At 42.5% G+C, this 66,729-nt stretch overlaps 1 protein-coding gene across 1 annotated transcript; it reads right to left on the bottom strand.

Annotated features, from left to right (window-relative positions):
• Nucleotides 1–6,114: 6,114 nt before the first annotated feature.
• On the bottom strand, nucleotides 6,115–40,608 carry guf1 (GTP binding elongation factor GUF1). Its single transcript, XM_084331726.1, has 17 exons — nucleotides 40,203–40,608; nucleotides 38,930–39,041; nucleotides 37,129–37,277; nucleotides 35,818–35,898; nucleotides 32,966–33,043; nucleotides 32,783–32,866; nucleotides 32,630–32,694; nucleotides 32,162–32,365; nucleotides 24,130–24,269; nucleotides 16,975–17,098; nucleotides 16,244–16,373; nucleotides 15,085–15,228; nucleotides 12,947–13,080; nucleotides 12,390–12,491; nucleotides 11,829–11,948; nucleotides 6,811–6,847; nucleotides 6,115–6,695 (listed from the first exon to the last, which is right to left on the bottom strand). Exons 1-17 carry the CDS (start codon nucleotides 40,380–40,382, stop codon nucleotides 6,561–6,563), a joined length of 2,019 nt encoding a protein of 672 aa, XP_084187852.1. The 5' UTR covers nucleotides 40,383–40,608; the 3' UTR covers nucleotides 6,115–6,560.
• Between the last annotated feature and the right edge of the window lie 26,121 nt (nucleotides 40,609–66,729).

Genomic DNA, 66,729 nt, shown 5'->3' with positions numbered 1-66,729 from the left:
TATGGGGGTGATTATGTTAGATTATGTTATGTATATTGTTTCCTGTTTATTGTTGGTTTTATTTTTAATTATGTTGTTTGTGTTATAATCACGGCAAGAGCCTTCTTCACTCCTCCTCCTCCTCCACATTCACGGCGGAAACCTCTCACACCCTTATATGGGCAGCATCCGTTCCCCTGATTCACACGCTCCCAGCTCATCAATCAACACGGCTGTGACTCATCCCCTCATCAACGAGATGGTACTTCAACCTGCAGATCCTGTCCTACCCTCGTCGGAGTGTTAAATTAGCTTTCTAGGTACGACGACGAACCTAAGCCTTGCAACCCTGTCCTCGTTGATATACCTTGTCCTAATCTGTTTCTCTCTGTGCCCAGGACCACCGCTCCAGTACACCTCCTACCTGGACGTCCCGTGCTGCACAAGGAGTGCTCCTGCTCTCGCCTATTACAACACATACCTGTTACCCCGCGCTGCACAAGGAGTGCACCTGCTCTCACCTATTGTATATCCCTGTACCTGTCGCCCTGTGCTGCACTAGGAGTGCACCAGCTCTCATCTATCGTACATCCCTGTACCTGTTGTCCCGTGCTGCACAAGGAGTGCTCCTGCCCTTGCCCTTTCACATCCTTGTACCTATTGCACATTCCTGTATTTGCCTGTAAACTGTCTGCTTGGGGGAATAACATTAAAACCACCCTAAAACGCTCCATTCTCTCTCCTCCTGTGTTCTGCTATTGGGCTCCGCCAAACCCCATCCTCACAGTTTGTTTGTATTTATTGTTTTGTGTTGACCCCAGGAAGAGTAGCTGTTGCCATTTGTAACAGCTAATGGGGATGCAAATAAACTTAAACCATGGTCAACTATATTATAACATCGTGTTAACTCATTCAGCGCCAGCGTGTACCCCCATCTCTGCTGTATCTGGGCGAACTTTTCGTGACAGTTTTTGCGATATTTCATGATCTTTGCAGAGCTATTGTGTATTCTACAGTATATTATGCTATGGAGACAATAGTATGGCTCATTTGACACTATTTGTAGTACAACATGTAAAAAAGGGTTTGTTTCTACATACCTTCGTTCGTTCACAATTCCAATATAAACAGTGCCTTGTTTCACTAAAGTCCAAGCTGATTTCCTGGAACGTGAGTTACAGAACGTTTTCTGCGGGTATGCGTAAATCATGTTTTTTGCTCACCTGAGACACATTATTTCCAGGTCAAAGGTAAACACATGGCCTTGTTTCTTCACAAAGCGATCATATAAACACATGTTACATTTCATTTTTGTTTACGTTCTGATCTGCTGGACTAACTCATCGATGCTTATTGTATCACTGAAAGCTTTTGCCACATGCACCTTCATTTGCCCGGTCACGCCCATTTCCGGCTATGTACATAAGCAAGGAGCGTGGTCGTACTCTTCCTTTCACTCATCTTTTCATTCGGAAGTGTTTTGCTACAGGCACACTTTAACAGTGGAAATATTAGTTTTTTTCTCTTATAGTTTTTTCTTGTTGCTGTTTCTACCGAGATGGCATCACCACGAGACCCGAGAAGCCTTTCTTGGGGCTCCACCAGCGCTCCCTCCTTGCAACCTCCACCGTTCGCCGTGGGGCTCCCTACTCCTGCGATAAAAGCGGGAGGGTGAGGCCCGGCGGAGTGCATACCGCCCGGAGGCCGTTGAGCGCCCCTCACTCGTGAGGAGGATCTCCGGCCCCGGCGTCCCCATCAACAGACCCCCGACCACGGGCACGGTCTCTTTGGTGGTGGACGATGTGCTGCGCAAGCTCTCCACCTCTGCTTGCTCCCACCCGTTCGGTGGTGAGCAAGTATGACGGGTGGTCAGAGGAGGAGGAAGAGTATGCGGGACGGCAGGGTTCGATTCCCTTCGGTTCTGCGGAAGAGCTGGTGCCAGAGGGGGACATTGTTCTCTCCTGCCATCACATCCGAGAGGATTACATGGAGGAGGCGGGGGGTTTCCTCTTTGATGCCCGGCTGGCAAGAGTCGGGGTTTAATACTCCCAAACTTGATACCTAATACACGGGACGTAAGCACGGAGGAAGAGAGGCAGCAGATGGAGAGCACCTCGAGGGAAGAGCCAGCAGTGTAGAAAAACACTTCTGAATGAAAAGACGAGTGAAAGGAAGAGTACGACCACGCTCCTCGCTTATTTACATTGCCGGAAATGGGCGTGGCCGGGCAAATGAAGGTGCATGTGGCAAAAGCTTTCAGTGATACAATAAGTATCGATGAGTTAGTCCAGCAGAGCAGAATGCTCACAAAAAGTCATGTAACTAGGGTTATAGGATAACCTTCGTTTTATGATGGAGTTTCGGTAAAGTACAAAAAAGACGTTACCTTTGTTTTAGATGTACTCCATTTCTCACGTCGAGTCCAAAAGTGTCTTGAATCAGAACAGGATCAATACATATGGCTTCATCCATCTACTTCATCTGCTCGGGCCAGACTATACCACGGAGCCGAATAGGTTTCTTCATCTGTCGATTTGATTTGATTATAGTTGTTTTACGTTTTACCAGTAGTGCTTGGTCCAACATAGTCCAACATCATAGTCTGGTGGAAATGCACCTTATCATCCATAATCCGTTTGTCTTCTTCATATATCCAATAGTTCGCTCGCCATTGCATTGCAGCCAGGTTACTGCACTGGTTAAAGTCATCAACGACCTCCTTCCTCATCTCCGCTGATTCCGGTGCCCTCAACATCCTGATCCTACTTGATCTCAGTGCAGCCTTTGACACAGTGTGTCACTCCATCCTCCTCCAAAGGCTGCACCAACTGGGTGTTGAGGGCACAGCACTTGGCCCAAATCTACATCAGTACACAATCCCCCCACAGCCCACCCCTCAGTCACATCGAATCCTGCATTACCGAACTCCAAACCTGGATGACTCACAACTTCCTCAAATTAGTGACAAGACGGAACTTCTCATTATTGGCACCAAAACCACCCTCACCAGATCCGGACCCATCACACTCCCCATCAATGACTCCACCATCACCCCCTCCCCCCTAGTCCGAAACCTTGGTGTCCTCCTTGACCCCACCCTCTCATTTGACCCCCACGTCCGCTCCATCGTAAAAATATCATACTTTCACCTCCGCAACAAAAATCCGTCACTGCCTCTCCCCCCCTGCTGCTGAATCCCTCATACACGCCTTCATCTCCTCCCGCCTGGACTATTGCAACTCCCTCCTCACTGGCATTTACGGTGGCCAGTTTCGAATTGCAGCCTCCCGTAGGTTCTCTTTAAGAGCAGTTTTGAATGTGGGTAGGGATTCACATTCCTTTACAGCTTTGGGTATGGCGTTCCACATTGATGTGGCATAATTGCGAAACGTGTTTAGTCCCTTGTTTGAGCCGAATCTGGGTTTAACATGATTTGTTGAGCTTCCTCTGGTGTTGTGGTCGTGGTATTCACTGACCTTTAGGAAGTATTTTGACATGTACATGGGTACCTTAGTCATATAGTGTATCTTGTAGACCAGGCCCATTGCAAGTTGCTGTACTCTGTCGTCTACTCTAAGCCATCCTAGGTTGTCAAAGTGGGCAGGGGTGAGGTGGGTTCTGGGGGTAAGGTCAAGTAGTAGTCTGACCAGTTTGTTTTGTGATGTTTGTAATTTTGTTTTAAGCGCCTTTGAGGTGCTTTGGTACCATGAGGTGCACGCATAGTCGTAGTACCCTTGAATGAGTGCTCCTGCCAGAGTCTTCAGGGTATTCTTGTTTACCAGAGAGGAGATCCGGTACAAGATGTGGATGTGTGGTGTTCAAGACGAATGCCGTTACTGGCCATCAAAACATAAAAAAACGACCCCCCCCTTTCATGCATTCATGATGAAACATAATACCTATTATATACATTTGATTTGGAAATAGTAGCGTGTCCAGGTAAGAAACGCCAACGCTTATAGTAGAATTCACGTAGCGCCCTATAACTCAGCTTTTCAGGAATGATCCCGGATCACTCCTAAACTATACAATATTCACCACGGGATAACGCGCAAACGTATACATGCATTTTCTTTTTTGCATCTTGGACAGAAGATAGTTACTGTCAAATGACCATAGTATTGTATCCATAGCTATAATATAGAATATAGATATAGCTCGGCAAACATCGTCACACACAGTGAAAATAGGCTCTAGATAGCTGGCGCTCTAGCTACGAGGATAAGGCTAATCCCCGGCGCCCAATGTGTTAAATTGGGAACCATCTTTAAACAGACCTCTGTCGGTTGCCTTTGCACTCAAGTGGCCTCTTCAATCATGACACATCTGTGACACGACAGCAGGGACAGTGGAGGGTTAATCGTTGTACATCATTGTACTGCACTCGTGCTGTATAATGACAATACATTTGAATCAAATCGAATCCACCAGTCAATAAACCAACTTTTTATTTGTGAAAAATAATATAAGCTACCTACCATTTCAAGCAGATTTAAATATTCATAATCATAGCATAGACCTAGATATAACTAGTATCCAACTGATGCAAATCACACAAACGTATGGTATTTCTGATTAAATAAAACAAAATACTATTCTGAAATTATTCAAGAACCTTGTGAAAAATGTATTATTATCTACTGGATTCCTTAAAAACAAGCTTGAAGGGAAAAATAACTATCTGAATATGGATTATGTATCATGAGATGGAAACAACCCGAAAAACTTCAACGATCAATTGGGCTTTGACACCCTTGGATGTAATTTATATGGAGATCTCCACTGCTCCGGTGATTGGAGTTAGGGAATCCAACATTGAATTGTGGGCCTCAGCGGCTGAGAAAGTGAAGGCTATGATCTAGCGGCGAAGTGGGGTCGGGTGTTGGTCCTGAGGGGTCTCTGGGTCCTGGGGTAAGAAACACCTATTCATGTCTGTGGCATTATTATTATTGTATTGTTTTGTCTTGTTTCATGTGGAAGAAAAAATGTGATATTATTTTTTAAATAATAATAAAAAGACTATACATGTAATTTTACAAATATTGCTAGTAGGGTTTGAACCTATGTTGAAAATCTTATGTGGCAAGTTGTTATCGTATTTTTCACCAATCCTAATGCAAGCTTCACTATATGGAACCGTTGGCATAAATAATACCATGAGTTTTGTGGCTTTATACTGAACACTGAATCTCAATCATTCAGTAGGTGTATTGTACCCATAGTACAGTAGTGCATAGTATACAATTACAATCTGTGTAAACAACTTTCTACTAAATGTCTACATATTATATACATCTATGTATGCGTATCCAATGAAATACTGCAATTAACATGTAATCTATTCGAGCACTTTACAATTCAACTGGCTACTAAAATTAGCACATTAGCACTTTGGCACAAGCACCAGTCACTTTGGTACCTAGACTTATAGTCTTCCAATTTCCCGGTTTGTCCCGCCACATTGCACGTATTGTGTGGTCATTGTCAACATAAATGTTTTTTATGGTTGTGAAGTTTGTGTAGTTTAGTAACTTTTACATATACTGTTGTCTCTTCTTGTGATCATGAAGTTTGTGTACATTTGTAATTTGTCTGATCTGTTAACAACCTGCAAAGGGATTACAGATGGAAATTAGCCTCTGGCTATAATCTGACTTATTTACATGAACATGTTCATCAACATGTACTGACCTATTTTAAATAAATATTGTAGTATTGCATTGTACTGTAGCCATGTGACATTGCACATCGTATTTCTAGCAGATAAACATGAATAACACAACAGGAATGGCAATGATCAATCGTTGTGCATTCATTTGTGGTTAAGGAGGTTTTCCTGTTGAAACTGATTAAAGAGTATTATAGTTTTATTGGATTGGGAATATTTTCAAGGGATCCCATTTTCATGTCATCCCCACTTGGGGTTTAAAAGGTTGGGAGTGATGAGGTTCAAAACAACAGCATGGAATCTAAAATAGCAAATCCGTACACAGGTGTGTAACAACATTGGTCACTTTATTTGGAGAACAATGACACACTGTCATAGATGGGAAGCGTTATTGTATAGATTGAACTGGTATCACACCAAGTGCCATGTCAGAGAGTGGATGACTGACTGACTGACTGAATGACTGAATGAATAGGCGGTGTCACATAGACATGTCTCTACCAAAGTCACAGAAACATAAATTGTACCTACCAAAAACTGCAGTGAAAACTGTAGTTTAGTATTATAATGCACAACATTTTCTTTCAATTTGTATGCAGCAAGTGCACATGTAGGCCAAATGCATCAATCCAGGAGGTTCATTAAAGAAACAGTCATCAGAGTCATCTGATGCCCAAAAAAAACGGTATTTACGCTCAAATGAGTGCAGAAAGCTTTTTCTGCTCGCACACTTCATGGGCTGGAATAGAGTCCCTACCAAAGCTCAAATCACTGAATGACTGAGTAAGTTCAGTGACATTGCCGGTTATAGAGGTGCTTTGCATCTAATAGAAATCCACGAGTAGGGTCTTTAATAACAAAGGCCTTCTGAGAAACAACCTGCAATAAATAATGATGTAATTAACTGGATTTTTTATTTGTCTTTTCTCTTCAAAACATTTATGAAGGCATCTTTGGGAACATCCACGTTGCCAATACGCCGCATCTTCTTTTTGCCCTCTGCTTGTTTCTTCAGTAATTTCATCTTCCGTGTGATGTCACCCCCGTACTATAAAGAGACAACAACAACAACAAAAAGAGTTGAGATGCAGTACATTAAAAATACTTAATAATATATAGAATATTTGGGAATACATTTATTTTAGAGGTAAACCTTTACTTACACATTTTGCAAGGACATTTTTTCTATAGGCCTTTATTCTGAAAAAGACATACAAAACGGTCAGATCTAAAGGGATAGACATGATCTATCAAGTTCTATTTCATACTTTTACGCAGAGAACATGGAGGGGATCGGGGATCAGTTTAAAAGCTTGTTCAATTCTTAAAGGACCGGACCAGTCTTTTTGATATGTGGGTTCCAAGTAATTCTTGCCTTGATACAAAAATGACTGTGCCCTTATTTTTTCTTTTTTTGCGATACATTTTTTTAAATTTATTTTTTTCTTTTACATGAAATAAGACAACAACACAATGCAATAATAACAACCATAAACAGGACTTCACAGTAGTAGTAACAACAACAATAACGACAACAGAAATAACAAACAATAAAACATAAAAATAAAATTGTGTTACCACAGACACCACAAAAAACATTTCCTCCCCCATTCCCACCCCAGGACCCCCGGACCCCCCAGGATCAGCACCCGACTCCGCTTCGCCGCTAAAACATGGCCTTCACTCTCTCAACCGCCGAGACCCACAATTCGATATTGGATTGCCCAATCCAACCCTGTGCCCTTCTTTTTTTTCCAATTTTTCTCCCCCTGTTTTTCTGTGTTTTTCTCCCATCCCAATTTAGCCAATTCCCCCCTCCCCTTCCTGGTCATTGCGCGCATGTTCCCCCCACTGGTCGGTCTAGGGAGCCCTGAAGTCTATCAGATGCTTCCTCCGAGACATAGGATATTTTCACCTGCCAGCGCGGACTCTCATTGGTGAGGTGTAACGTGTGGGAGGTCTCACCCTCACCATCTCCCTCCCTCGCTCGCTGTGCAGGCGCCCTGACCGACCTGTAGGAGTCGCTGTTTTACAACGACCAGAATACCACCCCACCGGCTTCCCTCCCACCGACTCTGCCAATTGAGCCAGTATGACGGCCGGCCAAGCCGGAGGCAACGCTGACAGCCGGATTCGATACCAGTGTCTCTCGCGTTGGTGACGAGCGCTTAGTCCGCTGCGCCCTTCTTTTTTCATAATCTTTTACAATTACTGAATGTGGTAGTTAGTCAGATAGTTAAATCTGAAAATGTGTAGAGTAACTTTTCAGGGGGAAAACAAAAACTTCAGGAAAATAAATGCACCTTAGATGTTAGCATGGCATTTTTTGTCAGATGTGGTAACTTTCAAGGGTTTATGTTTAAGACACATTCCAGATATAATGGAGGCCTATAGCAGTAGTGAATCTGCAGAAAATAACTACCACATTTTTCAGTAATGGTAAACGATGAAAAAAGAATGACAGTGACTTATTTTGTATTGCAAGAAGAATGACTTGGAACCCACATGTTAAAAAGACTGATATGGTCCTTTAACGTGTGTGTGTGTGTGTGTGTGTGTGTGTGTGTGTGTGTGTGTGCGTGTTAAATACACTAAAATCAGCATCATTCTTCAACTACCCCCCCCCCCCCCCCCCCCCAGCTAAATCAGGCTCTTTCCTTTGAGATACATGTTTAGCTTGTTTAACATGCTCTAATGTAATGCATCTGTATTGGCTTTTCTGCATTTTTCTCATTAAATAATTTCACTATTTTCATACTGTGAAAGGTAAGATCAGAGATGGGCACAGATACAGTACATGAAAATGTATCTTGTTAAAAACTAGGTAAATATTGTTTGCAAATATAAGCTTACATTTCATGACATGAAAATATCATCCAAACCAAATGAGTACATGGCTAAAACCTAAAAGACCTCATTCTCAAACATGTTTGTAACTGTCTTCGTAAAATATCTTCTTAAGAACTTTGTAAGAACAAACTTAAGAAAGATCCCGCCGGATTCCTGAACGTGTGAAAATGTTCTTAATTAAACAACCAAAGTGTTCTCAGCTGTGCTCCTCTGAATGAAGAATGCCACAAAATTGTATTAGATTAGATTAAAATGTATTGTCATTATACATCACAAGTACAGTACAATGAAAATATGTTTGGCATCTAACCAGAGTACAAATGCAACAGTAAAGTGCAATAGAAATATAAATGCACAGGTGATTAAACTGGGTATAAAATATATAAATACTACTGAGTAATAGTGCTCAGCAGATGTATAGAGTTGTAGTATTAATATGTACAGTGATACAGGTATAAAGGAAGACCCTAGTAGTAAGTCATACTGGCCAGCAGCATAACTAGTAAGACTAGGTAAGGGATATGTACAGATACGTATATAGTATCTAAAGATATTTAAAAGGGATTATATGCAGGTATGTGCAGACAGATGTGGATATATATACAGTATATGTAACGGATGGTACCATGAAGCTCAGTCACAATGGACTTCAGATGTTGTGAAGTGACTGGGGCGAGTAGCGGTACTATGGGTTAAACTCACTCTCACCCTTAACTCATTCAGCGCCATTCACGAGAAAAGTCGGGTTAACTCGCCATGCGTTGAGTGCCAATGACGATAAAAGTCGGGTTTTAATCGTTATTTCTTTTATTCGCTACATCCATTCATTTTCATCCATCCAGCCTGATGTTATCATTGGGAATGGTCTGAGCTCACAAAAGGCCAATACCGCCGCCTAACGCCTTCCGGCCGGTATTGCACGTCATTGAAATCCCTCCCCCTTGGGCTGTACGCTGATCTAATAAGTCCGGTCCAGGTTTTCCTTCTAGGGCATGCAGTCTCGTTATAACACATTGCCTGGGGAGACTGGGAGCAGCGTGGATTATGCGTTTTGGACATATAACGTTGGATCAATAAACACAATCAATATTTGGAATGGCGATCAGGAATTGGATTAATCTTTTTGCAGTACATCAGATGTGAGGTAAGGAATCTATGTTACCAATCTTGGGTTAATCAGATGTTTCTTTCGTAACGATCACGCATGTGTGTGTGTGTGTGCCTGCCGTTGGCTGCGACCAAAGCACGGAGAAGCGATTTTTCAGTCCCGCTTCTGTATCGTGCATGAGGACACATATAATACCGATAAGCGTTATTTTCAGAACGATTCATAAATCAAGCGACAAATGGCACGATTTCTAAGGAAATACATTGAAGCGCGGTTTGCTCGAGTTTCTTGAGATTAGACAGAATCGCTCTGAAACTATATTGATATTCACCACGGTATAAAACGGAAATGTATGTATGAAAAAATTATCCGTTTTTTGCATGTTGACTGGAAGAAACTCACTGACAATCGACGTGTTTATTAGATCCATAGCTACAATATTTCATATAGTTTTAGCACTCGCAAAACACGGCATTCTCACCATTGCATTACAGCGATGGCGTTCCAACCAGAAGGTAAACAGCGCCCCCTTGGCGTCCATTGAGTTAAAAGACACATAGACACGTTACAAAGCAGTGAATTCACCTCTTAGTTCACCTTATAGTGGTCTGTGCTGTCGACCCGTGGTGCGGCAGACCACGGGTTCGAAACTCCCTCGGGGCATCGAAGTTTAAGGTGACATTGTGACAATATCACAACCGTTACATTGGTGCAGAATGACCCGGATGTCTTGGGTGGAGTGGAGTGAGTTTAAGGGGGGTGAGTGTAACGGATAGTACCGCGAAGCGCAGTCACGATGGACCTCAGATGATGACGATATGACAACCGTTACATATATATAAACTGTATAAATAAATACATATATTGTAAGGAGTAGACATCTTGTAGTGTGACATCTTATTTAGTAGTGTCAATATGGGTACAAGGCCAACCAAAAAAGTGGCATGTGACGAGATAACAGGTGAGTTTAACGTGGTGTTAGCAGAGGAGCGCACAGCGGCTGAAGTGAAACAGAAATGGGTACATGTGAAATCATAATTACAAGACACAGGAGAGAGATGCTGGCCACTGAGAGAGGAACAGCAGGCTCAGGGTTGTCTGAGGTGTCAGCTGCTGTGTCCAAACACACATCCAGCATCTTTTCAGCAGTCCGATGCTGTGCTTGTGGCTCTCATTGTAGGCCACCTCCTGCTCTGTCTGGAGGTTGGCGAGTGGGGTCATCAACCACCAGACGGCGAGCTCATATCCGCAATCTCCTAATAAAACAAGTCTGGGCGTCGCCGATGGTGTTGGGCAGACCAGCAATGGCATGGAATCCTCTCTTGACTGTTGTTCAGTATATGGGAATTGGATGTATTGTGTGGCCAGTTATATGATTCCATCCACGACTCGCTGGAGGCCGTGGCTGATGGATGGCTGCGATATGCCCACCCTGTCTCCTATCTCCCTCTGGAATGTTCCAGTGGCTAAAGCCCAAGGTGGACAGTACCTGGACATGTGGTGGCACAGGGTTTGAGCGTCTGGTCCGGCTCCACAGTGCCGGCTCCAGGGTATTGCACAGCTCCATTGGGACAGGAAGCCTAAAGCATCCCATTAGGTACTCATTGCTCTCCGCTCCCTCCTCAGCACATGATCAGCAATATCTTTCAGCAGCAGTAGATGTGTGTGTAGGGTGCAGACTTGGCCCTTTTAAATAGCGCAATTGATCACTGATTATTGGATGGCATGGTTAAATTTACCTGATTGATGTTCATGTCCATGTGCAAGTTCAACGTTTTATTTGTCACATGCACCACTGTTCCAGTAAGATGAGCAGTGAAATGTTTCTCGACCAACAATAAAAAAATAACAATATACGACAGTACATGAACAATTAATACAAAATGGCAAATATATAGCCTACATGAAAGGAATGGGATGTGCTGAGAGCAGAATGTAGATGTGTCCATTCTCTTTCACTATAGCCATATCCACACAATTGAGTTTAGTTTGAAAATGTAACATGTGTACGTATTACAAATAAGTATTACATTTAACAGCATTTGTTTTGGACGTTTGCCGATGCAACACGGAAATATTATTTATGGCTATAACATAACGTACATTATGTACCTATTTTCCTGTGGTCGATTAGTACTTTTTTATGTTTTCTGATTGCTATAAGATATACAGTTTACTTTTATAGTGCCTTTATTTCACATGCTATCTACCCATTGTACTTACGTTTCTCTGGCGATGATTTTACTCCCAATGGCTGCTTGTACAGCGATCTCAAACATCTGCCTTGGTATAGAGTCTAGCAGACGCTCACACATGGCCTTTCCAGCACCGTACGCCCTATCCCTGGTAATAAACATATTATTTATCTTTTCAACAATTTGATATGACTTCCTGCGTGGCTATCCCACACTCGAGAGTAAAAAAAAACTACAAACTGGACAGTACATTATTATTTAAGCCCCAGTGTCCTCTCTGTACATTCAAATATAGATATTTTCTGTGTTAAGAGTTTTTTCTTAGGACTTACTCCATTCTAATTGTCCAAAATGAGACACATATGTTGTTCGTGGTACTATTTATAACAGTAATACTTTCTAAGAAGAACTAAGAACGAAGGGCAATTGGTTGGCAAGATAAAAAAACGAACATGAAATCACATTAGTAAGAATGAACATAGACACAAGTAAAACTGCAGCAATGAACCAGCAATGTCTTACAACCAAAGAGTTCTACGTATATTACAACTTAGCTTACAACACCTTGAAACCATAATTTTAAACCTACTTGTGTACTATTGTAGTGAGTTCCTCCACAGGTTGCCCATTTAGCAGAATATCCATCTTGATCAAGTTAGCAGCCTGATATCCTGCATTCTCATAATCAAAACTAAGGAGAAGAAAACAAACAGCAAGGAGAGTACTGAAGAGGTCTGGGTAATTATTATTTATATCAATCCATCTTTATTTAAACTCTCGGGTGACACATTGAGAATGTGTTTATCGTATATCTACTGTATGTTGTTGTATTGTGTTTTTCTATATTGTGAAGATACACAATACAGTTGTTGAACTACAAGTAAAATATTGTATAACATAAAAAAAAAATCTCTTAAAACTTTATTCATAAAACTGTAAGGGAAACCGTAAAATTTGAATTAAATACAATTTTTACATTAAAACTTTATTCATAAAACTGTAAAGGAAAACCATAACATTTTAATTCAATACAAATTGTACATGTACATTCAGGACTTTATAAGAACCTTGACAAACTTGGCACAATCCTATAATATTCAAATAACATGTATGACAATCCTTTCATATTCCACTGCTTCCTCTTACCTGGCATATCCAGAAGACATTGATTTGAGGAGGTCATAGAAGTCCACGACGATTTCATTCAAAGGAAAGAGGTACTTCATCATGACACGCTGATCATCAATGTACACCATGTTCTTCTGGATGCCTCTGCGGTTCTTTGGGAAGGAAAATGGTGTGTGATTGATTTGTTTATTTGTTTCCTTGATTATTGCTAGGGATGCACCAATACCGATACTGGATATCGGTCCCCGACACCAGTCTAAAATAGGAATATCGGTATTGCAGAACTTCTACTAAAGACGTATCGGATACCAAGAAACACATCTAACATGCCAGAAACCAAAGCAAAGTGACTTGATTTTCACATTAACTCTCTCTAATGGAGAACAATTATTATATCTCAATCATTATGTTCAATGACGATCCAAGTCTATACTGTTCTATACAAGTAATGGATTGGATTGGATTTACCAATAGTACTATAAATAATAATAATAGTAATATAAGTTATAGGTATCAAATTATGGAACTCTTTGCAGAATGATGTAAAGAGTTCTACTCATATTTCACTTCAAAAAGTTGTATGAAGAAAAGATAAATAGACAGTATAGCACAGTTTAGTATAGTATTGCAGTTTAGCATAACAGGATAATATAGCATAGCATTACAGTATAGGCTAGTAGGAGTATAGTAATATAGTATATAGCAGCTTAACATAGAATAATAATATATTAAAATATTGTATAATACTGTATACCAATATAATATAGTATAAATAGTATGATTTAGTTATAGTATAATACAATAAAAATAATACAATTATATAGTATAATAGTATAGTATATAGAAGTATAATATAGAATACATTATATAATAGAACAGTGTACTATAAATATATACCGGTAGATGTGTGTGTGTGTGTGTGTGTGTGTGTATAAATGAATGAACCTCAGTAAATATGCAATTTAACTGATAGATACACAAAATGTATTTATTAGGGATGTCCGATATTATCGGCCTACCGATATTATCGGCCGATATTGGCATAAAAATGTGATATCGGAAAATATCGGTATCGGTTTAAAAAAGAAAAAAGAAATTACATTTATTTAACTTTATTTACCCAGGCCAGCAAGTAAGAACAAATTATTATTTTATTTATCGCCAAAGTATGCATAATGTTGTGTTATTACACGACAAGAGATATGTAATGTTAATTACCTGAAATTATTAAGTTTTGGGGGGGGGCCCTGCATATATCGGTATCGGTTGATATCGGTATCGGAAATTAAGAGTTGGACAATATCGGTATCGGTAAAAAAGCCAATATCGAACATCCTAGTATTTATTTATGTTAATTTAATTGTGTTGATGTTTTCATTTCTGCAAAATAAGTATGTACATTTTGTTTGGTTTGGTAACATTGCACTATGAACAGTCTATCAGTGTACTGTATGTGTGTTGGGGCAGGTACAATAAGAGTTTTCTTCTTCCTGTTCCTTTCGGCCATGGCATTTAGTGGATCATATTAAGTGAACTATATGTACTGAAGACCACTGTTGGACTGTAACAATTCCATGTACGAATCAATAAAACATATGATGATGATGATGATGATGATGATAAATGTAATATAAGCATTTATAATAATGATACATGAGAATCTCTAATGTATTTGTAAACTAAAATCAATAGCTTTTATGAGTTTGGATAATATATTGTCAGCTGCTAGGCTAGCAATACATACCAACAGCATTGACAAATTAATTCCTTTTTTCAGTGATGTCAGTTGGCTTGTGGCAGCCAAGAGCTGACAGCAAGGATGCAGCAATTAACAGATTTCACAATCTTCCAATTACAAACGCCACTGATTTGTAACCATGCTGTAAACATTTTGGAAGCTACAGCAACAATATCTACAGTATTATATGGTATTTTTAGCCCTTTTTAGCTATGGACAGATGTACTTTTTGTTTTATTCCCCAGTAAATAAAGTTATTACTGGATAATAACCATAATTACATGATCATTCTCCAGACTATAATCATTGCATCAAAGTCACATACCGTTGTATCCCTAGTTGAGGTAATGAAAAAATTTGTCGACATTTCTATCTCTATGTTGAGATCATTGGCATTGCTATTGTCTTACATTCTTACCAAGCAGAGAGACATGATCTTGCCAGTGTAAGAGTCTGGAGCAAGAATGGTCCCTAAAACCATGGGCTCCAGGTACTCCGACACAACGGATCTGTCTGGGAACTGGGCTGGATTCACGATGGTGATCTCCTCCATGCCATGCTCCTAAAAGGAAGAACCTGTGTTATTGGAGAATGATATTTGAACTAGTTCAGAGGAAGGTTTCTAAAAGTCTTCCTGGCTTTAAAGAAAGACACCATGCCAACATTATGGGAAATGCACTTACCATCTTCTCCGGAGTCAGGCAAGAAGATAGATTCCTTTGTGCCAAGCTAGGCTAGCTTGCAGCTGGATTGATTCTACTGAAATTGTTATCCTCTTGTTTGACTCTGGAGAAGATGGTACAGTAAACGCATTTCCCATAATGTTGGTGTGTTCCTTTAAAGATTCAAACCACTTGAAATGGTCATAAAATATTGTAATCATCTCAATATGGGGGGGGGGGGGGGGAGGAGGTTGCTCACATCTATATCTAAACGCACAGATACTTATTTTTCACTGCCAATACCAACTCAGAGTCCTAAAGTGATGGTATCATCCGAATTAATGCATGATTAATTGGTCCATTACTTTTACTTAACAGTATTAGATAATCAGTTTGATGTTACCGTAAAAAGATTATGAGACACAGTATGATCCCATTCTTCTCCATTAGAGAGATCTAACATGCTTCATAACATAAGATGATATATATTTTGCACACTAATCATCGTTTACAATAATTTAAGTAATTAAATTCAACCAACTCAAAAGTAAAAAGTAATGGTAACCCGCATATTCCTCAATGTGCATGTGAAAACACTCCTCTGTGTCTACCAGGTGTTTCAAGTTTCAAGTTTCTTTAATAGTTGTCATACAGAAGTACAGAATACTTTTATACAAATGCTTCTTACTGTTACGCTCCAGAGACTGTGCAAGACAAGATAAGTATGAAATAAAATAACATAGTATAGCATGTAAATTAGAAGTAAAAAAAATGAGGTCACAGTGTTCAGTATAGACATATGTACAATGTTCGATGCAGAATAGACGTAACTGAGTTACCATATAATATACAATACTATGCAGTGTACTAATATACAATACTATATAGTGCAAGGCAGAAATGGGTGTTCTGTACCTTGATGAGCTTTTGGGAGGAGAGGACAGCCTTGTAGGGCACCGTGGGGGCGGTCATGATGACGAGGCGTTGTACTCTCTCGAGTCTCTGGTTAAACACCTCCATATGAAGCAGACCTAGGAACCCAAGTCTGGAGAGGAAGAGAGGAAAGAGAAAGAGAGAAAGAGAGAGAGGAGAGAGAGATCTGTATCTGTCTCGTCAACAATGTCTGTCAGATTAAATTCAGGCGATTCTTGAATCACCCGACTCGAATCATTATAGGAGCGGACAGGGATAGAGGGGGTTGGATCCAAGCAGGGGAGAGTGAGACAGATGACTACTGTTATGTCTAGGTAACCATTAGAGCCTGACACGGGAGTGGACTTTCACTCCCATCCCATCCTGTGATTCAATGAAAAAGATTCTCCCATCCCGATCCTGTTACAAAAACATAACAGGAAAAATGACTCCTGTATTTATTTATTTTTTAAAAGGGGGTATGTTCCGACTGAGACAAATAGGAATCTCTTTGATTCTGGCTACAATTTTGTTTAGAATCAAGAAAACATCACACATCGATCTCACAGGTAAGAATTTAGACCGTAACTATATATTAGAAATGAACCCTGTCCCGCCCACTCCCGTTGATTTGTATTCCCGTCCAGCTCACGTGATTGATCATGAAATTCACTCCCGTCCCGCAGGATTCCCGACCTTAATGTCAGGCTCTAGTAGCCGTGTGTGGTCCTGACCTCCATCCTGCTCCCAGGGCCAGGCTGCTGTCCTTCTGCACACTCACACTGGAGTCGTTCAGGGTCAGTCTGTCTATGGCGCTGCGGAGCGCGGTGTAGTCCGACTGGTCCATCGGAAACATTCCTAGACAAGAAGAAAAGAGAATGAATAAAAAAAATGTTTTACAAAGCGATCAGCCCTGTACTACAATCCTACGTGTACTTAACGCTGCAGTAGGCAATTAGCAAGAGTGAGTTTACTAAATAATAATAATTTAAAAAGCCTCTTTGATTGATTGAAAATTTTATTAACAGATTGCAGAATGGGTACAATACAGTACAGCTCAATACACACAATTGTTAAGGGGATGCAGACCAGAGAAATACTTTCGTCTTGTTTACATCAGGGTCCCCCATTTTCAATTCATCATAAATTTAATCTGATCGGCAGGTGGGACCCCAGGAACTCCACTTAGTCATTTCAATCCTTGCCTTTTTCCGACTAGATTTCTATAACTCATATTTCACGAATAACACTTAAAACCATTGGTAAACAAACGTAGTGCTGAAAATATACATGTTGACTGCTGTTTTGACAGGGTTAGGGTCTTTGCTACATTTGGAAAAAAAACGCAACATTAATTCATACATTCTGTAGAGATGGATTTATGGCGTGATGTCATTGTCGGTCCGGTACCGGAGCGCTCTGGCTTAAGAGGTTAAAGCTGCTGGTGCCTCTGGGAGTTTGTGGCAAGGTTTGTTGCTCGTGCATTGGCTTGAAAAGTGATGCGGAGCTTGCTCTATTTCTGCTGGGGAAGTAAACTCACTCTTGCTAATTTCTCAGAAGTTGCCTACTGCAGCTTTAATACATAATGCTGGCTGAGGGGGAGAAAGGCTGGACCCCATCAAAATCAACAGGTCTGCTGTGGAGAGAGTCGAGAGAGTCAGCAGCTTCAAGTTCCTCTGTGTTCACATCACTGAGGCCCTCACCTGGGACGAGCACACCGGCCAGGTGGTGAAGAAGGCACAGCAACGCCTCTTTCACCTGAGATGGCTGAAGAAATCCGGCATGGGACCCCAGATCCTACGGACCTTCTACAGAGTCAAAACCGAGTCAACCAATCACCGTCTGGTATAGAAACTGCTCTGCCCTCAACTGCAAAGCACTACAGAGTAGGGCTGGGTTCAAAAAAATCGATTTCCTGAATCGATCTTCATTTGAATTAGCGAATATCGATTCATATTATTTTTTTAATCCCCCAATTTAGTCGTTATGCCAATTCCCTTCCTGGTCCTTGCGCGCATTGCCCCACTGTCGGTCTGGGGCGGGTGTAGACCAGGGGTCTGCAATTAAGTTTGGCCTCGGGATAGGCATTTTCCATTGTTTCTCCCAGACCCAGCCCACGTGACCATTTCTAGCATTTCCATTGGCTATAGTGACAGACATAGATAATGATTGTGGAAATACAACAAATCTACGAAACCACTTACTCACCCAGGCCAGAGGTGACATGCAAAAGCCAATGTTCCAATAAAAAGTACCGTACTTTTCGCACTATAAGCCGCACCTGACTATAAGCCGCAGCAGCTAAATTGAATGATGTGTACATATATAAGCCGCACTGGACTATAAGCCGCAGGTGTTTTAATGTTTAATTACCATATGTAATTAGCATTGGGACACAATACTGTCGGACAAATAACAAGAATTAACTCATTTACAAGTTGTATTAAGTTTAGCAAATAAGGGAACAGATAAATAACATTTCAATGCAGTCAAAAAAGCTATATTTAGATTTTTAGATTTTTGGGTTTGGTCACGTCGAGTCACATATAAGCCGCACCGTTATATAAGCCGCAGGGTTGAAAAATGGGGGAAAAAGCCGCGGCTTATAGTCCGAAAAGTACGGTACATTCATGTAACTGCTTGAGTCAATTATTAATGTAAACATTGATATTTTTAACAATGCAACATGTTAGAGGGTTCCTTGAACCATTAAAATGTTATAGCATTGAATCGAATTTAATCGGAAATCGATTCGGGACCTTGCGATTCGGAATCTAATCGTTTTGGGAAATCAGTGGCGATACCCAGCCCTGCTACAGAGAGTCGTGCCAATAGCCCAGAACATCTGTGTGATTGGACTTCCTGATGGGCAGATCGCAGGTGGTGAGAGCAGGCAACTGCACCTCCTCATCCATCACTCTCAACATAGGGGCCCCCCAGGGCTGTGTCCTGAGTCGCCTCCTCTACTCCCTGTACACACATGACTGCATGGCACAGCGGAACAACAACACAATCATCAAATTTGCTGACGACACAGTAGTGGTGGGCCTGATCTCTGCAAACGACGAGAGGGCCTACCTGGAGGAGGTTAAGGTTCTAGCGGGATGGTGTCAAGAGAACTGCCTCTCCCTGAACATCAGCAAAACAAAGGAGATGATTGTGGACTTTAGGAGGTCGGGGGTCAGGGACTACAGCCCCTCCAGCATCGATGGGGCACCGGTTGAGAGAGTGAACAGTTTTAAGTACATCGGAGTCCACATATCCGAGGACTTGACATGGACCACACACATTGACAGTGTTATCAAGAAGGCATGACAACAACTCCTCTACTTCCTTAGGAGCTTAAGGAAGTTCAACGTGAGTCAGAAGATCCTCAAGAACTTCTACTCATGCACAATAGAGAGCATCCTGACTGGCAATATCACCTCCTGGTTTGGTAATAGCACTGCACAAGACCGCAGCAGACTACAGAGAGTGGCCCGTTCAGCCGAACGCACAATTGGAGGGGGGCTTCCCACTCTCCAAAGGCATTTACAACAAGCGGTACATGGGCAAGGCTAAGAGAATAATCAAAGACACCAGCCACCCAAACAACTGCCTCTTTGAACTTCTGCGGTCAGGCAAGCGATACCGGAGTCTCATGGCAAGCACAGAGAGACTCAGAAGGAGCTTCTATCCCCAGGCCATCAGGATGCTCAATGAACAATGATTGCTCAATGAACAAGGCGTGAACAATGAACAATCGTAACAACCATCGAATGCACTCACAGCACACACATCCACATGCACACACTCACTTTAAACAAACAACTCACTGCAGCACCCACTTTAGAACACCTAAACACACTTTATATTTATTGGCAAAGAATTTGCACTACAACCCATACCTCATTACACCTTACTGTAAACTGTACCTAAATTGTACCTCATCCCATTTCTGCATTGTACTGTATAGTATATAGCATATTGTAAAGTTACTTTTCTACTCTGCATTGTACATTGTATATATGTATATATTGAACACCTTTGTCTACATAATTGACTTCTATTTTATACTTACTATACTTTATACTTATCTATTTTTATCTAGCACAATCTCTGGAGCAAAACAGAAAGAAGCATTTTATATAAAATATTCTGTACTTCTGTATGACAACTAATAAAGAAACTTGAAACTTGAACTTGAGTAAGCTTCCCTCCATCCAGGATATATACAAGGGAAGGTGTGTCAGCAAAGCCTGCAGGATTATTAACTCACTGGAGGCCAAACCCGAGATAGTCAACTCGCCATGCTCTGGGCGCCAAACGCGAGAAATCCCGGGTTTTAATCCATATTTATTTTATTAGCGATATCCATTCATTTTTCATCCATCCAGCCTGACGTTATCATTGGGAATGGGTCTGAGCTCGCAAAGGGCAAATACCGCCGCCTATCGTCTCCCGGATGGTATTGCACATCATTGGATTGGAGTGGCTGGGACTGTGCAGCAAAAAAATTAGTCCGGTCCAGGTTTTACTTCTCGGGGATGCAGCTGGATACTATTGCATTGACTGTGGGGACTGGGAGCAGCGTGGATCTATGTGTTTTTGGATATAACGTTGGATAAATAAACGCAATCAATATTTGGAATGGCGATCAGGAATTGGATTAATCTTTTTGCATGACATCAGATGTGAGGTAAGGCCTTTATGTTACGAGTCTTGGGGTAATCAGATGTTCCTATCACCTCCATCGGAGCGTGTGTGTGTGTGTGTGTGTGTGTGTGTGTGTGTTGTTTAGTTCGCGCCGACCAAAGTACGGAGAACAGATTTTTCAGACCCCGCTGCTCTTCGTGCATAAGTACACATATAATAGCGATAATCTAGCGTTTATTTAAAAACGATCATAAATCAAGCGACAAATGGCACGCTTTCTTAGGAAATACATTTAAGCTCGATTTGCTGGGGTTTATTGAGATGAGACAGAACACTCTAGAAATATATTGATATTCATCACGGTATAAAAGGGAAATGTATGAAAAAATGATCTGTTTCGTGCATGTTGACTGGAAGCAACTCATTGACGACCACTGTGTTATTTAGATCTATTGCTATTATATTTTATATGTTTTAAGTACTCGCAAATAAGTCCTATTCTCCATTGGATACAGCGTTGGCCCAGAAGGGCATCAGTAGAGGGCGCTGTTGGCCCTGAATGAGTTAAGGACCCCAACCACCCCAACCACAACAGTTTCAGCTGGTGCCGTCTGGCAAACAGTACTGCAGTCTCAAGGCCTGGACCAGCAGACTTCGGGCCAATTTTTTCCCCAGGCAGTCGGACTCATTAACACTTTAAGTGCCGAAAACGTGTTTAGGCGTCTTTCCTAGCCATGCTAAAGTTGCCGAGGACGCCCTAAATTGTCTTTAATATCAATATTTCAAAAATCTGTGATCGAAATCATATTTTTCCTCCGCAGCCCTGAGACACAGTGCTGGCCTCCTCTCAACCTTCTAGCGGTTCAAGAGCGCCATCTGGTGGCCGATCGGCAGAAGCGCCAAACAGGAAGTCATGTGAATGAAGTGGTGATCACCCATATTACTTCCGGGCACTCTCTATAGCTCCCGCGACTCCATCTTGAAACACTGGATAATAGATCGCTCGCCCTAACTCAATAAACAACATGATTTGGACGTATATACTATTATACAACCTGGAAATAGATCCGGTATTTCGACATCCCATAATTGAAAACTGTCTTCTCCACGCTGATCGCCCAACGGCCCACGGAGACTGGGGTGAGTTTTAGCGTTTATTATTACCGTGTTCGATACTAACTGCTATGATGAACATTTGACCCACATTAGATGAATGGTATAACGTTGCCCACGGAATTATAAACGATCCCCCGCCCATTCGGTCATCATCAGATGATACGTAGAAACTCCTAGAAGCACGTCCATTTGAAATTTTTCATCTGGCACCGATCGCTATCAAACTGTATTTCATCATCAATATAATGCATTTGGGGCTATAAATCACGTTCTGGAGAAAGCTGCAGAAAGAGATGAAAACATACTTATACCATAGGTGTCAAACTCACGGCCCGCGGGCCAAATCCGGCCCGCCACGTCATTTGATGTGGCCCCCCAAGAGCTCAGGTAAAAAAAAAAAAAAAAAAAACATTTTTATTTTTTTTTTTACATTACTATTGGGTTAAAAAATAGCAGTGTTAAAATAATTGTGGGTTAATGCGTTAATAAAGCTTTAACTTTGACAGCCTTAGTTATTACACATTCTTACACATACATGTATGTTGAACATCTGAGGTAACAAAGGAAAAAAGCCAAAAGCACTTACTCCTCAGACATTCTTTGACAATTTTACAGCCCAAAATACAAAAAAGATCCAGGCGGAATAGGTAACAAAGGGTTGAAAAAATATTGTCTGAACTGTCAGATGCAAACTGGCTGTGTGACATAACCGAGCATCTCGCTCAATTGAATAAGAAGCTGTAGGGACGCAAACAAGTCCCACCCAAAACTTGACCAATATAGTTGTGAACTGAGACAACCCTTATTTTGTTATTTTTGAGTACAGTTACAGTTGTGTGTTCATGCAGACACATAATAGCAATTTCATTACGAATTGAAAATGGGGGACCCTGATGTAAACAAGTCGAAAGTCTTTCTCTGGTCTGCATCCCCTTAACAATTGTGTGTATTGAGCTGTACTGTACTGTACCCATTCTGCAATCTGTTAATTAAAGTTAATTAAACTATCTTCCATTAGTTGGATGTATGGCCTCTGCAAGGTTGTGTGCAGCCATTTGTTTTTGTAACATCTGCTACATCTGTCCCACGTGTTCTTTGCAGCTCACAGTTGTTAGTTCTGCCCCTCTTGACTGTGACAAAAAGGTTTTGAGCAAACTTAATGTCATAGCTTGTATTTGATGATATTCTTCTTTGTTATTTACTTTAATGGTTTGATCATTGATTGGTGGAGTAATATGGGGTTCTGATAAACTAAAATTATTTGTTAAAATATCATAAGCTAACATATATTTTTACATTTATGCAAATGAATATGCAATATGTATAACTTGAATAAGTAATAAATACAGAAACACCATGTTTAACAATATGTAAATGTGTAGCTACATTTATTTTACATTACATTAACATTTATACGGTCTTTGGCCCTTTGAGGGCAACCATAATGCTGATGTGGCCCTCTGTGAAAATGAGTTTGACACCCCTGCTTTAGACCATATTTTACTATGAATATGTGAATGAAAAAGTTTAACGTTGCTACACAATGAACAATACATATAGGACCTTGAATGGGCCCTAATAATGGCAATCTAGCAATAGAATTTAAAATGTTATAGCCCTGCAAAGAAGGGGAACTTCTCCATGTTAAATAGAGCTGGCAACGGATGGTATATCATGAATTTAGCCTTAGGCAATCAAAGTGTTAACAAACCTGTCTCTGCTACCGAATCACACACTGCTGATTTGCACACACTACACCCACAGTGTTTGTTAAAGGAGCAGAGAGCTACTTTATTTAACTGACACTTTGCACCCACCACACCCACACTGTGACTAGTACATTGTGATTATTGTATTGTAAATTCATGCTTTTTTATCATTGCTATGCTGCTCATTTCTTTATATGGTTTGAACTACTTCATGTCGATGCTGCTGCTAGGCCCATGGACAAAGAATGTCACTCCTCTATGCTGTAACAGAACAGGGATGTGACAACCAAGCTGATTCTGATTCTGCTTAAACCTAAGCACTGCTGAAATCATGGGCTGCAGTAAAAAAAATTAAAAAAAAATTAATACAAAATAAAACCACATGAATTATAAAAATGTCTATCTACAGTATGTAACAACCCAACTCACCAGCGAACACCATGGGTTTGGCAGGTTTGAACCCCGGTAGAGCTTCCACTGGATGCTGCTGATGGTAGAATGTGTCCCCAATCTGGGCTTCCTTCACATCCTTCATCCCTGCTACGATGTATCCCACTTGGCCTGCGTACCTACAAGTTACACAATTACAATTATAAAACATAATGGTCATGACTGTTTATATGGACATTAGGGGCTGGCATGTTTCCTAAAACATATAAAATAGGAATGCACCAATATGAAAGCTTTTGGCCAATACAATAGCCGATATTGACATTTCTGTCATGGCTGATAAACAATATTACAGATGTCGATATGATCTGTGTAAATAAAACAAATGTCTATGATAATCAAAGTTTGTACATACTACAACAATGTTAGCCCACAATCCTGTGCTGTGGCATTGTCACATGCAATTAACGTTAACCAAACAAACTTTCTGTGATACCGATCACAGAAAATAATTACAAAAATCACAGATAACGGCCGATATATTGCTCATCCCTAATATGAAACCATGGTCAGGAAAACTAGTTTCACACTTGTTTCAAAGTGTCATTGGCTTGTCTGACCTTTGTTGATAAGCTGCACAACGCTTGTACAAGAGAATTCTCACATTAAAACTCCAGCCTTTTAGAACAAGGCTATGTTAGTGGAAGAAAGGTCAATGAAATATGCTGTGTTTTGGCTGACATTGCTTTCTGATTTAAAAGTGAAAAAAGCAAAGGTGTTTGACCTAACAACAACGAACGTTATTTGTTGTTAACTTAGAAATAGAATGTCTTTATTGTCATTGTATTACTTACAACAACATTTAGGGAGCACAGCATGAGTGGAGCTTTCAAATATAAAACATATACTAGGACAGACTAGCAAAATACACTAGATACAATTTTTTTTTTTTAAAGGTAAAAAGATGTTGTAGAACTTGCATGTACAACTCACATGCACACATTTCACACAGATCCACAGCATTGGTTCACAGATTCACAGTTATCGATTGACACGTATGTATTTATTTCACTATGCAGCTGTGTCTGTGTCAGGTGGGTTGGTACTGGTAGAGCAGCAAAGAAAGAGAAACATTGTATCTAGTTTGGTTGGTAGTGCAGCAGAGAAAGAGAAACATTGTATCTAGTTTGGTTGGTAGAGCAGCAGAGAAAGCGAAACACTATATCTAATTTGGTTGGTAGAGCAGCACAGAAAGAGAAACATTGGACCTCATTCTCGAACAGTTACAAAAAGGTTTTCTTCTTAACTCCACTTACAAGTTCCTGGGACAATTCTGGCATTCCTGAATGGTTTCTTATCTGGGATTCATTCTTAGATAAGAACATGGTTTAAGAATGCGGAAAAGCAGTCGTAGATGGGCCAGATTTGTGTGCGCCCGTGTTCTTAAGGGCTACATTAGTGAGAAATCATTGGTGATTGCATTCACATCAGCAGTTCATAATTGTCAGTGGATAAATAAATGAATAAGCACTAAACTCAATCAGAAGTGTGTATATAGTGGAATATAATGGATACATCTGCTCTCAGCACATTCCATTCCTTTTATGCAGGCTATATATTTGCCATTTTGTTTATAGTCCATATACCGTCTTGTTCTCTATTGTTATTTTTTATTGTGGGTTTTATTTTTTACCTTGCTTAGTGTGCACATTGTAAGAGCCAGTGGAGAAACATTCTACTGCTCATCTCACTGGTATGATGTTGCATGTGACAAATTAAACCTTGAATTTACACATGGACTTGAACATCAATCATGTAAATTGAACCATGCCATCCAATAATCAAGTGATCAATTGTGCTATTTAAAAGGGCCATGTCTGCTCCCTATAGGACTACGGCACTCAATATGGTATCTACTGCTGCTGGAAGATATCGCTGATCGTGCGCCGAGTAGGGAGCGCCAGTACCGCGACCATGTGGACCTATTAGCAGAGAGCGATGAGTACCTAGTGGGACACTTCAGGCTACCAAGATCTGTCCTAATGTGCAATACTGTGCAATACCCTGAGCCAGCACTGTACTGAGGAGCCGGACCAGATGCTCAAACCCTGTGCCACCACATGTCCAGGTACTGTCCACCTTAAGATTTGTAGCCACTGGGCCATTCCAGAGGGAGCTAGGAGACAGGGTGGGCACATCGCAGCCATCCATCAGCCGCAGCCTCCAGCGAGTCGTGGATGGAATCATACAACTGGCCGCACAATACATCCAATTCCCCATATTACTGGACAACAACAGTCAAGAGAGGATTCCATGCCATTGCTGGTCTGCCCAACACGCACGTGCGCATCAAGGTACCCTACCCAGATGTGTTTCCATATCTCAACAGAAAGCAATACCACTCCATCAACATTCAAATCATCTGCGACGCCCAGAACCACCTGCTCAACAATGGTCTCCCGCTTCCCAGGAGGTGCACATGGACTCCTACATCTTATACAACGGCATGCAAATTTCTCGATTCTGATTGGCCATTCACACGTCTTTATTGGTAACAATCCACGGTCCTCGGCTCAGGACCCGCCCACAACCAAATCACATAACCCTCCCCGGCTCACTCCGGGAGAAAACAAGATCGCGGAGATCAAATGGTTATGTTGAAAGCACCATAACGACTAAATATGAAGCGATTCTGTCAAGGGGAATGTGTTAGTATTTTAAACAATGTTGGATGATGTAATTGATGGGTCTTGACTCAATCTAGAACAAAAGAAAAATCGCGGATTGATTGATAGATTAATTGATTGATTTAAATTTCTTCCTTCCTACTTTCCGACTGCAGCGTTCTCTCTCACACTGTCCGACGCTGGCGTACCCACAAACACACACATACACACACACACACACACACACACACACACACACATACACACACACACGCACACACACACTGTGACACACACACACACACACACACACACACACACGCACACACACACACACACACTCCTGTCTGCAACAGCGGGGGAGTCAGACTGAGAGAGAAGCAGCGCTGTTTTAAGTGAGCATGGTCTATTGAATTGATTGATTGGTTGATTGCTAATTTTATTACTGTACCCCTGGTTTCCAACTGGTTAAGTTTAGGCTAAAAGAAATAAATAAAAAAATAGGGCGAAGAAAACGTTTTTTTCCTATAGGGCAAAGAAAACGTTTTAATAAATTTTCAATCAATCATTCCAATAATACACAGTTGGATGTGTTAGTTGGTTGGATGCACTTCAAGCTGCTTCCACATGAGGCAACTTCTCTCAATCATTCCAATAATACACAGTTGGATGTGTTAGTTTGGTTGGATGCACTTCAAGCTGCTTCCACATGGAGTTGTGGGAACTACTTTTTCTGGCGGATGGTTTTTTCAATAAATCTTCGATTAATGTGTGTTTATTGTATAGAAATAAGGTTGGATGAATCTGGCAGTTGTATAAAAGCTTTACACCACGTGCAGTCGTGATTTGTGACCAATAAACCATGCCTAGGGGGGTCTAACGACCCTCGGCTGCGCCTCGGGCCTAACAACCACCCCTAGGCATGGTTTATTGGTCACAAACCACTCCTGCGTGTGATGTAATGCTTAAGTACAAAACAGCTCTGTGGATGTGCACCTTGAGCAAGGGGACGATGGAGATGCATGGCTAATTAGTAAGTATCTGTGTGTAATTAATCACAAGCAACAGTAGACTTCTGTTCTTCTAATGACTTGTTTTATGAGGAAAATCGTGGCTAAGTATGTGCTGCCCACTCCACTCACCAACCCCCAGACAGAGCAGGAGGTGGCCTACAATGAGAGTCACGCGTGCACTCGTTCCACCATCGAGCACGGCACCGGACTGCTGAAAAGACGCTGGATGTGTGGACGCAGCAGCTGGCACACTGGCGGGTGGGTGCCCATGATATTTTAGGTGGCCTTGTACCCGTGTTGACACTGCTAAACAAGATGTCACGCTTATGTTCTACTCCTTGCAACAGTTATGTCTGCGTTTACTGGCCGGTGCACCACCGGTGTTCACTTTCTGCTTTGACATGATTTTCTGTTTGATATCATGTAAAATAGCGACAGTGGCTCAGAAGGTAGAGCAGTCGTCTGGTAATCCGGAGGTTCCCGGTTCGATTCCCGGGCAGCGTGTTGAAGTGTCCATGAGCAAGACACTTAACCCCTAACTGCTCCCGATGAGCAGGTTGGCACCTTCCATGGTTGCCATGTGTGAGTGAATGGTAATAAATTGTAAAGCGCTATATAAATGCACCATTTTATTTAGTACTTACTTACCATTTTATTTACCATTTAAATAATGCTGTATAAATATTCATTATTATTATCTGTCTGTACATACCTGCATATATCCTATATATCTGTACATATCCCTTACCTACTTTTACTAGTTATGCTGCTGGCCAGTATGACTTACTACTATAGTGTCTTTATACCTGTATCACTGTACATACATTAATACTACAACTCTGTACATCTGATTAGCACTATTACTCGTATACCCAGTTTAATCACCTGTGCATTGTATATTACTATTGCACTTTACTGTTACATTACACTCTTATTCAACTTATTTTTGTTGTACCGTATTTGTGCTGTATAATGACAATACATTTTAATATAATCTCATTTTGATCAGTTGCAAATTGCTTTTGCGTTGCCTATGGATTCTGTGTTTGCATGCTCTTATAAGGAGCTGGTGGGGTCTTTATGTATGCAAATTCAGGTGTACGGGAATTACATTTAAGAATAAGTGCCATTCCTCATTCGGGGGAGCGCAGCGGAGAACACTTGGCTGTTTAAGAACACATTTCCACGCGTTCATGAATCTGGCGGGGATCTTTCTTAGAGTTGGTGTGACGTAGGTGGGTTGGTCATTACCATTATTATTGTATTTGTAACACCAAGTAAACATCAGGTTAGTATAGGTAAGTTGTTTTTGGTATTTGTCTGGTATTTGTGTATGGTGTGGTGTCACTGGGTAATAATTCCCTCTTGCGTTTCCCCCCTCCTCAGGTACCGCCCGCCCTTTCCTGTAGAGACTGCTGAGCGCCCAATGATGACTACAGCTGAGGGCAATCACTCATTAAGGGGCGGGTGGATAAAGCCTGAGAGCCTGCAACCACACGGGGCGTCTTTTGCCATTGTTGAGAATGGTCTCATTATTGGGTCAGCCTTGTTCCACTGTGGTGTGGAAGTGAGCATATGAAACATTTGGTAAATAGCCTGTGGCGTGTATATTGTGTTGCTGGGTGGTTTTCCAGGTTTGCCAACTAGACTAATATATCTTTTCTTGTGTTACTGGCTCCAGTATATTGCACAGGTCTTGGTACTCATCACTCGACGCAGTACTGGTTCTCACTCCTCAGTGCACGATCAGCAATATCTTCCAGCAGCAGTAGATATGCCATATTGTTTGTTTGTGTGTGTGTGTGTGTGTGTGTGTGTGTGTGTGTGTGTGTGTGTGTGTGTGTGTGTGTGTGTGTGTGTGTGTGTGTGTGTGTGTGTGTGTGTGTGTGTGTGTGTGTGTGTGTGTGTGTGTGTGTGTGTGTGTGTGTGTGTGTGTGTGTGTGTGTGTGTGTGTGTGTGGAACACATGATTGAGTACAAGGTCTCCCTCCTCACTCACCAGTGCGTACATGGTGGTGCCCCTGCCTATTTCAAGGAACTCCTCACCCCCCAGTCCTCCTCACGCTCCGGCACAGCCTACCTCCTCAAAGCCCCCAGGACTAAGCTGCACACCATGGGCGATCGAGCCTTCTGCTCTGCCACACCCAGACTATGGAATGCTCTCCCCATCCACCTGAGAGCACCACAATCTGTCGTGGCTTTTAAAAGGGGCCTAAAAACATTTCTTTTTAACAAAGCTTTTGCCTGAATTTTTCTTTTATTTGTTACTTCTATTCATTTTATTATTATTTTATTTTATTTTACTTTTATGTTCTTCCATTTCATTGGTTGTTTTATTCATTTGAATTGTTTTTATTCATTTTAATTGTTTTATTCATTTAACTTTTTGTCTATATCTCCTGTAGCACTCTGAGATTCTCGCGAATATAAAGTGCGGTACAAATTGAATCTATTATTATTATTATTATTGTATAGATTTATATGGAATTCGTTAAACTTATCCTTTGTGTCTGTTGTCATTTGTGTGGGTTCAACTTGTGAACAGTAAGATGAGCAGTGGAATGTTTCTCCACTGGCTCTTACGATGTGCACACTAAGCAATGTAAGAAAGAAATAAAACCAACAATAAAAAATAACAATAGAGAACAAGGCGGTATATGGAATATTAATACAGTCTATTCCACTATAGAGCTATAGCTCTATATCACATTTATGTATCTATTCACTGTCATTTGTAGTGTTTGTGTAGTGCTTTTATTTATTTTCAGACATCACAATGCCTCGTTGAGTCATGACTATAAATGTAAAACGTAATTGTTAATGATACAAATAGTCGTATTTATTATTATTATAATTATTAAATTCCGAGGATGTCTGTAGAATCGACGTGAACGCAATCACCAATGATTTCTCCCAAATTAATAATAATAATAATAACTTTATTTGTATAGCACTTTTCATACAGAGGTTGCAGTTCAAAGTGCTTCACAACAGTAAAAAATACAGGCATAAGCGAGCATAAAAAGATAGACAGGTAGCAAGGTATGGCAAATCACAGTGTTTCACACAAATTAAGCCCTTAAGAACATGGGCGCACACCAATCTGTCCTATTTACGACTGTCTTTCCTCGTTCATAAATCCTGTTTGTAGCTACGAATGAATAACCGTAAAGAAACAGTTCGATCATGCAAAAAAACGCCGGAGAGGTTCGTAAGTAGAGTTAGGAAGAAATTAGTTCGTAACTTTTTCGTAAGTCCGTTCGAGCACAAGGACCATTGTATCTAGTTTGGTTAGTAGTGCAACCGAGGAAGAGAAACACTGTATCTAGTTTGGTTGGTAGTGCAACAGAGGAAGAGAAACACTGTATCTAGTTTGGTTGGTAGTGCGGCAGAGGAAGAGAAACACTGTATCTAGTTTGGTTGGTAGTGCAACAGAGGAAGAGAAACACTGTATCTAGTTTGGTTGGTAGTGCAACAGAGGAAGAGAAACACTGCATCTAGTTTGGTTGGTAGTGCAACAGAGGAAGAGAAACACTGTATCTAGTTTGGTTGGTAGTGCAACAGAGGAAGAGAAACACTGTATCTAGTTTGGTTGGTAGTGCAACAGAGGAAGAGAAACACTGTATCTAGTTTGGTTGGTAGTGCAACAGAGGAAGAGAAACACTGTATCTAGTTTGGTTGGTAGTGCAACAGAGGAAGAGAAACACTGTATCTAGTTTGGTTGGTAGTGCAACAGAGGAAGAGAAACACTGTATCTAGTTTGGTTGGTAGTGCAACAGAGGAAGAGAAACACTGTATCTAGTTTGGTTGGTAGTGCGGCAGAGGAAGAGAAACACTGTATCTAGTTTGGTTGGTAGTGCGGCAGAGGAAGAGAAACACTGTATCTAGTTTGGTTGGTAGTGCGGCAGAGGAAGAGAAACACTGTATCTAGTTTGGTTGGTAGTGCGGCAGAGGAAGAGAAACACTGTATCTAGTTTGGTTGGTAGTGCAACAGAGGAAGAGAAACACTGTATCTAGTTTGGTTGGTAGTGCGGCAGAGGAAGAGAAACACTGTATCTAGTTTGGTTGGTAGTGCAACAGAGGAAGAGAAACACTGTATCTAGTTTGGTTGGTAGTGCAACAGAGGAAGAGAAACACTGTATCTAGTTTGGTTGGTAGTGCGGCAGAGGAAGAGAAACACTGTATCTAGTTTGGTTGGTAGTGCAACAGAGGAAGAGAAACACTGTATCTAGTTTGGTTGGTAGAGCAACAGAGAAAGAGAAAGAGATTTGCCGTCATTAAATTCCAAGCCCCTGATGAAAATAGAATGACATGGCTAGTCGCAACAGTGAACGCACCTCTTCTGGGACGAAGAGGAGAGGAGAGGAGGTGATGAAGGAGAAATGCCACTCACAGTGTGTCTGTCGGGTGCTCACCGGGCCGGAGGATGCCCAGCTCGTTGACGTCGTAGCTTTTCCCCAGGTACGCCGACGAGATCCTGTCTCCCTTCCTCACCTGGCCTCCGAACACAGCGATGTTAGCCACGACTCCTCGGTAGTGGTCAAAGTTGGAGTCAAAGACTAGGGCTTTAAACGAGTCGTTGATTTGCGCTGTGGGTCTGAGGGTTGAACATGTATTTCATGTGTTAATCACACTTGACTGTACAGGCTCACACACACACATGTGGTTTCTCTTCAACAGGTGCGTTGGAGATCATGTCCAAGAGAAGAGAGAGCTGATACTTACCTGATAAAGGTCTACGGACCGAATTTCAAATACGGTTTATTGCCAGATAAAGTGACAGCGTGTGGAAGCTCTCTCTTCTCTTCTATATGTTAATCACTAGTGAATCACTTGTGAGAACTGTATGAGTCAAACTTACGGTGGAATTCTGTTCACAACCTCTTGGAGAACTTGCTCGACATTTGTCCCAAGTTTAGCTGAAATCTAAGGACATTTAACAGAACTGTTAAATTGGGGAACATTAGAACCACTTTGTGTTTGTGTGTATGTGCGTGCATGCACTCCAACTCACCCTAATACATTCTTCACGGGGGATATCAAACACCTTTTCAATCTGTTTCTCTACCCTCTCCGGATCAGCGTTCTTCAAATCGATCTGAGTGAGGAAATGGCAAGGCTGGGATTACTTGCCGCTCGGGGGATTCGTCAATACGGCTGAAGATATCATGTATGAATCGGTAGACTGGAATGGTACCTTATTGATGACGGGGATAATCGCCAGCTGAGATTCAAAAGCCAGGTAGAAGTTAGCCACCGTCTGCGCCTGGATCCCCTGCACATGTCCAGAAACAACCACGTTACACAGCATTCCAACATGTGCTTCCATGGAAATTAAACGGATAGTTCGGATTTTTGGACATTAAGTGGTATGGAATACTTGCTAGTAGTGTAGCCCATTAGATTAGATTAGATTCAAATGTATTGTCATCGTACAGCACATGTACAGTACAGTGAAAATAAGTTGACATCTAACCAGAGTGCAAAGGTAACAAACAGTCAAGTGCAATAGCAATATACAATGTACAATGTGTTTAAATTGGAGTATAATAAATTAGTACTACTGAGTAACAATGCTAATCAGATGTATGCACAGTGTCATAGTATTATTATGTACAGTGATACAGGTATAAAGACACTATAGTAGTAAGTCACACTGGCCAGTGGTATAACTAGTAAGAGTAGGTAGGGATATATACAGATATACAGAATTATATGCAGGCATATTCAGACAGATGTGGATAAATACGGTAAATATAAATATATGTATACGATATATACAGCATTATTGTACATGCTATCATACAAAGTTATATGGGTTATATGCAAATTAGGGATTAGGGATGCAAATGAAAAGGATAGTTTATATTTTGGGATATAAAGTGGTATGGAATACTAGCTACTAGTGTAGTTAATGACATTAGCTAACTCATCGAGTCCTGTGGACAGAGTTCTGGCCCGCCGCTCCGTTCCAAGCGAACCAGGAAGTATCAGACGGGCAAAAATTGTGGTCACGAGACAACAACGTTTGAATCTACACCACGACGTGCAGGTTTTCCCATTTCCAACTGAAAACCAGGGGCCTCGAGCATTTCCTATGTTTCAGAGCGACACAATGTGTTGGAACTAGAGATGGGCGAGTAATGTTTCCCCAGATCTCTTACTCACATGAATTGCTTGAGTAGTGCTATTTTTAAAACACATATGAACCCTTTCACTACGACACTACAGAAGGTTAACCCTTTCACTACCACACTACAGACGGTTCTGTAGTGTGGTAGTGAAAGGGTTAACCTTCTGTAGTGTGATTGTGAAAGGGTTAATCATTTGCCGTGTGGCAGTGAAAGGGTTAACCTTCTGTATTGTCACAGTGAAAGGGTTAACCATTTGGTAGTGTGTTAGTGAAAAGGTTCAAGAGCATGGCAGCAGCAATAACAATGTGCAACAATATACCGATGCTTAACTCTTTCAGTGCCACTCACGAGATTTCTCGTGTTTTTTTATAGGTGGTTGCTAGCCACTCACGAGATTTCTCGGATTTTTTTTTTTTTTTTTTTTTTGCGATCTGAAAAATTATTGCATCACCCGAGCATACCCGAGTATAGCCGAGGGGCGCCGACGATCACTGTGGAAAAAAGCACCCCCTGTCGTCTCCCAGATGACATAAGTGATTTTGGAATGGACTCAATGAAAATGAATGGGGAAAAAAATCCGGTACTCCACATTTTCCAGTTCACTGATCCAGCCGGGGTTACCAGAGTTCATTCTGGAGCCTCAGATCCCCGCGGATCATAGAGATCTACTGTGTCGCGTTGGATCCATACACGTATCGATTTTTTCGAATGGTGATCAGGAATTGGAATATACCAGTTGGATACCATCTGATGTCAGGTAAGGACTCTATGTTATCAGTGGTAGGATAATCGGAGTAAGTTTGATGAAGTTATAAGCTGTTTTGTGAAATGTCTTCTTTCGGTTTCACTGTAAAACTCTGTGAGGTAATCAACGGAGCGATTATCAGTGCGCGGCCGTAATGTGCTTGCGTGCACGTATAATATTGATCATCTAGCGTTTATTTGAAAACGATTCATAAAAAGGCCGACGAATATCAACGTTGTGGAATATTCCACTAAAAGACGATTTTCATAGAATGCTCCAGAATGAGCTGTTTTTTATATCAAAACGGGGGCTTTTCTAACTGCTCTGAAATGGAAACGACGTGATAAAAAAACAATCTGTCTTCACAGCACTGACTGGAAAATAGTCTTTGATAATGCGATGGGCAGATTAGACACATAGCCATAATTTAAAACATAGATTAGGCGATATTAACGTTAACATTGGCGCCGATGGTGGCATTCAAGCGGTAAAATGGAAAACCAGGCGTGGCACTGAAAGAGTTAATGTATATCGTCAGTCAAAACAGTCAGTAAAGTGTAATAATTACATTACCTCCACTCTGTCTTCAGCATGTCCGTGTCAATACACGCTACGCAAAGTAGGTGACATGTTGTTGGCACAAATTGGAAATACACAAACTTCTGTTTTTATATTTTAGCAGGCTGTACCAGCTTTTCACAGTAACGTTAAATGTACTATTCATGCTCCAGTGTCGTCTTGCAAGATTTCAAAGTGACGTACTTGGTGGTAACCAAATAACAATATATGAACATTTTAATTTAGTTCCCTCAAAAACCACTCGACTTCAGTTGAAAGTACTCAAGTAATCGATTAATAGCACCCATCATTAGTTGGAACTAGTCCCAGTGTCACTACGATCTGGGCTGCGTTCCAACACGAATCCTTGAGGCCCTGTAGTTTCCTGTTGGAAATGGGTAACCCTTTAGCCTGCATGTTGTGGTGTGGATTCAAACCTGGGACCCTATTTCTTGCCTGTCTGATGCTTCCTGGTTCACTCGGAACCGAGCGCCAGACCAGAACTCTGACCGAGCTAATGTCATCAACTACACTTAATGTCCAAAACTACCAACTATCCCTTTAATAACAAGGACAAGTGGTACAGAATAATCTGGGGTTGGGGGGATTTACCTGGTTGGCATCAACAATTAACAGAACACCTTGACATGCTGAGATGGATCTGGACACCTCATAGCTGAAGTCAACATGACCCTGAAGAGAAAGAAGACATTTGAGATGAAGTACCGTCACAAAAAGAAAATATTAAAGATACAAAAACAGCCTATGAAAAGATTTTCCTATGACCTTAATATGTCAAAGACGTCACCTCACAGCCTGCTGCCATGTATTTCTTCCTTTTTTTGGGCGATTACCCAATCATTCATTTTCACAGGAAATTACCATTATTGGGTCAGTGTGGCTATCACAACCATCAGTGTATTTCATAAGCAATAAGAGCAAGAGGGCTGAAGCTAATTGTAAATAAAGATCATATGGGATACAGCACCACCTAGTGGTCCAAAACACCAGGAAGCTCCTGTAACCAAGTCAGCCACTTATATAATAGAACCTTTTGGTCAAGTGGAATTACATCCAAGATAGTAGATACAAACAAACTGTCCGCCCAAATGAGCGTTTCCTTTTCTTGAAAATAAAGACAAATAAATAATGAGTCTGATGAAAAGCAGGTGTTGCTCAAAACATTCCTACTTGGTTGCAATAAACAAGTGGACATTGGAGCCCTGCAGTGTGCTCACTTTCGGCTGAGTACTTTGGATGAGATGTGTGTATGCATACTCCTACGCATTTCCTTTCCTTCTCAAAGAGATCCTTTGGTTCAGATCTGGTATAGACCTCAAACTAAGTGTTTCTCAAAAACTATTCATCAGAAACTTGCTGAATTTATGCCTGACCCTGAGGGCTGGATCTTTGACTGCATTAACTTGCCTTACATTTCAATAAGGACGCACCGATTTATTGGCCAAACATCCGTATCGGACAATATTTGTCTTGCTGATATAAGATGATGGCCGATGGCAGTGGCCGATGTTTATAAAATGTTTTGCTAAATGTTGTGTTGGTTATTTGCAATTTGTACTGATTCAAAAAAAGTGTGATGAAGAGCTGAAAGACTTTAAAACAGTTCAGTATTTTTTTTTATTGAGGATTTCTTTGTTTCCCTGCACAAAAGGGGGAATAAATAACAACCCAAATAAACAAAACAAGCAGCAATAATAAATCCATTAATTTGTGCTGAGCTAGGCTATCTTGCAGTCGGATAGCTTTCTGCTGAACGTACAGAGAAGACATTGGTATCCATCTTCTTGTCCGACTCTGGAGAAGACACATACTGTACGTGTAGTGTTGGCATGTTCCTTTAAACAACGGTATCAGCACGGCATTTCACAATATCCTTATCAACTAGACGTGTTGTTGACTTACTGGTGTGTCGATGAGGTTGAGGAGATACTGTTGTCCCTGGTGGGTGTAGAGCAGAGATGCCGTCTGAGCCTTCACTGTGATCCCTCTCTCTCGCTCCACCTGAAGCTTGTCCAACACCTGCTTGTTCTTCTCCGTCTTGGATATGGCACCTGTTCATCAATAAAGTCAGCGTTAGTGACCTTCTCAAAGCCTGTAGTCCCCAGCAGTGTAACTGGATTCTTCTGGGCTTGTGACGGAAGTAGTAATCTCAAACATTTTCATGAACTATATATATAATATGATATATACTATATATATATACTGTATTTATATATATATTTACCGTATATATTGTGACAAGCCTGGTGTGACAAGCTCAACACGGACCAAAACAAACTATTTCAATGTCCACACAAGCATAATTTCAATAAATAGATGATATTTATTGTTTAACAGCACAAGTCCAATGGGCAATAGGGTAATCCAAAAACAGTCCAGGGTCAAAACACGTATCTCGTACAAAAGAAGGGATTGTTCAATACTCAGAGGTGTCTTCCGGTCCAGAGTCAGTACACAAGGGGGTTTCTCAGCCAGTCTAGGGTCCAATACACAATGAACACCTTCTCGCCTTCACCTCTCCTCTCACTACCTCTCACCTCACAAACTCTGTCAAACAACAATCTCTCTCTCCGTACTTAGCTCCTACCTCACCTCCTCTCAACTAAACTCTATCTGTCCTAGTGTATTATAGTATGTGTGTCTGGTGTGTGTGTGTGTGCGTGTGGGATGTGGGTGATCTAATGGTGCACAGCTGATGTTTGTCTAATTGCTTCCACTCCTCCCATGGCAGTACTTATCCCATCCTTCACGTAGCCATGGGACGGGGGGTGATATCTGCCACAATATATTTATCTACATCTGTTTGAATATACCTGCATAATCCCTTTTATATACCGATTTATATACGTACTGCTGTTAATGACAATACATTTGAATTTAACACATTGGGCAGCAGACCCGAGATTTCTCGGGTTATCTCGCCAGCGGTTGAGCGCCAAATCCCGTGATTTCTCAGGTTATCATCGTTTTTTCTTTTATTCGATAATTATCGCTCCATAGCACACACAGTTACCAGGAATTAGCCAGGATCACTCTGAAACTATACAATATTCACCACGGTATAACACGCAAGCGTATATTATTCTTTTTCACATGTTGAATGAGGGATAGTTCATGTAAAATGAGCCATAGTATTGTCTCCATAGTTATAATATAGAATATAGATATACAGCCCTGCAAACACAGCGACGCAGAGTGAAAATCCCTATCTCTTACAGCGGTGGCGCAATGAGTACAAGGATGGCTTAAACGGCTGGCGCTGAAAGTGTTAATGTAATGTAATAAAAAAACTCTGTTTTGCTATTCGCTATTGCCATCAACAACAGTATTTTGTTTGGAATAAGTAGAAGACAAACTCAGTTCTTAGCACAAGTCACTGTTCAAGATAGAAAGCAAGTGCAGTAAGAAAATCAAACAGCATGACTGCCTGCCGCTGATAGATGGCGGCAAATAAATAAAATAAAAAAGGCAAAAAGAGGATCTTGTGGAATACCACTTTACACGGTACTAGGGAAACATAATGCAACCCACCATCCATGTTAATGATGACCAAGACTGGCAGAAAAGTGGCCCTTCACTTCTGCTATTTGCCATAATTGCCAGATGACCAATCCAGTAACAGCTCATTGGGCAGCCCTAACGAGCAATGATACACTGAAGGGAAAGGGGGAAAAGCTAAACATAGCATAATCACCAGTCCTACCTGTTATCTCCAGCAGTCTGTCAGCCAAAGTGCTTTTCCCATGGTCAACATGGGCAATGATGCTAAAATTCCTGATTCGGTCCACAGGGAACTTGGACATGTCAATAGTTTCCTTCAAAACAAAAGGAGAGGGGTGTACAAATCTCAACAGAAAACCACCCTCTCACCATCAAATGTCAAAGTAATGACTTCCAAACAGTAATCCACCCTAAAAACACCATTTAGGTTAAATTATTCCTATTATCTCGGACAGTTAAATCAAGAGCCTTTAGTAAATAAAACGAACTCTTGTAAATAAAGCACAGACACAAATTATTGTCAGTAATATCAGCAAAAGGTAAAAGTTGGAGCAGCTCCACTGACAATAAAACAAAATGTTTTAATTAATAACTGTTCTGAACCAGATGTGCCCAATCTCATTGACACACTGTCCAAAAAGTCAGTCTCCTTCACGATCAATGGAGCAGCTTCAGGCTTCATCTCTACATGACATACAGATTAGATTATTGGTGCTTTTGTCAAGAAAACAAATAACTTTTGACCGGAAGAAAGGATAGTGTCGCTACAAGGCTGAAATAGGAATAGAACATGCAGTGGGAGTTCTCACTAACCTAAATCAGGCAATCAAATCAATAATTTAAAACTACACCAAGTAGAAAGATATTTGACATCAACAATAACTAGTTACAAATGCTTGAATATTGTTTGTAATCTCGACACCAATCCAAACAATCAACCTTTGAAACAAAGGGAACAAACATTGCTGACTCAGAGGATGCTTATTTTGTATGGTGAAGGTGGTGGGAGGGTACTGAGCACCACAGCCAAAACAGATCATTTCTAGTTTCAAACAGTGCTCCAGGGATCTAGTTTTTCTCTTGCAACACTTGCTATATTAAATACTAAATATATACACCATGCTTTATTTTTTATTTGTAGAGGTTAGTCCCCCCTCCGAAAAAACAACAACTACATGGTGCAACGTTAACTTCCCAGTTTACAGTATAGATATGGTGAGCTGACAGTACTGTATATTTGCATATCGTATCACAAATGTAACAGTACTATACCTGTATGTCATGTATGTCCCTATGCCATAAATGTTATGTATGTCATAAATGTCACTATGAATTGAAAATGGGGGGACCCTGATGTAAACAAGACGAAAGTCTTTCTCTGGTCTGCATCCCCATTGTGTGTATTGAGCCGTACTGTATTGTACCCATTCTGCAATCTGTTAAGTAAAGTTTTCATTCATTCATTGATCTTCTACCTTGTCAGTTTGCGTACTGAACATCTTGAGGCTGCTTGAAAACACGGGCAGGTGTTTGATCCAGCGGTGTCTGATCACTGAGCAGGTGACATTATGAGTTTTTTTCCTGTAAATTCTGAACTCTGAAAGACGTCTTAAAACGGGGGTCTCAAACCATCGTTTCAAAAGAGAAAGCGACATTTCATTAAACTTGCGAACCCCCACAGTAAGATTAGCACGAGCCAGCTGACTTTGAGGGATTTAGGTAGCTAGCATCTTAGCTAACGCTACCTCAAGATTACAGCTTTGAATCATGTCAAATGCGTTCGGTTTTGTGCGGCGGCGTTACTAATCCAACAGTTGAATAAAATAAAGCGTGTCACGAGCGTATACCGATTACCGAATGTGATTAATTTACAATAGACCACCAAAGTCGGCCACCAAAAACAAAAACATGCACAGGATGGGGGCAGCCATTTTTGTATGACGGGTCACACACTTACAGGGAATTGTGGGAAATGTTGTTCCAGTCTTCCTATCAAGGATTCCCAAAGGGGACGCGTCTAGAATTGCTTCCGCATTCTTGCACTGCTTGCTTATCATTAAGGAAAACGCAAAGGGCGTACAACAGTGAATGAATGAATGAATGAAAACTTTATTAACAGATTGCAGAATGGGTACAGTACAGTACAGCTCAATACATACAATTGTTAAGGGGATGCAGACCAGAGAAAGACTTTCGTCTTGTTTACATCAGGGTCCCCCATTTTCAATTCATCGTAACATATATGACATACATGACATACAGATAGACAGTACTGCTCCATCTATACATTTATGACATACCAGATTTGCAATTACAGTACTGTTTGTGATACAAAAAGAGTCCAGAAAGAAAAGAGTATATACATTAGGCGTGGAAACTGTACATTGGATTGGGTAGGTGGGGGTGGGGTACATTGGAGGTGGTTGGGTGGGTGGGTGGGGGGGGGGGGGGGGGGGGGGGGGGGTTGGTTAGGAGTGGGGGGGGGGGGGGGGTTGGGTAGGAGTGGGGGGGGGGAGGGGGGGGGGTTGGGTAGGAGGGGTGGGTGGGGGACACTGTACAACTGTACAAACAACACTGTACATTGGATTATTGACAAGACCATACTTGGTAATTTACTGTACATTGGAGGGGGTTGTGTTCGGACATTTACAGGGGCCAGTTTCGAGTTGCAGTCTCCCTTAGGTGTTTTTTGAGAGTGTTTTTGAAAGTGGGTAGTGATTCACATTCCTTTACAGCTTTGGGTAGGGCGTTCCACATTGATGTGGCATAATTGCGAAACGTGTTTAGTCCCTTGTTTGAGCCGAATCTGGGTTTAACATGATTTGTGGAGCTCCCTCTGGTGTTGTGATCGTGGTATTCACTGACCTTTGGGAAGTATTTTGTCATGTACATGGGTACCTTGGTCGTGTAGTGTATCTTGTAGACCAGGCCCATTGCAAGTTGCTGTACTCTGTCGTCTACTCTAAGCCATCCTAGGTTGTCAAAGTGGGCAGGGGTGAGGTGGGTTCTAGGAGTAAGGTCAAGCAGTAGTTTGTTTTGAGATGTTTGTAATTTTGTTTTTAGCGCCTTTGAGGTGCTTTGGTACCATGAGGTGCAAGCATAGTCGTAGTACCCTTGAATGAGTGCTCCTGCTAGAGTCTTCAGGGTATTCTTGTTTACCAGTGAGGAGATCCGGTACAAGAATCGAGTTCGTTGGTTGACTTTTTTTATTACATTGGATGCCATTTTGTCACAGGAAAGATTTGCCTCTAGGATGGAACCCAGGTAGGTAATATCTTCTTTCCTTGTGACAATATTGTCACCCACTGTAACTGAGAAGCCGTCGGTCTTGCTGAGTTTGTTATTTGAACCGAAGAGAATGGACTCTGTTTTGCCCATGTGTAATGATAGTTTGTTATCAGCGAGCCATATGCAGATTTTGCCTAGTTCTGAGCTGAGGGTTTTTTCAACCTGTAACTTGTTCTTGTCAGAGACCAGCAGGGCTGAGTCGTCCGCAAACAGGAACAAGTTGCAGTCACAAGCTGACGACATGTCATTTGCATAAATTAGGAACAGTAGCGGACCTAGTATGCTTCCTTGTGGAACACCACAGTTTACTGTGAGGGGGGGGGATAGGGTACCGTTTACCTCCACCATCTGCTCTCTCCCCTCCAGGTAGGATTGCATCCAGCTCACTGATAGACTATCAAAACCAATTGCTTTTAGCTTGTCAATCAGAATGGTGTGATTGACAGTGTCGAAGGCCTTTTGTAGGTCCAGCATGACCATGCCGCAGTATTTGCCCGCGTCCACCTCTTGTTTGATGTGGTCGTTTAAATAGAGAAGGCATGTGTCAGTGGAGTGGGATGTTCTGAAGCCAGATTGGAATTCGTAGATTAGATTTTTTTCCGCAAGGTATTTTTCGACCTGTTCGTATACAATTTTTTCCATGACTTTCGAGATGGAGGTAAGGATAGTGTAACTGAGGGGTACAATTCCCTGACTGTATTAATCAAGTATTGGTATCATTAAACCACTACCGTCTTATGTACATTACTGGCCATACCGTACACAAGTATATGATGAGAACTCCTCCACAATGATACGGTTTCCACACAAGTACTCGTTTAGAAGAATATTTATTAGCAGCAAAGGATATTATATTACATTACTAGATGCGCTTATAAGGCAAAGGAATTATGCATAGGCAAATCAATAATGAATATTAGGAATTATCTATGGTACTCTGGGGAGGGGGGTTACTACCGGTTGTAAGCCAGCAGGGGGAGGCAATGCTCTATGCAAAGTCAATGGGTCCACGGAGGCGATATTACTCCCTGTGTCAGCGGACGGGAGGCAGCCGCTGTACTCTCAGTATGCGAGCAGCACAGGTGTAAGCCGTGGAGCCTCTGGTCCAACAGAGACGGGCTCGAATGATGTCCCCACGGTAGATCCCACACAGCAGCGGGGTAGACGGTTCTCTGCTCCAGCAGCCCGGCCAAAGCAATGAAGAATAATAATAATCCTTCCGGAAAGGGCTCTGCTGTCGCCGGTGTAAATCCTCCGGTGCGCGGTGGTTCACAGTTGAACTTGACGTTAATACTATCCTATTTGCACGAGGCTATAAGTGCTCTATGTAGACGCACAATTACTCACTTCACGTGGTCTTTGACTCGTAATGAAGGCTTACTAGTAAATAGCGAACGATACGTTGAACAAACGTATTAGGATAAAACAAGACTATTTTGGGGCAATACGGGCCCACTTCACCGCACGTTGCATAGTGGGTGAGGCGTCACTTGGGTAACTGAACTGAACAAGACTGAACTTCAACTCGAACCGAAAAGGAAGTCCTGTATTCGCCTGCGCCATATTTATATGTACGGGGAATAATCTAGTGCCAGCCTCCTCACTGTCTCGTAGCCCTGGGCAGAAGCGGGCATGTTGAGACAAGTCATGTCGGTAGCTTTCAACTTGACTCTAGGGGGTAAGTCACTGGCGCTGATGGCACGCCATCCAATAGGAGAATGAAATATTATGGTCTGTACTACTAGGTTAAAGGGATATTCCGTGTATATGTACAAAGAATACACAAGGGATATCAAACGATATACAAATATTATGCAATATATATCAATCAATAAATACATATATTCGGTTTAATCTGACCCTTTGTAACAGCCGCCCCCTAATTAGTCCCACCTAATTAGCTAAGCAGAGACAGATTAACCGCACTGTCCACTACTCAATGTCCGTTGTGAGGGTAGGCAGGTCACAAAGTCAGGGGTCATGGTCGTCATTAAGCGAGTCGGGGAGCCTTGGCGACTCTATCAGCCTCGCCACGGGTCGGTTGTAGGTCCGCCCTTGGCCGAGCACTTCTGCCACTCTGACCTTCCCGTCGGCACCAGTGGTCACTTTGCTTACGCGGCCGGCCGGCCACGCAGCTCGGGGTAGTGACTGGTCTATGGTCATGACGACTGGACGGGATGAAGGGGGGCTTAGGAGGGAGCGGGCCTGAGACTGCTTTGATCTGTGCTTGGCTGTGCCTCCTCCTCCTCCGTCTGTTTCTCTTGTTTGCTCTGTACCCCGTCTGAGGAGGGGCCGGTCCCGGCCGCCCCGTCAAGGAGTCGCTTGGGGTGCTGGGTTCGAGGTCAGCTACGTCTGAAGCGCAGCTGAGGGGGGTGGAGTTCCGAACTCCCTCTGGTACCCACGGTTCTCTCACGGGCCTCTCGCTTAATGTCAATAGCCTCTGCTGTACGGGGGAGAGGCCGGTGTCGCTCGCCTCTGTGTGTAGGCAGCGTGTAGACGTGGGTTGACTGTCAAGTCCGTAGAGGGGGCCCTGGAGCGTCCATCCCAGTCGGGTCTGAACCGCGACTGGGCATCCTTTGGGTCCGACGTGGGCCGCCTCAATTGGGAGAATGAGGTCCGCGTGGTCGGAGCCGATGAGCAGGGTCGGTGTGGCGCCGTCGATAAGCGGTATAGGTAGTTGACGTAGGTGCACATACTTAGCCATCAGCTGTGGGATGGGGTAGGTGTACTGAGACAGGCCTATGTCGTGGCTGGTGAAGACGTTAGTTATACTATACTGCTTCTCGGGCTGGTCCACCGCTGCTATCTTGAAGGAGACCTTTTCACCTTTTATGGTCTTCTGGTCCCTTCTGATGGTGCGTATGGTCATGGTATCTTTGACACCCCGCAGGCCCAACTGGGCTGCTGCGGAAGCGAGGAGGAGAGTCTTTTCAGACCCGTCGTCCAGGACGGCGTAAGTGTCCAGGACCTTGTCCTCGTAGCTCAGGAGCACTCTGACCACTTTGAGGTGCACTCGGGGGGTCCCGCTATGCTGGTCAATGTGGAGCACTCCTGTTGGTTGGTTGCCTTGGACCTTCTGGTGGGCTCCGCACCGTGCTGCGCGGTAAGCGGCGCCCGCCTGGGCCGCCCCTGCGTGGTAAGCGGCGCCCGCCTGGGCCGCCTCACGCCACTGGTTAACTTGGACGGGGTTCAGTGTCTTATATTCGGCGCACTGTGCCAGCCAGTGTCCGCCGTCGCAGTAGGTACAGTAGGGAGCGGTCTGGTGGCTCTTCGGTGCTGGTGCCACCGCCTCGGCATGGTACATTACCGCGACGGGCCCACTCTGTTGTCCTGGCTGACGCCTGTTGATGTCATGCAGGACCTCCAGGTGGGTGCCACCGCACCTGCTGCACTTCTTTTTCAAGCGGCACTCAGCTGCTAGGTGGCTGCGCGCGCAGCGGAAGCAGCGGCGGTGGTCCTTGGTCCACTGACTCACCTCGTCCGGGGTCAGCTTCCCGAAAGTGTCGCATTGGTACAGCCGATGTTCTCCCTCACAGTACTGGCACTCAATCTTCCACTGGTCCTCTTTCGTCGAGGGGGTGTTGTGGTTCTTGTGCTGCGGTACTGATTCGGCTTGGTGCATAACGGTCACCAACCGGCGGTTATCCGTTTGTCCCCGAGGTCCGAGTCTTGGGCTTGGTCCACTCCATACGAACGTGTCGAGTCGTAGGCTACTGACCTCCCTGGCGAGGAACTCAGATAGGTCTAGGAGGGATGTCTCTGGACCGTTGGGGTCGCGGTAGTCTCTCTGCCGCCTGAAGCGCTCTTGTCGGGCGGGAGGGAGCTTCTCTAATATCCTCTCTACATTAGAGTTAGCGTACAGTTCATAGATACCCTTTTCCTTTTGGGACCCCAGCATCCCTACCAGGGACTGTACCTTGATAGACAGGTCATCTAATGCTCGGTTGTCTCTGGCTGGGGGGAGACGGTCAATGTCTCTTATCTCCTGTATCACATAGTCCCATACGCGTCCATAACGTTGGTCGAGTGCTGCTAGAGCCGCTGTGTATGGGGTAGTAGAGTTGGCATAGGCCAGCGCTATATTGTGCGCTCGGGGCACCTTGAGGTGCTTCAGTAGGATCGCATACTTGTACGGTTCGTCAGCTACATCTGACAACATTGTCTCTAAGCACATTCGTAGCTCCGTGTACTGTGCTCTGTTCTCATGGGTGAAGTCCGGGATGGTCGGTGTGCCAAGGTACGATGCCATGGATGACTGGCACATCGGTGAGCGTTGGGGAAGAGGCCTCCTAGGCGAGTCTCCCCGTGCGTGTCGTCTTGGGCTGGTACTTGGTGGGTACCGAAGGTCTGGTACCCAGGTGCTGTCCCTCGGAGCTGGCGGTGCGTCAAACTCACCCGTGAGTGGAGTCGGGGGTTTGTAGCGCAGGGCCTCGGGGCTAACTTCTGGGCTGTACTGGACCTCCTGGTCCAGAGTACGTTGCTGCTGGTCGGGGCTGTGCTGGGCCTCCTGGGCCAGAGTACGTTGCTGCTGGTCTGCTTGACATTCCTCCTCTTCCTCCTCCTCTCCCTCTGCTAGGACCTGGAGTCTTCTGTTCAGTCTCTCGGCGTGGTCCGGTTCTTCCCGGTTGCTGGGTCTCGTATGGACCGGCCGGGGAGGGGGTTCGGAGACGTGGACAGGATCCTCCTGTTGGCGGGGTCCCGGGTCGCTTCGTCGGGTAGGGGAATGTGTCCTAGACCCATGTCTTGACGATCTCTGAGAGCTCCGTGCGGAGTGAGGGGGTGTCGCCATGGCAACCAGTTTGTCCATCAGCTCCGCCTGCAGCCGGTCGCGCTCTGCCTCGCGCTGGGCATGGGCTGCGTCGCGCGCTGCTTTGCGCTGGGCATTGGCGGCGTCGCGCTGCGCATTGGCGCTGGCCTGGGCGGCGTCGCGCTGTGCGTTGGCGGCGTCGCGCTGGGCATTGGCGCTGGCATGGGCGGCGTGGAGCTGTGCATTTGCGACGTCGCGCTGTGCATTGGCGGCGGCGTGCTGTGCATCGGCGCGGCTTCTCTCAATGTTCTCTTCTGTCTGGAGGCGTCTGGTCTCCAGTCTTATGCGGTCGTCTTCACTCCTTTGTTGCGCCTGGAAGCGCTCTCGCTCGCCTGCAAAATGTTCGCGCTCGCGCGTCTGTTGCGCTTGAAGTCGATCGCGTTCGGTGGAGGCTGCCAGGGTGGCGATGAGTGCTTGCGCCAGCATCTTGTCCGCCTCGCTGGGGGAAGACGCCGTTCGGGGCGATCGGCTCCCGGCAGTACTTGTTGGAGATCCGTTCTCCTGTTGCGTACCGAGGAGATCCATCTCCTGGGTGCGCGTCTCTTCTTGTGGTGGGTCGGGTTCCATCCCGGGAGGGCTTTCTTTATCCTGGAGCTCTCCGGGGACTACCTCGTCGACGTTGTCTGGGGATAAAGTCGTGTCAGTTCCCTCCTGGTCCCCACCGTGAGCTTGGTCAGTTACATTAGAACCCACTAGGGCCTCTGTTTGCGGGGTAGCCTGGTTGATAGGGTCGGACATAATTTTACTATCCGCTTTAGTTATTTTATCCGTATTTAATTTCCCTTTAAAGCTAGGTATTGGACTGACAGCGTATGCCTCTAGATAGGGAGGTGGCTGCCGTCTGCGCTGCGGGCGATCTAGCTTAGGAGAACCGTTTGTGGAGTGTTCGTCATCGGCCATGTCAATATTAATATTATATTAATATTACGCTAATTATTATCTCCGGCTCGAAGGACCAATTGTAACTGAGGGGTACAATTCCCTGACTGTATTAATCAAGTATTGGTATCATTAAACCACTACCGTCTTATGTACATTACTGGCCATACCGTACACAAGTATATGATGAGAACTCCTCCACAATGATACGGTTTCCACACAAGTACTCGTTTAGAAGAATATTTATTAGCAGCAAAGGATATTATATTACATTACTAGATGCGCTTATAAGGCAAAGGAATTATGCATAGGCAAATCAATAATGAATTTTAGGAATTATCTATGGTACTCTGGGGAGGGGGGTTACTACCGGTTGTAAGCCAGCAGGGGGAGGCAATGCTCTATGCAAAGTCAATGGGTCCACGGAGGCGATATTACTCCCTGTGTCAGCGGACGGGAGGCAGCCGCTGTACTCTCAGTATGCGAGCAGCACAGGTGTAAGCCGTGGAGCCTCTGGTCCAACAGAGACGGGCTCGAATGATGTCCCCACGGTAGATCCCACACAGCAGCGGGGTAGACGGTTCTCTGCTCCAGCAGCCCGGCCAAAGCAATGAAGAATAATAATAATCCTGCCGGAAAGGGCTCTGCTGTCGCCGGTGTAAATCCTCCGGTGCGCGGTGGTTCACAGTTGAACTTGACGTTAATACTATCCTATTTGCACGCGGCTATAAGTGCTCTATGTAGACGCACAATTACTCACTTCACGTGGTCTTTGACTCGTAATGAAGGCTTACTAGTAAATAGCGAACGATACGTTGAACAAACGTATTAGGATAAAACAAGACTATTTTGGGGCAATACGGGCCCACTTCACCGCACGTTGCATAGTGGGTGAGGCGTCACTTGGGTAACTGAACTGAACAAGACTGAACTTCAACTCGAACCGAAAAGGAAGTCCTGTATTCGCCTGCGCCATATTTATATGTACGGGGAATAATCTAGTGCCAGCCTCCTCACTGTCTCGTAGCCCTGGGCAGAAGCGGGCATGTTGAGACAAGTCATGTCGGTAGCTTTCAACTTGACTCTAGGGGGTAAGTCACTGGCGCTGATGGCACGCCATCCAATAGGAGAATGAAATATTATGGTCTGTACTACTAGGTTAAAGGGATATTCCGTGTATATGTACAAAGAATACACAAGGGATATCAAACGATATACAAATATTATGCAATATATATCAATCAATAAATACATATATTCGGTTTAATCTGACCCTTTGTAACAGATAGAAACAGGGCGGTAGTTGCCTGGGTCTAATTTACTGCCTTTTTTGTGCAGAGGGGTCACTCTCGAAATTTTGAAGTCCTTTGGGACGTGTCCCTGTTTTATGGAGAGGTTTATTATGTGTGTGATGACTGGGGTGATGGCAGCTGCTGAGTCTCTGAGGAATTTGGAGGGGATGTTGTCATGGCCAGTGGCCTTGTTGGGTTGGAGGGCGCTCAGTTTTTTGAGTACCTCATCTGTTGTTACCATTTCCAGTTTGAAGTCGTCTTTGTGGACCCCTAGGTTCTTGTAGTATGCTACTATGTGTTCTACCCCATAATGCCCTGAGTGGGAGGGTAGTTTGTTTACCAGTGTTGTGGCTATGTTTGTGAAGAAACTATTTAAGTAATTGGCTACATCCAGCTTTTCTGTGATGAGCGTGTTGTCCGTCTTTATGTTTATGTTTGAGAATCTGGTTTTAAGTTTTTTACTGCAGCCTAGTTGGTTATTGAGTAATTTCCAAAGTTCACGCGGTTTGTTTTTGTTTTCCTCGGTTTTGTCATTGATGAATTTTTTCTTTGCTGTTTTGATCATGGAGTTTACATCATTTCTTAGTCTGTTTCTTTCCAGTTTGAGTTCAGTCACGTGGGCTTGGAGTTCACTGCTCGTGCTTATGTTAAGCTTTGACTGACTTTTACGAAACTCAGAGCATTTTTTGTCTCTGGTTTTCATAGCGGTTCCCAAACCTCTCCTTGAGACACCCCAGCCGTTCCATGTATTTGTTAAATTCCACCACCAGCACACCTTGATTCAACTAATAAAGGGCTAGTTAAGTTGAATCAGGTGTGCTGGTGGTGGAATTTAACAAATACATTGAATGGCTGGGGTGCTTCGAGGAGAGGATTGGGAAGCACTACAATAGACCACCGCAACACTTCCGGGATTCTGAAATCGGGGAGGAGATTGCGGGGGGGGGGGGGGGGGGGGGGGGGGTAAATGAATGAATGTGGACGAGAGCCTTGATTGATTGATTGATTGATTGATTGAAAACTTTATTAACAGATTGCAGAATGGGTACAATACAGTACAGCTCAATACACACAATTGTTAAGGGGATGCAGACCAGAGAAAGACTTTCGTCTTGTTTACATCAGGGTCCCCCATTTTCAATTCATCAGGAAAGTGATTGCAGATACGGCTGTGGGGGTGCTAGAGACATGATCGAATAGACTTGTATGCGCCTGACTCTCCTGAACACGGCGCGAGACATTCCTAATCGATCAGAACTAAATTGGCAGCGAAAAATACCGTTTTTAAGCATCGATTCCCCATGCACATGCGCAGATTGGCCACAGAGTGTGACGCAACGCACATCCACACTGGAATGTTCCATTAGAGGGGCATTAGAGGGGGTGTTGTGTTGTGAGAATGCTAAGATAGAATTAAATATACAGTAAAAGGAATACAGTAGTACAGAAGTCTACAGTAAGTGTAATATTGCACAGTGTTGTGCATTTATAATCAGTAGCTTAGGCTACATAGTAGGCTAATGACAGCCTATTCTAGTCTAGCAGGTGCTGGTATAGACGTATAATATATGACATATATCACATATATGAAATTTCTTGCCTAGATATACGGTATATCTAGGCAAAAAATGTCATAGATGACTGAAAATCAACATTACTAGTCTATACCAGCACCTGCTAGACTAGAATAGGCTGTCATTAGCCTACTATGTAGCCTAAGCTACTGATTATAAATGCACAACACTGTGCAATATTGCAATATTACACTTACTGTAGACTTCTGTATATTTGTACTGTATTCCTTTTACTGTATATTTAATTCTATCTTATCATTCTCACAACACAACACCCCCTCTAATGCCCCTCTAATGGAACATTCCAGTGTGGATGTGCATTGCGTCACACTCTGTGGCCAATCTGCGCATGTGCATGGGGAATCGATGCTTAAAAACAGTATTTTTCGCTGCCAATTTTGTTGATTTGATTTGATTTTTATTTAGTACATACAATTTATACAATAGTATAAAAACAAGGGGTACAAGGATAACATGTGAAAGTCTGTCGACTTGTTTCCAACATGGTCCCAAGAAAAATACAATAAATCACAAAGAAAGAGTTAAGATAAAATAGATACAACAAGTAGATAAAATAGACAACACAATTTTCTAAGAGCCTCATTACAGCATGTCCTGTTCCTGTTCTTCAAGAGTGGTGGCCAAGCACCCTCTGCAACCTATTGTTGCAGATGTCGCTTCACACCCCTCTTGAAGACAGCAATAGTGGGGGAGTTTTGGATGGCCCTGGGCAGAGAGTTCCACAGCCGGCAGGCTGTAGACAGAAAGCCATTCTGTGAATAGGAACCCTTTCTAGGCTCATAAACTGAGAGCTGTCCAGACCGTAACTGTCGTCCGTGGACCTGGCCACGCAGGACAATACAAGAGCATAAATATCTGGGGGCAGATCCATTTAACATTTTATACATATGTCCCAGTTTCAGAAAGGAGACCCTCTGCTCCACAGGGAGCCATCCCACCTCATTGAAGTGACATGGCTCAATATGGGTTCGAGGTGGCAGATTTAGGACCAATCGTATGGTCTTATTTTGGCTGGTTTGTAGCCTGTGTTTACATTCCACTGTAACACCACTATACCAGTACGTACTTGCATAGTCATATTGGCTGAGGATCATGCAGTTGGCAAGCAGTTTCATAGTTTCCAGTGATAAGAACCTCTTTTTTCTGTGCAAAAATTTCACCCGTGTTAACTTTTTTGATCACCTTCAGGGCCATTGTTTTCCCTGAGAGTGTTTGGTCGAGGTCTGCACCTAGGTATTTAACACAGTCTCTAGACTCGACACTGAAGCCATTACAGCTTATCTCAAGTCGGGAACATTCCTTTAATTTATGTTTTGAGCTGAATAGAATTGACTCAGTTTTTCCAAGGTGAATAGATAATCTGTTGTCAACTAACCATTTGTGAAGGCTTTCCAGCTCCCTACTGAGACCGGCTTGTATTTCTGCCATGTCGTCTCCAGACACCAGAAGTGCTGAGTCGTCAGCATACAGTAGGAGTCTGCAGGATACTGCAGACACCATGTCATTAACATATAGTGAAAATAGCACTGGAGCAAGGATGCTGCCTTGCGGCACCCCACATGTTATTTCATTATATGAAGATGCGACACCATTTATGTTCACAACCTGGGTCCTCCCAGTCAAGTACGACCTGAACCATCTCACCGACCCATCGTCCATCCCACAGGCTTTGAGCTTCTCAAGCAGGATCTGATGGTCAACAGTATCAAACGCTTTCTGCAGGTCAATCAGAACCATGCCAGTTCGTTTGCCACAGTCCATCTGGGTTCGAATATGGTCAGTGAGATCAATCAGGCAAGCATCCGTAGAATACCCAGGGCGAAAGCCAGACTGGAATTGATAAAGGAGATCTGTCTGTTTAAGAAAATCTGATATTTGATTAAATATGACCTTCTCAAGAACTTTGGAGATGACGCTGAGAATAGAAACTGGACGATAGTTTCCCTCGTTTGTCCTATCTCCTTTTTTGTGTAGTGGAACCACTCTGGCACATTTTAAGTAATCGGGTACGATACCCTGTTTCAGTGATAGGTTGATGATATGTGTTAGAGGTTCACTAATCTGGTTTGCTCCGTCTTTGATAAACCTCACTGGTAAGCCATCTATTCCAGTAGCTTTATCCTTGCCTAGGGTATTGATAGTTTTTTCTACCAGGGCCATGTCCACTGGTTGTAATTTAAAGGAATCCTGTGCAACCTTATCTGAATAATAATTAAATACATGACTACTACCAAACTGTCCAGTGGGTTCGGGTAACTTCTTCACAAGTGTTGATGCCACTGTAGTGGAAAAATCATTGCATTTTTGGGCCACCCTTGCACTGTCAAAGCAAATTTCATTATCAATATCCAACCCAATCTTTGAAGAAGCTGAACAATTGTTTCTAATGGGAGCCCCCAGATTTTTTAGAGTTTGCCAAAGTTCTTTGGGGGAGTTTTTCACTTCTTGGAATTTTGTTTTGTAGTATTCTATTTTGGCCTTTTTTACCAGGCTGGTTACTCTATTTCGCATGTGTCGATACTCATCGAATAGAGCGCTATCGCCGCATTTTCTAAATGTTGCCAGAGTTTTGTCTCTTAACCGAATTTGTTCTAAGATGTCTGAATCCATCCAGGGTTTGGAACGTTGTTTGACTCTGACAAGCCTGATGGGGCATACTTTGTCTAAAACCGATAGAAATATTTCTTAAAAAATTATCCAAGCTTCCTGAGCTTTGTCGCACTCTGTAACCTGACTCCAGTCTTCAGACTGCAATAGTTGTTGGAAATTTTCCAGGTTGTACTTTTTCATTGACCTGATCCTAACCGTGCTGTGTTTGCCTATCTGGCTGTGACAGATCTTTCTTGTGCAGTATGTGACAAAATGGTCACTGATTCCTAAAGGTAGCACCCCAGATTGACATATTTTTTCTTTGTCAGATGACAAGATCAGGTCAATGATAGATCTGCTAGTCTTAGTAATTCTGGTAAAATCATCAATCAATTGTGTAAAATCAAAAACTGAGCAAAAATTCATAAAATCTGCAAGTAGACCATTGTTTAAATGACTAGTTGGATGGACATTACAGTTAAAATCACCAGTGACAATAACCTCTTGATCTAGAAAACGGTCTGCATTTGCACAGGACTTCTCGAGAAGATGAAAAAAATTTGAGCATTTTGGGGGTCGATAGCAACAACCGACCAGAATAGGTTGTGATTTTGGTAGCAGTATATCGATCCAGACTGTTTCTAAGTCATCTCTATGTAAATCATGCCTGGGGTTGAATGCAATATCGGCACGTATGTAGAGGCAGACCCCACCTCCTTCCCTATTTCGGTCATGTCACAACAAATCCAGGTATTTCAATTTCATTGTCCCGTACACTATCATCAAGCCAACTTTCAGTTATTGCAATCACAGATGCCTTCAGTTCTGATCGATTAGGAATGTCTCGCGCCGTGTTCAGGAGAGTCAGGCGCATACAAGTCTATTCGATCATGTCTCTAGCACCCCCACAGCCGTATCTGCAATCACTTAATGTCAAGGCTCTCGTCCACATTCATTAATTTGCCCCCCCCGCAATCTCCTCCCCGATTTCAATGTAACGCGGAAGTGTAGTGGTCTATAGGCAAGGGACCCCCGTTTGATAATATTTTGACCCAGAGACCCCCATCTGAGAAGATATGTGTTGCTAGATGTGATTTAGTCTGAATGAATGAATGAATGAATGAATGAAAACTTTATTTAACAGATTGCAGAATGGGTACAAGGGGCGGGGCTAGGGGGTGGCTACTTGGGCTCAAGCCCCGAATGTTTTCTGAAAAGCCCCGAATCTATTTCCAAAAAAAAAGAAAAAAAGAAAATCTTTTTGACAATTAATCATTGTTACATGAAAATATGTTTGCACCAGATTTAGCAGAAGCTAATTTCCATCTTTAGTCTATCCAGCTGCTAACTGTATTTGAGTGAGTTAAGTCTTGGTGTTATGGTAGACTCAGACCTAAGCTTTGAATCACAATCAACAAGTTGACAAAAACATAATTCTTCCACCTTAGAAACATAGCTAAAGTACGGCCATTTATAAATCAAAAGGACGCTGAAAACCAGATCCATGCCTTTATCTCAAGCCGACTCGACTACTGTAATGCACTCCTTACCGGCCTCCCGAAAAAATACGATGATAACTATTGTATTGCAATGCACTATTGCATTATTTTATTCTATTTTACTAACTATTTTATCGAGTTAACGCTAGATCTTAGATCCTAATATGAAAAACGATGTGATTTAATGTTCTATGTCTTACCTTGACTTTGTCTATTTTACTGCTATCTATTTTATGCTTTATGTCTGCACTTTATGCATTGCTCTTGATCTGCCAATGTTGTGCTCATTTTATCCATGTCTTTTTGTACGGCTGTGAAGCACTTTGAGCTGCAATTCTTGTATGAAAGGTGCTATACAAACACAGTGTATTATTATTATTATTATTATTATTATTATTATTATTATTATTATTATTATTATTATTATTATTATTATTATTATTATTATTATTATTATTATTATTATTATTATTATTATTATTATTATTATTATTATTATTATTATTATTATTATTATTATTATTATTATTATTATTATTATTATTATTATTATTATTATTATTATTATAAATTATTATAGTTTGCTTCATTAATTAAAGGGTGTGAATTTAAGTGTTCTCTAGTGCCTTTTGTCCGCTTTAAGGTGGTGGTATAAGTTAAAGGTTGTGGTGTCGAAGTTAAAAAAATCTATCTGGCCTAAGCCCCGGATCTCCTACAATCCTAAATCCGCCCCTGGGTACAATACAGTACGTCTCAATACACACAATTGTTAAGGAGATGCAGACCAGAGAAAGACGTTTGTCTTGTTTACATCAGAGTCTCCCATTTTCAATTCATAGTGACATTTATGACATACACAATCATGACATTTATGGCATAGGGACATACATGACATACAGGTATATAGTACTGTTACATTTGTGACATATATGATATGCAAATATACAGTACTGTTACCCATAGATCCTGACAGAGAGTATATACATGTGATGGGGAGGAGACTGTACATTAGGAGGGGGTGGGTGGGTGGGTGGGTGGGTGGGATAGAAATATACATACAGTGGGGAGAGAATATACGGTGGGGATGTATATCAATATCTATCTATCTATCTATCTATCTATCTATCTATCTATCTATCTATCTATCTATCTATCTATCTATCTATCTATCTATCTATCTATCTATCTATCTATCTATCTATCTATCTATCTATCTATCTATCTATCTATCTATCTATCTATCTATCTATCTATCTATCTATCTATCTATCTATCTATCTATCTATCTATCTATCTATCTATCTATCTATCTATCTATCTATCTATCTATCTATCTATCTATCTATCTATCTATCTATCTATCTATCTATCTATCTATCTATCTATCTATCTATCTATCTATCTATCTATCTATCTATCTATCTATCTATCTATCTATCTATCTATCTATCTATCTATCTATCTATCTATCTATCTATCTATCTATCTATCTATCTATCTATCTATCTATCTATCTATCTATTTATCTATCTATCAACAATATAGTCCAGAATTGCACAGCTGTCTATACTATATCTGGAGACTAGAGGTAACAGAGGAGAGAGTGAAACCTATGGTCAGAGTAGTCATTCTTTATCACACTGTACTAACCTCTAGTGAATAAAATATTAGTGAAAATAAACTATTATAAATTTAGCTCCTCAAGGACCCCTGGGGGTCCCTGGACCCCACTTTGAGAACCACCGCTATATAATAAAGCAAATACAAGATAAAGCAACAATTTAGCACATAATTATCCGCAATCACGAGTGGCAAATATTTTCTTTTTTTGTTTTAGATGTAGCATAGTCAGTTCAGTTTGCTAGGGTAAGACAATAACTTTCAAAAAGCCTTCTTTTAAAAACATTGTAATGTGGCACAGATAATAATACTGTTGATGATGATGAAGATGATAATGATGATGATGATGATGATGATGATGATGATGATGATGATGATGATACAGTTATAATAATAATAATAATAGTAATAGTAATAGTAAAATATTTGTGTCTCTGCATGCCACTGAATGGGAGGATGTTTTTTTCTACACAACCCTGCAGATACAGCACTGCTCCACACTGTCTTCAATTATGATAGCTTTCTCTCTGTGGCTGAATACCATTTGCCTCTACAATATCAGCTGCCAACTTGTCCCAGAGCATCGTCAGCAGAGTATTTAGCCACAGTAACAACCAGACAGAGGAAGACATGAAAAATCCCATGATGATTTATTTTTCACATAATCTCACACACAGAGTTCGAATATAGCCACTACCAGTGATGTCATCGGGGACCATGAATCCCCGTGTTGTGTTAATTTAATCTTAAATGATAGGGTAGGGTAGCAGTCCTAGGTAGGTAGAAGACAAGGTATTGCTATCTTTCATCTATATAACTTTGTAATTATCACAACACAAGGATTCAATGTCCCCAATTACATCACTGGTGGTGGCCAAATTCAACTACTTTACTCTCAATAACTGTCAAATTAAATGAATGTGTGCAAAACTGTTTGGATGTGTATTCAGCCCTGTTTTGATCAAGTACCCCTTTAAGAAACCCTTATACAAACACCCAGGAATATTGACTTAGATTAGATTCAAATCACAGAATCACAACTGAACCATAACAGTAGAGAAAGTAGTTGCAATTTTACAGCAAGTTAGCGTACCATGTAAGAACCCCTATGACAGAGCACCATAGGTGAGCCAAATCCAAGGTTGTAGCTTTGGAATAGTGTCCAAATATCACAACACTATCTCTAAAGCCACTGTTGGGGTGGCAGTTCAGTTAAACTGTATTATGATCCCAGAGGGCAATTCTGTTGTAGTCCAAGAGCAACACAGCAATAGACGGCACAAATAACAATATAAAAGTAAAAAGAAAACAGATATAATAATACACACATCATCATAATGGTTTCTAGTCTAGAATAAAGTGCAGTCTAGTCTACAGTAAATTGTGAATTTCTGATTTTCAACTTCACCCATCACTCACCTGCATTTCTCGCCAGAATACAATAATGCTGATGTGTTATGCCTATGGCTTACAGCGACACGGTGGTTTAGCACTGTTGCCTCACATCAAGAAGGTCGGTTCTGGGGCCTTTCTGTGTGGAGTTTGCATGTTCGCCCTGTGTATGTGTGGGTTTCCTCCGGGTACTCCGGTTTCCTCCCACACCAAAAGACATGGATGTTCAGGTTTCCTGCCATTGCCTTCACCCAAGGTACTGCCGTTACAACTGGAGTTGGTCACCGGGCGCTGCACTGTGTGCCCCTGCTCCCACATAGTAAGGATAGGTAAAATGCTGAGAATGAATTTCCCTAAGGGGATTAATACAGGTATTAATTTATTTCAATGTATTTGATGCGTTATGTCTTATCATATCTAATTGATGTGTTATGTGTCATACTGACGATTTCTCCAGTCAAGTCAGAAAGTAAACATCGAGAAAAGAAACAAGAGACTAGGAGGCCACAGCCGGAGGAGAGCTTTCAACACCAAAACCTATGTAAAGAAGGAGAAAAAATTCAGGGTCCAAAGAGGAATGCGACCTGAACAAGGCGCTGAAATTAGGAATGAAATTAGAGCCCGAACCAAACAGAAAAGACAGGTTGTATTGACGAGGTTGCCCTCTCTGTTGTCATGTACAGCTCTGGTTATACTGCAACAAAGAGCTCAAACAATAAATTCCCTTCTCCCGTTGGTTACCAAGGAAACCTTACAGTTTATATTCTCCTCACAATCTTCTTTTCATAGTAACATGGCCCTCATGCAGCATGGATTTTTGCAGGTGTGCTCACCGCCAGTGTCTATGAAAACATTCATGAAAATATAACATTTAAAGGTGAAGTCTATCTTGATATAGAATTCAACAGTGATCCGTGTCATCTTGGACAGTTTAGTCTTGACTTATTGACATGCTTCTTCTCAAACCTAGAAACAAGTCAGTCAAGAGAGGTGATTCTGGATCAGCTCCAGTGACGGCTAATGGTAGACAAACTCTGCTCAGCCGCATAATAGAATTCTATAGGAATTTAGGAAAAGTACAAAATGTCCACTTTGGAGGGGAAATGTCGAGTTGAAAAGTGTCACAGTCAGTGTACTGAAGTAAGGATGAAGTGTGAAGTAAAACATCTCAGAAAGTAGGTGTATTTGAATACAAACCACTTTAGTATCACCCGAATAGTCAAAAATGCATTTCATAGCTCAAAGCACCATGTACCTCATGCCTACAAATGGCAGTTATACAATTGAAGGCTACAATACACAAAGCACTGTTATGATGTCATTTACCGTGATGATAGCTGATATTCCTCTCCGTGGTGGGAGTTGAATTGCTTTTTTTTTGCTAGGTTTTCCAGGCTAATATAACAACACATACCCCAACGGTTCAGAAGCTGTATCAATACTTTAAATGCCAACATGCCAAGATACAGTACCAATTCCCCCTCTGCATTCAGTAGAAAGCTATCTGGCTGCAAGCTAGCCTATCTTAGCACAGATTAATGGAAGTGGATACGGACTGCTAGCCTAGCTTAGAACTCCGTGAGATATGTTTTTGGCCAACAGCCATGCTAGCTGGTCCATATCCGCTCCTATTAATTTGTGCTAAGCTAGGTTATTTTGCAGCCAGATAGCTTTCTAGAGGAAATTGGTGCTGAAAATGTACTATTTATTTTCAAATTCTTTCACAAAATACCATATCAAGTCAAAAATAACAAGAACAAATTCAAACCTATCTGGAAACCTAGTCCAGTTAGGCAACTTTTGAACACTTTTATGAAAAGTTTAAAATATACACCTTTATTAGAAAATGTTATTCTTCATGCTATCATATTTTCAATTGAATCACCTTAAACATTTAGAGGGGTTGAAGCAAGCATGATGTTGTTCAAATAAATAGATTTTGGCTGAATATTTACAGTAAATGGGCAGCTAACAGGACAGTCCAGAAATCTATAGTTTGCCAAGGACAGTCCAGAAATCCTGTTATTGCTATAGTTTGGCCAGGACAGTCAAGTCAATCTTTTTGAAAAATATTTGTAACTGAATCAAGAGAACTAAGATTCAAACCTCTGTGTCATCAAGATTTACTGTAGGGCAACAGTGGCTCAGTATAGGTAGAACGGTCATCTGGTCATCTTAAGGTTCCCCGTTTGATTCCGGCTCCTCCTGGCAGCATGTTGAAGTGTCAATGAATACACAATACACTGCTCCTGTTGTGCAGGTTGGCACCTTGCATGGGTTGCCTCCGCCGTGAATGGGTGAATGTGATGCATAAGTTGTAAAGAGCTTTGGATGTTTTATAAATGCAGTCTATTATTGGAAAATCCAGTGTGAAATGACATGTGTCATTCCAGGTCACAGGAGCTCAGGAACTATGAGGATGTAAGTATCGAAAACTAGACATGTTTTACCATAGAGAATCATCGTTTTCAGCTGAAGTGATATTACCCTGCAAGAGACGCACAAACTGCACAAACTGAATTCAAATTTGTTGTGTTTTTTTTTTAAATCAGAAACAGCTCATATTCAATCAACAAGGCATTCCCGGGCAATCATTTAATCTGGAATGTAAATTTAATGTCCTGACTGATGATGTAATGATTTCGACTGATAATGTCGAAATGTTTATTTTTAATCCAGAGGTGGATTAAAAAGTCCTACTCTTACACTTATTACAGAAACGTTTTATTTTTATTTGTTCTATTATCTGTTTAAAAAATCACAGATCCACAATGAGTTGGATCCTATTCAAAGATTAGCTAGATTAGCCCCCCTTTTTATCTGCAAAAAATACTATTCTTTTTTGTTTTTAATCACTATCATGATATTACTATTGGTATCATGCTCTAAATAATAATAATTTATACAATGGCCGGTACTGTGGTAAAACTAAAAGTAATATCAAACTGCCATGATGCTCTTTTGTAAGGTTCTGCCCCCCCCCCTCTTTCTCTCTCACATTATACTGTATCATCAAACCATATCTATAGAATGTATAGTATATTCAGTATATATATATATATCTATATATATAATTATACACACACACACACACACATGCATAACAAAAAGGCAAGTGAGACCAATTGTGTTTTAAAACAATGTTTTATTGATTTATTTTTCATTGTCTTCACAGTCTATGTTGTGGTTATAAAATTACAAACTCAATAACAATTATTTAATAAAAGTAAATATGGGGTATATATAATCAAACTGCCTTCTACCATGGGATTTTGTTTAATTATGCTTTTTTTTGTGTTTTAAAGATGAAAGAAGAAGTAAATAAAAATGTACACAATTTTATATTTACATATTATTTAGCATGTTTATATTCAGAGGTGGAAAGTAATTATTTACATTTACTCTAGTTACAGTTACAAAGTATTTACTTTTACTTGAGTACGTTTTACTTTCAGTCATAAGTTAAGTTATGCTTCATTATCCCCTTGGGGATATTCATCCTCTACATTTGATCCTAACCATGTCTTTTACTGTGGGAGGAAACCGGAGTACCTGGAGGAAACCCACGCAAACACGGGGAGGACGAGAGATGAGGGAATGCAATATCCTGTGCTTCACCGAGACCTGGCTGAAACCAGTGACTCCCGATCTCAGCATCTCTCCCTCCGACTCCTTCACCATCTTCAGAGCGGATCGTACAGAAGCCTCCGGGAAGAGCATCGGCGGGGGGCTATGCCTTATGACCAACAACGGCTGGACTAGCCCCGGGGAAGTGAAGATACTCTCCCGTTCATGCTCTCCCGACATGGAACACATCACAATCCAATGTCGTCCGTTCCATCTTCCGCGCGAATTCACTGCAGTGATAATGACTGCAGTGTACATCCATCCCCAGGCGAACGTCGGCAGGGCGCTAGGGGAACTACACGACCATCTGAACGCGCACCAGATCAAGCATCCGGACGCAGCCATGATCGTAGCCGGGGATTTCAATCAGGCAAATCTGAAGAAAGTCATGCCGTCTTTCTTTCAGCACATCGTCTGCTCCACAAGGGGAGGAAATACACTCGACCACTGCTACACCCTGTTTAGAGCCGGATACAAGGCTGTACCAGCTCCACCATTAGCGGGAGCAACAAACACGTCGGATCATGCCGCCATCCTTTTGGTCCCAGCGTATAAACAGAGATCACGTGACGCCGTCGTGTCACGTGAGGTAAAAAAATGGGACGACCAATCAGAGGCCACGTTTCAAGACGCACTAGATGACGCCGACTGGGGAATGTTCAGGAGGAGTAACAGTGACGTCAGTGATTTCACAGGCGCTGTAGTGTCATTCATAACAACACTGGCTGATACTATCGTCCCCACAAAGAAGGCGAGGGTGTTCCCAAACCAGAAACCATGGGTGGACAGTACCATCAGAGCAGCCCTGAACTCTCGCACCACTGCTTATAACCGGGGCAGAGAGTCAGGAAACATGGAAGAGTACAAGACAACAGTCTACACTCTGCGCAAGGCTGTCAAACTTGCTAAGAGGACGTATGCCGACATGATGGAGGCACAAATGGCACAGAATGACACAAGAGGCTTATGGCAGGGACTGAGGGCTATAACTGACTACAAAGTCAGCGCCCCCTCAATGGGGAGCGACGACGCCTCCCTTGCGGACCAGCTCAACACCTTCTATGGGCGGTTTGGTGCAAACAGTGGCACTGCTAGCCCAACGGCTAGTGACGTCACTGGTGCGCCGGCTGTTGTGGAGGGGGGGGGGCATCCGCGGGGGGGGGGGGGGGACGCTCTCTCATTGACGGTACACAGTGTGAGAAGAGCATTTATGCAGGTGAACACCAGGAAGGCTGCTGGCCCAGATGGTATAACAGGACGCATACTTAAGTCCTGTGCCAACCATCTTGCCCCAGTGTTCACCGCCATATTTAATCAATCCCTGGCGGAGTCGGTGGTCCCTGCCTGCTTCAAGATGTCTACCATCATCCCTGTACCGAAGAAACCCTCCCCAACATGTCCAAATGACTACAGACCGGTGGCACTCACCTCTGTGGTCATGAAATGTTTTGAGAGGCTGGTCAAGGACCACATTTGTGCCTCCCTCCCCAGTGATATGGACCCTATGCAATTTGCATACAGGACAAACAGGTCCACTGACGACGCGGTCTCCCAGGTACTGCACAGCACCCTCTCCCACCTTGACCGTCAGAAGGGGGGCTATGTGAGACTGTTGTTCATTGACTACAGCTCAGCGTTCAACACCATAGTCCCCACCAGGCTGGTGGACAAGCTGATCGAGCTGGGTCTGAGCTCCGCCCTGAGCGCCTGGGTACTGGACTTTCTGAGTGAAAGACCCCAGGCGGTCAGGGTGGGGGGTCAGACCTCCAACACCATCACCCTGAGCATTGGGTCCCCCCAGGGCTGTGTTCTAAGCCCCCTGCTGTACTCACTCTACACACACGACTGTGTGGCCAAGTTCAGCTCCAACTCCATAGTGAAGTTCGCAGACGACACGGTGGTGGTGGGGCTGATCTCGGACAACGACAAGAAGGCCTACCGGGAGGAGGTTGAGGTACTGGAACGCTGGTGCCAGGACAACAGCCTGCTCCTGAACATTGGTAAAACCAAGGAGCTGATCGTGGATTATAGGAGAGGACAGCAGGAGACACACACACCACTGATGATTAACGGGGCTACCGTGGACAGGGTGAGCAGCTTTAAGTACCTGGGGGTCCACATCTCAGAGGATCTGACATGGTCAACACACATAGACACAGTAGTAAAGAAGGCGAAACAGCGCCTCTACCACCTGAGACAGTTAAGGAAGTTCAGAGTATCGGGGAAGATACTCCAGTCCTTCTACTCAGGAGCTGTAGAGAGCATCTTGACTGGAAACATCACTGCCTGGTATGGAAACAGCACAGCACAAGACAAGAAGGCCCTACAGAGAGTGGTGCGCTCAGCCGAGCGTACCACGGGTATTGCACTACCTCCCCTGCAGGTTCTATACAACAAGAGGTGCAAATCCAGAGCCTGCAGGATAATGAAAGACCCTCACCACCCCAATAACAGCCTGTTCCAGCTGCTGAGGTCAGGCAGACGCCTGCGAACCCCAGCTACTAGGACAGAGAGGCTTAGGCTCAGTTTCTTCCCCCAGGCCATCAGAGTCCTGAACAATGAACACTGAGTACCACTGTAACACTTTAGCATGAGCGGGCACACACTCAGGCCGCACGCACCCCACTTATTGCCAAAAGGAAAGGCCACTTTAAATTAGTATTAGCAACAGTAAGAGTGTATTGCACTACTATTACTACTACTGTTAACTGTTAACTGTTACCCGTTATTGCACAAATTTATTGTTACCTGCTACCTGTTATTGCACAATTTTATTGCACAAATTTTTGTATTGGATTCTATTATATGTTGTACCAATTGCACATCGTTGCGGGCAAGACCACCCGCATTTCATTGTATATCCGTATGCCGTGACAAATAAAACTCTTGACTTGACTTGACTTGAGGACATGAGAACTCCACACAGAGAGGCTGTGAGGCAACAGTGCTAAACCACTGCATCACATGCTTCCCAAACAACAGTCCTGAGTACAATGACATCTGTCATTTACAGTAAAACACGTAAGTACTGTTTTTTTGTAAAAGTACTACTCTTACTTTTACATGGGTCATTTTCTAGACAACTAGACCTACTTTTACTCCAACTTAAGTCAAATTTACCAGTAGCCTACTTCCACTTGGGTAATATATTTCAGTACTCTATCTATCCACCTCTGTTATATATTTTAGACTTTTGTATTTTGTTAGATTTTGAGTGTAAAGGGCATTGGTATAATAATGTATACAACAATATCTTAACAATGTAGTACAATACAATATTCTCAATATTCTCTCAGCTTAACTAAATTCAGAATTCTGGACCCCTGGCCCTCTTTCCTATGTACTATGATGTTGTTGATCAGTAGAGTCCTTTCTCAGCACAACCCATGCTATTCTTCATACTGGATACCGACAGCCCTGAAGTAAATGTAAAAACCTACTCCACAGTGAACACAAAGTAAGCAGTTTGCTGTTAAGTTTGTTTAAGTAATTTTTACAGTGGCCCATTTACCTTTCCATTAGTTTTGTGTTTAACCAAGGAGGAGCTGGGTGTCCACTATGAAGCACAGCATGAAATGTTGACCCTTTGTCAACATCATCCAGTACACGGTAGGTGCATAGAGGAAATAGGGTTGTAGTCAAATTAATTTTAATTAACTTATGAGTCTGCCTATGAGTCTGCCTACAGGAGGGAGGTGGAGGACCTTATAGTCTGGTGTGATAATAACAACCTGGCGCTCAATATAAAGAAAACAAGAGAGATTATAGTGGATTTTAGAAGATCAAGGCCTGACCACTCCCCTCTGCTCATCAACAACGAAGTAGTGGAGAGGGTCACTGAGTTCAAGTTCCTGGGTCTCAGTGTGAGTGAGACCCTGTCTTGGAGCACCAACACCGCCTCAGTGATCGGAAAAGCTCAGCAACGCCTATACTACCTAAGGAAGCTGAAGCAGGCTGGCCTGCCACGAAATCTCCTTGTCAACTTTTATCATTGTGCGGTTGAGAGTGTGCTGACCTACGGTGTGTCTGTGTGGTTCTCCAGCTGCACAAAGGCAGAGCAAGAGGCTCTACAGAGGGTGGTGAAGGCGGCAGGCAGGATCGTCGGGACTCCTCTACCAAACATCACCTCCGTCTTCACCTCCCGCTGCCTCCACCGCTCCAAATGTATCATCAAGGACCAGTCGCACCCAGCACATCACCTCTTTCAGCTCCTTCCCTCAGGGAGGAGATACCGGTCAATACATGCTAAGAGTACACGATTTAAGAACAGCTTTTTCCCCCAAGCAGTTAGACTGTTAAACACTCATTGACTGTCCCCTCACGTGCACCATGCACTTACCACTGCACTTGATAATCTCTGATTACCACCCATTATGCACTTTATTATTTAAAATATTCTGTTATGTACAGTGTTATGTGTTATGTGTTCATGTATGTATTATGTACTACGGTCTGTGGGAGCTCCCCTGAAATTTCGTTGTATACTGTGCAATGACAATTAAAAGTCTATTCTATTCTATTCTTAAAACTATCGTTTATTTTTTAATAAGGCAATGGAGAGGAGTCAAGGTCAGAGGACAAAGGTCACAGCCAAGGCCAGATTAAGACTTCAGAGGCCCCTGGGCCAGATTCTTGTGGAGGCCCCCCCACACACACGTGCACGCACGCACAGTGGCGTTTTTATATGTCACTTTAAAAAATATATAGAATACCGTAATTCCTCTAATAGTAACCCCGGCTTGTATTTGTTTCAACTGTAGTGGATACCAGGCTTGTATTAGGAGGAGGCATGTATAAGAGAGAGGCCTATATTTCTAATTTTCGTATCTCTTTTATTTTTTTTACTGAATGAATGAATGAAAACTTTATTTAACAGATTGCAGAATGGGTACAATACAGTACGGCTCAATACACACAATTGTTAAGGCAGGGGATGCAGACCTGAGAAAGACGTTTGTCTTGTTTACATCAGGGTCCCCCATTTTCAATTCATATAGACATTTATGACATACATGACATTTATGGCATAGGGACATATAGGTATTTAGTACTAGTAGTGTGTAGTGTGGAGGCCCCTAGTCGCGTTATTTATAAACCTAGCCGCATTTCTGGCAAGACGCTCTCTGATTGGCCGATGCCTGTTTCTACACTGGTTAAGCTTAGGCACTCTTTCGAAGTTGGTTAAGGTTAGAGTTTGTCTTAGAGCGTGACGGGCTGACGCCAAGTTCTTTCGACGGTTAAGCTTAGGCACTCTTTCGAAGTTGGTTAAGGTTAGAGTTTGTCTTAGAGCATGGCGATAGAACGCCAGGTAGTTTGCAGGCTGTTTGACGAGGAAATGGGCAAAGACACAGCTCGTCACGCGATTGGGCAAACATGTCAGTGGCCAATCAGAGAGCGTCAGTCAGTGCCAATCA

This window comes from Notolepis coatsorum (genome assembly GCF_963971535.1).
Source record: "Notolepis coatsorum genome assembly, chromosome: 16".
Classification (NCBI taxonomy): Eukaryota; Metazoa; Chordata; class Actinopteri; order Aulopiformes; family Paralepididae; genus Notolepis; species Notolepis coatsorum.
The sequence above is the reverse complement of the archived record's forward strand: the minus strand, read 5'-3'. Positions and strand labels throughout refer to the sequence as shown.

Excerpts from the sequence above, each read along its gene's own strand:
- guf1 (XM_084331726.1), bottom strand. The coding sequence starts at position 40,382 with ATGTCGCTTTCTCTTTTGAAACGATGGTTTGAGACCCCCGTTTTAAGA. Across the intron at positions 24,270-32,161 it reads GAGCACCCGACAGACACACT|GTACGCAGGCCAAGTGGGAT; the intron begins GTGAGTGGCATT and ends TGTAACTTGTAG. Across the intron at positions 6,848-11,828 it reads AAAATCATCGCCAGAGAAAC|AATAAAGGCCTATAGAAAAA; the intron begins GTAAGTACAATG and ends TGTCTTTTTCAG.